Source organism: Tursiops truncatus, chromosome X, assembly GCF_011762595.2.
Source record: "Tursiops truncatus isolate mTurTru1 chromosome X, mTurTru1.mat.Y, whole genome shotgun sequence".
Lineage (NCBI taxonomy): Eukaryota > Metazoa > Chordata > Mammalia > Artiodactyla > Delphinidae > Tursiops > Tursiops truncatus.
Genome location: NC_047055.1, coordinates 108,559,943 through 108,632,031, shown reverse-complemented (window position 1 = coordinate 108,632,031; position 72,089 = coordinate 108,559,943). Strand labels below are relative to the sequence as shown.

Here is a 72,089-nt window from a genome sequence, read left to right as displayed (position 1 = left end):
TCTTGCCTGCCTACCTCCCTTAAGTTTTAAACATAAGCCTGTTTACAGTAGAGGCTGAGATGGCAAAAGGGCCAGAAGTGTAAACAGCACTATAGAATGGCCTGGGATAAGACAGGGAAAGGAATTTGTGTTTTGAACCAGAGAGGGAGAGGAAAGGGAAAAGTGAAACGCGGAGAAAGTGGAGTGAGGCAATGGCTGAAGGCTGGGGGAATGTACTGTGTACCCCCCGAATCTTTGTAAAGTTCTAAACTTATGAAATGCTTGTGGTGGGAGGCGAGTTGGGAATCTTGTGCAGCATCTGGTAAAGGGTCTGACCTTTGGCAAGGAAAGGAATCAAGAACACACACAGGAACAACAAATCAGGACCATGAAGTAGAGAGCTGAGAATCTGCAGAAACTGTGGGGAGGGACTCTCATTGTGCAACTTAGTGTCTCAGCCAAGTTTACCTTAATCTCCCAAGGCCAGACAGCCTTCATCTGGGATCTATTTGCAAGGACTGGGGGAAGTTTTTTATGTAAGCTACGTGGCTCTGAAGCCATGAGTGGTTTTTCATTGAGTTCTGTGCACTGTATTTTAAAGTCCTACCTGGAGCAATTATGAAGTTTCTATGGGGGATGTGAATCCCTAATGCACACTTCCCAATTCTGACTGCATCAGGTGTCCATCCAACAGGTTAGACACTATCCGTCATCTGACCAACCGTCAGTCCATCCACCTATTAACTCAGTAGGCATATAGAACCCTTTCTATGTTTGTTTGTTTGTTTGTTTCTTTGCTGCACCATGCGGCTTGTGGGATCTTAGTTCCCCAGCCAGGGATTGAACCTGGGTCCCAGCAGTGAAAGTGCCGAGTCCTAACCACTGGAACGCCAGGGAATTCCTGAGCCCTTTCTATGTTTAAGGCACTGTACTAGGCACTTGGGCGTAAACAAATATGAACAAGACATAGATCCTGATCTCAAGGAGCTTAGTCTAGTAGTGACAGCTGTGGTGGGTTGAACTGTGTTCCCCGACCCCATCGGGTGGGCGCTTTTTCAATGACAGTGTCCTTAAAAGAGACAGAGAAGGAAAAGACACAGAAAAGATGTCCGTGTGAAGATGGAGGTAGAGAGAGATTACACTCATGCTCCCACAAGGCAAGGAATGCCAAGGGTTGTCGGCAGCCACCAGAGGCTAGAAGAGAGGCAGGGGATGGCTCCTCCCTCAGAGCCTTTAGAGGGAACCAGCCCTGCCGATACCTTGATTTTGGATTTCTGACCTCCAGAAGTATGAGAGAATAAGTTTCTGTCGTTTTAAGCCACTCAGTTTGTGGTTATTGGTCACAGAAGGCGTAGGAAACTAACACAGCAACAGGTACTAAAATAGCAAAGCACCGTTATCAAAAGAACAGAAAAGAACATGTATCGATGAGGATGCAGAGAGCTGGAACCTTTGTGCACTGTTGATGGGAATGTAAAATGGTGCAGCTGTTATGGAAAATAGTAAGAAGGATCCTGAAAAAAATAAAAACTACCATGTGACCCAGCAACCCCACTTTCTGGTACCAAAAGGGCTCAAAGCAGGATCTTGCAGAGATAGTTGCACACCCGTGTTCATCATAGCATTATTCACAGTAGCAAAGAGGTGGAAATAATCCACCCCCGTGTTCGCTAACCGATAAATGGATAAAGAAAATGTGTTGTATACATACATATATGTGTGTGTGTGTGTGTGTGTGTATACACACACATGTATTATGCAGCCTTAAAGAAGAAGGAAGTCCTGTCACTTGCTATAACATGGATACACCTCGAGGACGTTGTACTAAGCAAAAGAAGCCAGCCACAAGTGGACAATTATTGTATGATTCCATGTATATGAAGTATCTAAAGTAGTCAAATCATAGAAACAGAAGGTAGAAATGTGATTACCAAGGACTGGAGGAATTGGCGTTTAATGCATATAAAGGTTCAGTTTAAATTTTTTTAGTTTTTTTTAAATTGGAGTACAGTTTATTTACAATGTTGTGTTAGTTTCTGGTGTGCAGCAAAGTGATTCATTTATACACACATATATATATTCTTTTTCATATTCTTTCCCAGTATGGTTTATTATAGGATATTGAGTATAGTTCCCTATGCAATACGGTAGGATTTTGTTGTTTATCTTTTTTTTTTTTTTTTTTGCGGTACGCGGGCCTCTCACTGTTGTGGCCTCTCCCGTTGCGGAGCACAGGCTCCAGACGCGCAGGCTCAGCGGCCATGGCTCACGGGCCCAGCCACTCCGTGGCATGTGGGATCTTCCCAGACCGGGGCACGAGCCCGTGTCCCCTGCATCGGCAGGCAGACTGCCAACCACTGCGCCACCAGGGAAGCCCTGTTTATCTATTTTATACAGAGTAGTTTGTATCTGTGAATCCCAAGCTCCTAATTTATTCCTTCCCTACTTTCCCCTTTAGTAACCATAAGTTTGTTTTCTACGCCTGTGAGTCTGTTTCTATGTTGTAAGTAAGTTCATTTGTATCCTATTTTAGGTCCCACATATAAGTGATATCATATGATATTTGTCTTTCTCTGTCTGACTGACTTCACTTAGTATGATAATTTCGAGGTCCATCCATGTTGGCGCAAATGGCATTATTTCATTCTTTTTTATGTCTGAGTAGTATTCCGTTGTGTATATATACCACATCTTCTTTATCCATTCCTCTGTCAATGGACACTTAACTTGCTTCCATGTCTTGGCTATTGTAAATAGTGCTGCTGTGAACATTGGGGTGCATGTATCTTTTTGAATTAGAGTTTTGTCTGGATATATGCCCAGGAGTGGGATTGCTGGGTCATATGGCAACTCTATTTTTAGTTGTTTAAGGAACCCCCATACTGTTTTCCATAGTGGCTGCATCAGTTTACATTCCCATAAAGATTCAGTTTTGCAAGATAAAAAAATTCTAGAGATCTGTTGCACAACAATGTGAATATACTTAACACTGCTGAACTGTACACTTAAAACGATTAGGATGGTAAATTTAATGTTATGTTTTTTACCACAAAAAAATAGCTGAGTACCAGGCAGAAAGGGGTAAATGCCACAGTAAGTATAATAAGATGCTTTGAAAATTTAGCTGGAGAAGAGTTGACTGAAAAGTTGGTGGGGGGCTTCCCTGGTGGCGCAGTGGTTGAGAGTCCGCCTGCCGATACAGGGGACGCGGGTGCCCCGGTCCGGGAGGATCCCACATGCCGCGGAGCGGCTGGGCCCGTGAGCCATGGCCGCTGAGCCTGTGCTCCGCAACGGGAGAGGCCACAGCAGTGAGAGGCCCGCGTACCGCCAAAAAAAAAAAAAAAAATTGGTGGGAGTGCAGGAGAGGAAGCAGTTCAGAGGTTTTATGGCAGTGGCAACATTTGTGATGGGTCTTCAGGAAGAAAGATGAACATGGAGTAGGGAAAAGCACCTAGTGCCAATGACGAAGTTGAGTACGTGAGATGAGCGTGGTGCCCTGGGTCGCTGCGGGCCATTTTGGCGCCTTTGTGCACAGTAGAAAAAGATGCTGCTTTCTCCTGAGGGCCTGGCATGGCAAGCAGAGTGTGACTGGGTTTTAACTGGGCTCCCTTTTGCAGTTCAAGTTCTGCAGAATGGAATTGGCTGTCTTAGGCCCACAAAGAGGTAAGAACTCAGCTGGGGAGAAAGATGATGAACTCAGTTTGGGGCATAGTGAGTTCCGTAGGTCAGCAGAACGTCCAGGCGGAAATAAGAAACATAAAACTAAAAATGTAGGACCAGTGTTTGGAGGAAAGTTTAGGATTCAAAGTGTAGACTTAGGAGTCACTTTCATGGTGTTAAAACTTTAACAAATTGTTCATATGGTACCGCTTAACTCCACTTAATTATAGAACATTGGAGTGGCCATCAAGGAGTCAGACAGCGCCCTCTGGTGGAAATACGAAAACACTCCTTATCACTACCATCCACAAAATAATTTTGAGCAAATACTGTTCAAGAGCATTCTTTTTTTTTTTAATTAATTAATTTTTATTTTTGGCTGCGTTGGGTCTTCGTTGCTGCGCGCGGGTTTTCTCTAGTTGCGGCGAGCAGGGGCTACTCTTCGTTGTGGTGCGCGGGCTTCTCATTGCGGTGGCTTCTCTTGTGGTGGAGCATGGGCTCTAGGTGCGCAGGCTTCAGTAGTTGTGGCACGTGGGCTCAATAGTTGTGGCTCACGGGCTCTAGAGCGCAGGCTCAGTAGTTGTGGTGCAGGGGCTTAGTTGTTCCGCGGCATGTGGGATCTTCCTGGACCAGGGCTCGAACCCGTGTCCCATGCATTGGCAGGCGGATTCTTAACCACTGCGCCACCAGGGAAGCCCCAAGAGCATTCTTTTGCTGCCTGGAGTGCCATATGGGTCTGTTTAGCCCTGGCTGTGCCAGACACTGGGACTCCCTTCTCCTCCCTGAAACTGTAATTCCTGCTGAGCATCTGGGTCCAGTAAGAAATCATGTACACTGTTCACATTTTCCTCCACACTAACATGCTGAGGGCGGCTGGACCAAGCAGAAACCCCGAGAAGCCCTGTTACTCTGCCCCTTACAGCCTAGAGGCCAGCCAAGCTCAGGGAGGCAGTGACCTAGCTGCCTTGTTCCTGGGTCTCACCTGGTCCCTCCAAGGCACAGAGCCCCTCCCAAGAAGAAACTTCATCCACTCCATCTGACTATCCCAAGGGGAGATGGGGAGAGAATCCACTTACAGAGAGAGAAGAGAGAGAACTCTGATCCCTCCACTCCCTCGCCAGATGTTCTACATTCTACTTGCCGCGGGTAGAGGGTGAGCGAGGGACCCCATGGGGTCAGTTTTGCCCCGAATCCTGCCAGAGACCCTCCCTGACACTGAGGGCAGCAGGTAAGAGCAGAGGCTTGAAGACTGCATGTTGCCACTGCTTTACATTTAATATCCAACCCGGTCCTCACGAACAGTTCTACAGAAGTATTAGTTTCCCACTTTATAGTTGGGGAGACTGAAGTTCCTAGAGGTTACATAACTTTTCAAAGGTCACACGCTAGTAAGGAATGGACCCAAGCAGAACTGTTTTTTTTTTTTAAATTGAGGTTTAACTCACATACCATGAAATTCATAAAATTCAGTGGTTTTTACTATATTCACAAAGTTGCGCAACTATCACCGCAATCTAATTCCAAAACATTGTCATTACCCTAAAGAGGAACTCTCTTCCAATTAGCAGTGACTCCGCATTCCCCGCTCTGCCAGTCTGCTTTCTGTCTCTGCAGACTTGCCTATTCTGAACACTTCACACCAATGAAATCATACAATATGTGGTCCTTTGTGACTGGCTTCTTTTACTTAGCACAGTATTTTCAAGGGTCATCCCTGTTGTAGCGTGAATCAGTACCTCATTCTTTTTTTTAATGGAAGGATAATATTCCATTGTATAGAGAGACCACATTTTGTTTATCCATTCATCAGTTGATGGACCTTTGAGTTGTTTTCACTTTGGGGTTATTATGAATAATGCTGCTCTGAACATTGATGTACATGTTTTTGTGTGAACGTATGTTTTTATTTGTCTTGGGACTATACCTAGGAGGGGGATTGCTGGCTCATGTGGGAGCTCTCTGTTGAAGTTTTTGAGGCCCTGCCAGACTGTTTTCCAGAGTAGGTGCACCATCTTCCTCTCTCACTGGCGATGTGTCAGAGTGCCGATTTCTCCACGTTCTCACAAGCAAAACAGATTTTCAAGTTCATTTTCTTCCTCCCTCACTTTCTCCCTTAAATATGTATTTATTGCTTATTGTGTACCCGGGACCATGCCCAGCACTGGGGATTCAAAGGTGAATGTGTCTCCACACTTGAGGAGTCCTCAGCCCAGGGCAGACACTGCATATTTATCTTTGCACGGGATCCCTGCCTTGTACACTTTGCACGGATGTCCCAGCCTCAGGTGTCACTTCTTCAAAAATATAAAGATGAATTGCAAAGTTTATGCTAATTTAAAAAAATTGTTAAACTTAGAATGACAGTAAATAGCAAATAAAAAACACCATAACAAAAAAAAGAAAAAAACACACCATTACATGTTGAGAGAGAGGCTGTGGAAGAAAGGAAAAGCTGTATATTTTAGTAGCTCTAACAGCACTCATTTGCTGCTTTTTGAATAAGGCTGTCCCACATTTTCATTTTGCACCTACAAATCCAGGCTCTGCACCTGGCTGAGTACTTCAGCAGGAAGGCACTACCAAATTACATGGCAAAGGGTGTGGACATGGGGAGGGGTGAGAAACTGGGCCCTCATGTGATTTACCACACCGTGCATTCGATGACCTGGGAAATTTTTTACTTCGTGAGGACAGGAGGGAGTGGAGGGTCTCAAAATGCTCAGATCTTTAACGTTTTTTCTCAAGAGCGATAAAGGATGACGTTGGATTTAGTAGGAACCGTTGACCCTAAGCAGATTCCATTTTAAATTTATAAGTGAGATAGAATTTGGAGCCAGTTGCTCGTTTATCTCTCAACTTCAAACACAGGAAAGCCTTAGCTGGCCTTGCTCACTGCTGACACCCTAGAGAGGGTTGTTCTGCTAAGGAGATGGTGAATTGCTCTGATTAGATAGTCCCTTGAGCAGCAGGGAAGGCTAGATAGAAGTGATGGTAGAGAAATGAACCAGAGAGAGTATGTAACTTCTTCCCTATCACATTGATATTCTTCCTTTATGTGAAACTTCTTATCCAATTTGTATCATTTTTGTTATAAATGGACTCACAAATTTGGTGGAAAATGCAGACATGTGCCCAAGGTCACTTAGCTAGTAACCAGAACATCCAAGGTTAGAATCCATATCTCTGTACTTTTCCTTTTATTTGGGAAGAGAGTTGCTCTGTGTTTTTATAGACTCTCAAGTCATTTTTGTAAATATCATTTTGGGGTAACATATTTTTAATATTTTTGTCTTTTTTTCACTTTAATTACTGAGATACAGACGTCTCTCTGGCCTCGCAAAGTTTAGTTTGCACAAAAGCATTGTCATGGATCATGTTTAAGACTTTGAAAAAGTTCTTCATTGGCAATTCTATTAACCATCAGACAAGAAACGAGAGAAACAAACCCACTGTCTGCTTAGTTCAGCTCTTCAAAAGAGTTTCACTTAGGAGTATGTGTTTCCATCCCAGAAATGATTAGTGGATGGTTAAATTACACGAGGAGGGAGAATTAACATTTTGAATGAAAGGGTATATAATGAGAGGGTTTGAAGTAGAAGAAAATTGCTCGCAAATAGAATAGGATTTTGAACAAGAGACAAACGGGTCCAGCTATTTATGTACATTACCCGTCTCAGTCGTTACGTTTTGGGTTCCTTTTCAGTTCTGGCAAGTCTTTCTTAACCTGCTGAAGGCTTAAACTTTACTGTCCAGAGTTACACTGCTAAAATTAGAGGTACGTTGTCCTGAGGAGGTGTGTGGCCAGTTTAATGGCACAGGAGCAGGATAAAGCTAGTCTGTCTGTCTTCTCTCTTTTGTCCGTCTTCTCATTACTGGGCCTAGAGAGGTCTGGTCTGTGGGGAGATGCATGAACTGAGGGGTTTCACCCACAAGGACAGAAACAACCGTTCAGGTTCTGTGGCCCGGGAGAGGCAGGCAGAACTCTGGCTAATGACTCGTAGAAGTTTGGAACTTGATCCTGCTAACATGGTGGTCATAGAAATCACCGAAGGGGACTTCCCTGGCAGTCCAGTGGTTAAGACTCCGCACTTGCAATGCAGGGATGCAGGGGGCGTGGGTGTGATCCCTGGTCGAGGAACTAAGATCCCACATGACGCACGGTGTAGCCAAAAAAAAAAAAAAAAAAAAAAAGAAATCACTGAAAACTCTTAGCGGCAAAATGCCGGAACATTTTTTTCACTTGTCTATTCATCTCTCACATATCGAAGAAATGGTTCACGTCTGCCAGCCAGGGGACACCTATGGGGGCCGCTCAGTTACTCTGGCAGGTTCACATACCTGGAAGGGTGAGGGACTCAGGGCTGACCCTTGGCTATGAGGATGGACCGGTGGGTCGAGAATTGCTTCTTCTGGGTCTGATGAAGATCTGATGAATGTGAAGATCTCAGGCGGATCTTCTATAGACCCTCAGCTGGGCCCAGTGCGGATGAGCCACCCTTGCTAAAAGGGATCACTTTCCACAGGGAACTACCCGTACACGTGCTGTCACCTCGGGATCTGCGCTTAGTAGCTGAAGCTAAGACCCAGCATTTGCATCTGTTCTGTTCCGAAAAACAGATGAGGGAGAAGGCATAACTGAAATGCAGGCAGTATCAAAGGACGCTGGCAGACAGAAAGCAGAAACAGCCTGTCAGAAACACATGGGAGTAGACTCCCAGGATCTCCTGGGGCCTCCATGAAAGACCAGATTTATTCCCTTGATGACTGATCCAGCTGTTCAAGGGCAGAATGTCCTGACTTGTGTGGATCTGGGCTGCACAGATTAGCATCCTGCGAGCTGCACTTGTCTGCCCTTAGCCAAAGGAGGGACTGTGAAAATGAAAAATAGCCCTGCTGGCAGCTAGGCTGTGATGTTCCCAACCGAAGATAAATAGTGCATGTGGAAGATAAGTAATGTCCAGAGAAGGCCACTCTGACCATGTTTGGAAGTAGAGAGAGCCAAGGCCACTCCTCAACTGGGAAGATAATCGATTAACAGTCCATCGCCTCCCTTGACTAACAGGGCTCACTGTAGCTCCTTTACCAATGACAATTCTAGCCCCTTGTTAATCTTCCCACCTCTCAAAGAAAAGTGAAGATGCCCACTTATTGTACTGCTGCGGTTGTTGCTGCGCGCAGGCTTTCTCTCTGGTTGCAGCGAGCGGGGGCTACTCTCCATTGCGGTGCCCGGGCTTCTCATTGCGGTGGCTTCTCTTGTTGTGGAGCACGGGCTCTAGGCGCACAGGCTTCTGTAGTTGTGGCACATGGGCTCAGTAGTTGTGGCTCGTGGGCTCTGGAGTGCAGGCTCAGTAGTTGCGGCGCACGGGCTTAGTTGCTCCGCGGCATGTGGGATCTTTCCGGGCCAGGGCTCAAACCCGTGTCCCCTGCACTAGCAGGTGGACTCCCAACCACTGTGCCACCAGGGAAGTCCCCGCTAATTGGGTTTTGACTACAGGTATGTTAGTGCCGATCTTCTGTTGGTAGACATCTGCCCTGGCCTCTTTGCTGGCCACCATCCGATTAGCATTGGAAGAGATGCTAAGGGAAAGAAAACAAATGCAACCATTTTCAAATGTCTTCCATTTCTTCTTCTCTCCTCTTTCTCCTGTCTTTGCCTTTGTTAGCTGGAACCGATCTGTTAGTGACTTCTTTTGTATACGTGTGAAATACCGTGTTAACAGCTCCCTATATAGTGTGTCTCTGAGTCAGTTCGTACTGTGGGAGATGTTTTCTGAAGATGTGGCAGTAATAGCAGGGTCTCCATTGTGCATTCATCTAGTTGATACCTTAAAGGGAAAACGTCTGCCACAGTGAGAACTGACTCAGAGACACACTCAGTTCCTTTGTAGATCTACGGGCTCATTAATGAATGAGAAATGGGAACTAAGGGAATTCCCTGGTGGTCCAGTGGTTAGGACTCAGTGCTTTCACTGCTGAGGGCCTGGGTTCAGTTTCTGGTCAGGGAACTAAGATCCCACAAGCTGCGTGGCGCAGCGTAAGGGAAGGAAGGAAAGGGAGGAAGGGAGGGAGGGAGGGAGGAAGGAAGCTGATTATCCAGTATTTGGAGAATAGTTAAGTATAGTGCATCAGACTAGTGGACTATCTTGCGGCTGTTAAAAGAGGCAACTGAGGCAACCTAGAAACAAGGAAAATTGTTTATGAAACAATTGTTTATGAAAATTAAATATAATATAGTGAATAATGTGATTACAACTAGGTGGCAATCATCACTGTGTAGCTCAGGGCCTAAGCTGCGTACCGGGAGGGATTTACAGGTATGGCTTGATGGCATCAGCGGTCGGCCCATCAAGGATCTATCTGAATGAGGGATAGAGGAACCTGATAGAAAGGATCAGGGCTTGGGAATAGGGTGAAGTCAGCAAGGCACCTGCATGAAATTTAACAGAGTGCCAAGCAAAGAAACCAACAAAAAATCTTCGATAATCAAGATAAAAATATTTTAATGCAATATTTTTAAAAAATCAGAAAAAAATCCATGATGGGACACAGTAGCAAAAATTTTTTTTTCAGTATCAAAATTTTAAGTTAATGTTCAATCCTGCCCTTGCCCAACTCGGAGAGAGAACACTTCACTTGCCTCACCCTAGTCCAGCCCCGGTAAGGACAGTGACTAGCTGTGTGGGACCACCAGCTCTCTCCTCCCTCTAGGACTGAACCCCACTGAAAATAAGGGCCACTCCTTATTAACCCCAAAGGAGGGAGAGTCCGAATGCACACACTTGATTAGGGAATGGTTGATCAGAGGGAAGATGTTTCCATGTAGTCAAATGTCAAGTAGATCTTCCAGGGCCTTGGGCTGGGACAAGGAGAAACAGGATGTCTAGGAGTCACAAGCAGCAAAGGACATCCCTAAAACAACCTGGGTCCCTGGGGCACCACTGTCCTTGTAGCAGCAGAGGCTGAAGAACCACATTATGTTTGTGCAAAAAATATATGTGGGACAAAGCAGAAGCCCCCCCGAGGAGCAGGAAGGCAGGCACTTGACAATGTTTCTGTATATTCTGAAGGTTGGGGGTGGGGGCTGATCTCATTGAGATTCAGTTTTGTAATTGTTGTAAACCTATTGGACAGCCAGGCTGGGTGGCCTGTGTAAAATCAGATTCTATATGCAAATGTGCAAGGACTAGAGAGTAGTGGCTCTGAACAAAGATGACTGTGTCAGAGAAATAGTGTGAAATAGTGTGATGGTTGTGTGAAATCTTTTCAAGTTTTTCTTAGTGTTTTCATGTGATCTTTTCAACTAATAACAAGGGAAATGAAGAACGTATCATATCTATGAAATGACCTATGTAGAGCCTGGCACCATAGCTTGGAGTCCAGCAAACTTAAATTGTTGTCCTACCCAAGTTCGTGTGCCTGATGCACAGTGAGGCCAAACAAACCAAAATGCTGGAGTTCGGAGCAGAGAAAGGTTTATTGCAGGACCAAACAAGGAGAACGGGTGGCTCATGCTCAAAAGGCCCGATTTCCCCATTGGTTTCAGGGAAGAGTTTTTATTGTTTTTTGTATTTTAACCTATATTTCAGTCTTAAAAATTTTTATCTTATATTGGAGTATAATTGATTAACAATGTGTTAGTTTCAGGCATTCAGCAAAGTGATTCAATTATACATATACATGCATCTATTCTTTTTCAAATTATTTTCCCATTTAGGTTATTACAGAGTATTGAGCAGAGTTCCCTGTGCTATACAGTAGGTTGCCGGTTCAGGGAAGAGTTTTTATATGCAAAATTTGGGGGGAGATATGCAGGTATATGACCTTCCTCTGATTGTTGGTGGTGAGATAACAGGGTGGTGTTCCAGGAATCTCAGTCATCAGCCTTCTGGTTCCATCCAGTCTGGGGTCCACGTGCTTGTGCTCAGCCTGAAGTTACCATCCTCCACCTGGGTGGGGGCCTTAGTTCCTGCAGAAGAACTCAGAGATATATTGCTATGTATATCCCTTGAGGAGGAACCAGGACCCTGCTTTAATTACCGCACTGTTGTTTCTTGACTGCTCCTCCTTTGTTTCTGTATTCCTTCCTTTCCCTAATTAGTAACTGTTTGAATCTGCCCTTTGGAACTCAAGGAAGGTCTAGGGGGTGAAGCCTTTTCCCTACAAACAGGAAATGGGGGACGTGGAAAGGCTTTTGTCCCTGGGAGGGCCCCATGAGCTCCTGCTTTGTTTCAAAATGACAATATTGCACATGATTATCTGAGTATAAATATGTGAGGTTTTATTGAGATCAAGAGCTTAGTTTTCCTAATGGTGTCCTTACTAGAAAACAGTAAGTCAAGTTTCTATGAAGATAAAATGCCTATAGGAGGAGGCCTAAAATAAGCATTCTGTGTTAAAACAAACTAACGACAACAAAACCGTGGCCAGTGATTCTAACATATAGCCAAGATTGAGAACTAATGAACCCAATGTTGCCCTACAGAACTTTCTACAATGATGCAAGTGTTATACATGCACTGTCCAGTAGAGTAGCCACTAGCCACAAGTAGCTCTTGAGCACTGAAATGTGGTTAGTGTGAGTGAATTTTTAATTTTGTTCAATTAAATCTAAACGTAGATGTAAACAGCCACAGGTGGCTAATGGCTACTGTGTCGAATAGCACGGCTCTCGTGCAGTGATGCTCAGACTTCGGCTGGTAACAGAGTCCCCTGAGCAACTTGGTAAAAATACAAAGGCCCAGGCTGCATCCCACTTCAACAAGCCTGGGTCTCTCTTCTTTATTAGCTCGACGGGAAATTTTTCCATAGCAGCACTTTGCAAACTTTTGGGGGATCTTTACAAAGTGCAGATTCTGATTCAGTAGGTCTGGGATAGGGTCCAGAGACTGCATTTCTAACAGGCTCCCCTGGAATGCCAATGCTGCTGTCCAGGGGCCCACACTTTGGGTAACGTGGCTCTAGATTTTGGTTGTGTCTGTTTCTTTTTAAGGTAAATTCCTGAGCGGATGCTGTTAGCTATTTTCAAATGTTCTACTCAGTGGAAGTTTTTTAAAAATTTATTTTAAAATTTGAGTTATAATTGACATATAACATGTTTAAGTTTAAGGTGTACCACACGTTGATTTGACGCACTTATATATTGCAATATAATTACCGTAGAGTTAGCTCACACCTCTATCACGTCATATAATTAGATTTCTTTTTTGTGGTGAGAACGTTTAAGATCTAGTCTCTTAGCAACTTTGAAGTATATAATACAGTACTGTTGTCTGTAATCACTCTGCTATGCATTAGATCTCCAGGACTTATTTATCTACTAGTTACAAGTTTATACCCTTTAATAGTAGCTCCCCAATCCCCCGACCAGGGGAAGAAGTGTTTGGGACATCAGCTGCTCTTTCACTTCCCTTTCCCTGTTCAAATCAGGCCAGCTACAGTTTATCCTCCTGCCCCAATTCCCTACACATTGAAAATGCCAACATCACCCTGAAGGCTAGGAAGAGGTAGAAATCCCAGGCAAGTGGCATCCTGATCGTATCTGTATTTTGTGCAGTGTGTTATTTTTCTTTCGTAATTTACTGCCTGTTCCAGAAAAAAAGAGAGCCTGTGTATGTGTGTTGAGAAGGGCGGTCGATGTGCATAATGAGAGTGTTTTGAAAATTTATTGGTTGCCACAAATTCTCATCACTGAAAAATGAAAGCTCTGCGTAGCTTATGGCACAGAAATGGGACCTGTATTTGCCAATATTAAACAGTTGTATATCCTATAGATATTAGAAAAAAATTCCCTAAAACTATTGCTAAAACTTGACAGTAAATATAGACTCCTGGTTAGTCGACAGAAGAGAAAAGGGGATTTTTAGTGGGTCAGAAACAGTGCATTGTCTTAACATGGACTGACTTTTTAAGTCTCAGGAAGTTAAATGGATCTTTTAATGGGAAATAATGGGCACCCTCTTTTTATTTCCACCACTGCTGTGTTCCACAATGTCACCCATACATTGGGCAGCTGCTCCTTTCTTAACAACACCCCAAGCCTACAGAACTCCCATTTAGATAAAAGAACCTAATTCTGCACTGTGCATCTCTGTTACAGTCTGCTACAAATTGCAGATGTGGGAGAATGGAGGGTTGTGTGAAAAGGCCTGTGTCTCTTTCAGGCTGCCTGCAGGGAAGGGAATGTTGTCCTCCAGGTTCTGTCTTCTCTGACCCTGGAGCTGGTGCTGGGTGGAGAGGCTGTCTGACCGCTGTGGCTGGGGTTGCCTTTACCTGTATGTAGGTTGAGACCTCAAGAAATTACATCACCCGCCTTCCTGCTCTTCCTCTCCTTTCTTGGTCACTCCTTCTCAGCCTCCATTCCAGCTTATTCTTTTTATTTATTTAAAAACTTTTTTGGCTGCACCATGCAGCATGTGGGATCTTAGTTCCCTGACCAGGGATCGAACCCATGCCCCTTGCAGTGAAAGCGTGGAGTCTTACCCACTGGACCGCCAGGGAAGTCCCCAGCTTGCTCTTTTCCCAACCTGTAAATGTGGGTATCTTTTGATACTCAATCCTAGGCTTTCTTCTTTATGTATTTAGCGGCTATGTTGCTTGGAACATACAAGTTTTTGACACTTGCTTCTTAAACTGTGCCTTCTGTTGTTCCAGTGTCCCTCTTCAGTCTCTCGCAGATTCTTTCATCTTCAGCTCCTCCTTTCCTGATCATAATGTTGCCATTTCTGTTTTTTATGGCATTGGCCTTGCTATCTCTCTCTCTCTCTCTCTCTCTCTCTCTCTCTTTTTCTTATAACTTATCTTATAGCTGGGTTTGGTTTCTTTTTTAAACTCATTTTAACATGTTCAGTCTTTTCATAGAATTAAGTCCGTTTGCATTTACTGAAACGACTGGTATACTTGGTTTTATTCCTTCTGTGATGCATTTATGCTACAACATTTGACTTTGATAGTTTTTTTTCTTTTTATTTATTTATTTATTTATTTTGCGGTACGCGGGCCTCTCACTGTTGTGGCCTCTCCCGTTGTGGAGCACAGGCTCCGGATGCGCAGGCTCAGCGGCCATGGCTCACGGGCCCAGCCCCTCCGCGGCATGTGGGATCTTCCCGGACCGGGGCACGAACCCGTGTCCCCTGCATCGGCAGGTGGACTCTCAACCACTGCACCACCAGCGAAGCCCTGATAGTTCTTCTTTTTACTATTTCTTTTCTTTCCTTTCCAGTTTTATTAAATTGCTCTCCATTCTATTTTTTGCCCTCGTTAATTTGGACATTCCATTGTACCTTTCCGTTCTTTTAATGGCAACTTGTTATTCTCTAGTGTTCTTAATCAATTACCTATTTTGTTACCATTACTTGAAAACAAGACCCCTCAACTATTTTTTCTCACCAAGGCAGTCTATTTTTCGCTGACTCCCCTACCCCAATAAGATGATAGTTAGGCTATTTTAATTTCTCTTTCCTTTCCTGCTCTGAGAAATTTCAAATGCTCTTTTTTCACTCTACCTCCATGCTCACCACATCCAACGTCTAGGTTTTTCTGAAATAGTTTAGTTCTAAATTATTATTAAAATTGCCTTTGCAGCAACCTCTTTCATTTTAAGAATCCTTATCTAATACTCACATTACATATTCCAAGACATTTGTTTATGACTGGTTTAGATTAAACTACATATTACTTATTTTTAGAAATCCAATTATTATCCATTTAATTTAAACTTTAGTATCTGAAGCCTCTGTTTTTGTTCATTTGTTGTTTGGTTAGAATGATTTCTTTTTTTTTTAATTGAAGTATAGTTGAGTTACAATGTTTCAGGTGTACAGCAAAGTGGTTCAGATATGTATACACACACACTCACACACACACATACACACACACACACACACACACACACACACACACACCCCTTCTTTTTCAGATTCTTTGCCCTCATAGGTTATTACAAGATATTGAATATAGTTCCCTGTGGTGTTTATCTATTTATTGTTTATCTGTTTATCTATCCTTATTGTTTATCTATTTATTGTTTATCTGTTTATCTATCCTTGTTGTTTATCTATTTTATATATAGTAGTTTGTATCTGCTAGTCCCAAATTCCTAATTTATTCCTCCCCCACCCCCTTTCCCCTTTGGTAACCATAAGTTTGTTTTCTATGTCTGTGAGCCTGTTTCTGTTTTGTAAATAAGTTCATTTATACCATTTTTTATTTTTTATTATTTATTTATTTTTGGCCGCACCACGCGGCATGCCAGCTCTTAGTACCCCCTGCAGTGGAAGCATGGAGTCTTAGCCACTGGACCACCAGGGAAGTCCCTCTTTATTTTAGATTCCACATATAAGTGATATCATATGATATTTGTCTGTCTCTGTCTGACTTACTTCACTCAGTATAATCTCCAGGTCCATTCATCTTGCTGCAAATGGCATTATTTCATTCTTTTTTTTATGGTTGAGTAGTTAGAATGATTTTTCTCGAATAGAGCATGTGGTTGTTCCATTTTTTTAATGCATAAAAAATTTTAAAAAAAAAAGCTTTTTACCAGGATGGATGAATGAAATACTGGCTGGGTATGGGATTCTTGGGTTGTAGTCCTTTACTTTCAGTAGTCTCCTAGTTGTTTTTTCAACATCTTCTAGCTTCCAGGACTTCCAGTGTTGTATAAGAAAAGCCTAATACTTATCTTACTTTTTATTTGTAGACAACTTATTCTTTCTGACTAGAAACTTAAGATTTATGTTTAATTATTGAGATTTATAATTTTACCAGGATATGCCTAAGTAAAATTAGGCCTATCAGCTATTGCCACAGTAAGGCTGTGTAACAAAGGACCCCAAAAAGTTCATTGGCATTAAACAATAAGCATTTATTGGTCACTCACACATCTACAAATCTATGCTGGGCTTGACTCTAAGGTCCAAGTTGGGTCCAGGTCTGCTTGATGTATTTCTCATCCTCCTTGCATCAAGAGCCTCCCAAAGCATGCTCTTCTCAGGGCAGAAAGCAGAAGCACATGATGGTGAACCCACTACGCAGGTATATTTCAAGTTTCTTCTTGTATCATATCCATTAATAGTCCATTGGCCAAAGTGAGTCACATGATAAAACTCAAAGTCAAGAGTTAGGGAAGTACGGGGCTTCCCTGGTGGTGCAGTGGTTAACGATCTGCCCGCCAATGCAGGGGAGACACAGGTTTGAGCCCTGGTCTGGAAGGATCCCACATGCTGCGGAGCGACTGAGCCTGTGCGCCACAGCTACTGAGCCTGAGCTCTAGAGTCCACGAGCCACAACTACTGAGCCCACGAGCCACAACTACTGAGCCCACGTGCCACAACTACTGAAGCCCGCGCACCTAGAGCCTGTGCTCCGCAACAAGAGAAGCCACTGCAATGAGAAGCCCATGCACCGCAACGAAGAATGGTCCCCCTCACTACAACTAGAGAAAGCCTGCACGCAGCAACGAAGGCCCAATGCAGCCAAAAAATAATTAATTAATTTAATTAATTTATAAAAAAAAAAGTTAGGGAAGTGCAATTTGCTCCATGTTAAAGGGGAGGGAATCAGTACTTGTTGAACAATAATTTAACCTACTATAATGGGTAGATTATCTACTCCGACTCTCATGGCACCTACTGGGAAGTTGGTGTACTTTTTGAGTCTGTAAACTCGGGCCTTTGTTTTGTTCAGGGAAAATTGCATTTATTACTTGCTTAATCATACTTTACCTCCATCGGTTCCTTGTTCTCCTATTTTTGCTTCTTACGTCTCCTAGATCTATCCTCCAAGTCTCTTATCTTTTTTTTTTCTATAAGTTCCATCTTTTTATATTTTTGAGACATCATGCCTTGAGATTTTTCTTCCCCTTCACCCAGGTTACTAACTCTGGCCACAACAGTAGGTATCCTCTCCCTTAATTCAACTAATGTTTTTTTTTTTTTTTAATTGGGGTATAGTTGTTTTACAATGTTGTGTTAGTTTCTGCTGTACAGCAAAGTGATTCAGCCCTATGTACGCATATATCCCCTCTTTTTTGGATTTCCTTTCCATTTAGGTCATCACAGAGCACTGAGCCCCTGTGCTACACAGCAGGTTCTCATTAATTGCCTATTTGATACATATTAGTGTATATATATCAGTCCCAATCTCGCAATTCATCCCACCCCTCCTTCCCCCCTTGGTGTCCATACATTTGTTCTCTATGTCTGTGTCTCTATTTCTGCCTTGCAAACAGGTTCATCTGTACCATTTTTCTAGATTCCACATATATGTGTTAATATACGATATTTTCAACTAATGTATTTATTTAATTTTTTTGGCTGTGTCAGATCTTAGTTGAGGCATGCGGGATCTTTTGTTGCGGTGTAGGCTCTTCATTGTGGCACATGGGCTTCTCTATAGTTGTGGCACATGGGCTCTCTAGTTGAGACATGCGAGCTCAGTAGTTGTGGCATGCAGGTTTAGTTGCCCCACGGCATGTGAGATCTTAGTTCCCCGACCAGGGATCAAATCCACGTCCCCTGCATTGGACGGCAGATTCTTTACCACTGGACCACCAGGGAAGTCCCCAACTAATGTATTTTTAAGTTTAAAGCCATAGCATCCATTTACAGAAAGTTTGTGATTTTTTTTTAAAGGATCCCTGGGGGATCCCCTTCTTCTTGTTTTTTTTTTTTTAATATAAATTTATTTATTTTATGTATTTATTTCTGGCTGTGTTGGGTCTTCGTTGCTGCACACGAGCTTTCTCTAGTTGCGGAGAGTGGGGGCTACTCTTCGTTGTGGTGAGGGCTTCTCAATGCAGTGGCTTCTCGTTGCAGAGCACAGGATCTAGGCGCGTGGGCTTCAGTAGTTGTGGCACATGAGCTCAGTAGTGGTGGCTCGCGGGCTCTAGAGCGCAGGCTCAGTAGTTGTGGCGCACAGGCTTAGTCGCTCCGTGGCATGTGGGATCTTCCCAGACCAGGACTTGAACCCGTGTCCCCTGCAATGGCAGGCAGATTCTTAACCACTGCGCTACCAGGGAAGCCCTGTGATTTTTTAAAAAGTTGTCATCTGTCCTCCTCTAGCAATTCTGTTTTGCTGGGTGCCTGTTCTGTTTTATGTTCCTCCTTCTGGCTGCTGGGAACTCTTAGTTGTCTGTTACTTTTCTTTATCTACTGTACTGAGACCATTTGGGTATCCCATGTTATGCAGTAGGGCCTGGAATGAATTGAGTCATCAGCTTTATTGGGGGAAAGGAAAACTTAGAAGGGCAGGGTAGCAAGAGAAGAGAAGGCACAGGTCCCCTTCCTTCCATCATTCATTAGAGAAGAGTGCCAGTGCCACCACACGCCCCTGGATACCTAGTGTGGGTTCGCATTCTGGTAGAGGGACCTGCACCCGTATTGTTCTCCTTTCATAGAATGAGCATGAGAAAACAACTTTATCGATGAAGGGACACACAAACTGCTTGAGTGTTGCCATCTGGAGTTGGACACTAGCTATTTAAAGGAGTTGTCTGGGAATTCCAGTTGCCAGCACCTGAAGTCTGGTGGGGGACAGTTCTCCATGTTTCCCTTGTTTCTGCATGTCTTGTGAGCAGAGACACTGATAACCTTTATTCTGGACTAACTTTCCAGGAAGTTTGTATGGTAAACAGCCTGAGGAAATAGAGATAGTATCTCCCTAATGGAGCCAAAGACAAATTTGTTTCTTGACTGTCATAACAAAGATAATGTCTTTCTCCAGAGCAAAAATTAGGCAGGTTTGTTTGCAGCCCCTTTAAACATATTGTTATTTCCTAAGCTTGGGTTCTTCCCTTGTGACAGACATCTACTGCATGTGCGGTATTCACTCGGGCCCACCTCTCTGTTGTCCCCATGGGACTTGGGTGGGCAAGGGAACCAATGCACACATGAAATGCATGCTGCCTTGTTGTGCTATGAGTAATAAAGTCCTTTGTCTCTGACCCAGTATTCTTTTTTTTTTTTTTTTTTTGGTACGCGGGCCTCTCACTGTCGCGGCCTCTCCCGTTGCGGAGCACAGGCTCTGGACGCACAGGCTCAGCGGCCACGGCTCACGGGCCCAGCCGCTCCGCGGCATGTGGGATCCTCCTGCATCGGCAGGGGGACTCTCAACCACTGCGCCACCAGGGAAGCCCTGACCCAGTATTCTTGTCTTCTGCCAGCATCCATGAAATTAAGGCTAACTTGTTAGTTTTCAAGCAGCATAGAGTCTCAGACCTTTCAGAGTTCTCGACAGAGCTCATTAGAAGTGACGTGCCCTCCCATCGGGAAGCTGAATTCAGTGGAAGCCCCGCTCTCCACTCTGCTCCAGCCCCAGACGATTTGTGGTCCAGGCGGCCAAAATAAGGTCACTTTGGGATAATGCTTATTCGATACAGTGGATAACTGGCAATTACAGGGTGTTCAGTAATTCCTGATCTCTATACGGAAGAAGCCCTAGTCTACAGAAGGGTTGTCTTCCAATGATTTATTTAAACTTTTTTCTAGGAAAAGAACGTTATAAATGGCAGTTATACTTAGCCCCAGGTATTCTTAGACTAGCCCTCTAAACTTACTGAGCAGGTTCAGTTTAGTGGTTAAGACTGTGGGTTCTGGAGCCAGACTGCCTAGATTCAAATGCTTACCCCTCCTCAGATGTGCGAACTTCGACAAATTACATTAACCTCAATTTCCTCACTTGAAAATGGAGTTAACAACATGAACTACCAATAGGGTCATTCTGAGGATTAAATGAATAATGTACACCTTGTAAGCAACTCCTTTCCAAGCTGCTGTGATAACCATTCAGTAATCTGGTCACTATGTACAGTGGGAGCAGACTTGATCACCGGCGGGCTTGTTCATATAGCATACACTGCCGGAGATGACGCTTATTACCTATTTCTTTTGCTGGGGGAGGACCTTCCGTTAGAGCAAGTATTCTTAACCTGGGGCTCATGGACACTTTTAGGGGATCCATGAACTTAATGAGAAAAGAAAATGCTTTATATATTTACATTCTCTGATCTCTAAGTGAAATATATTATTTCCTACAAATGAATACAGAGAACAAACCACAGTAGTATTAACAATGTCTATGAATTTGTATTGAATAGAAATCACAGATGTTTTCACATATTCCACTTATTGCAGGTACCTCAAAATATCATTCATGCTCAGCACTGCTTTGAAATTATAGTAATTATTAGTTCCTCTGCTACATCTTATTATTTAATGCATTAACCAAGAAGCATATTTATTATTTATCATAACTTTATACTTTCAGGGTTGTATTTTAGTGTAACGGGCTTCCTTTGTAATGCCGTATCTTTTACTTTATGCACATCAAAATGTCATTCTGAGAAAGGATCCGTAGCCTTCACCAAATGCCATAGGCCCATTGTCCAGGGATTAAGAAGCTCTTCAGTAAAGTAAAATTGGCCTTGCTCTGCCCACTCAATTTCCCCTGTAAGAGAGCCAGACCCACAGGGAGGGCTCTGTAGTTCTCTAGGCCTGCCTGTGAGCGAGTGGAAGAATCTCCCTAATACAGGGTGCAGTATTAGAAAACTCGCTTGGCCCAGATCTAAATTGTGTCCTTGAATATATGAGCAGAACGTATAGAGAGAACATATTGACGTTCAGCTGAGTCCTGAATCTATCTCTGTCAAATGGTTCCAAACCGTGGCAAAGATGTCAGTTATTAGCTCCTCTCAAACACCAAGATGTGGCTAAGTGATAGATTGTAATCTGTCATTTCATCCACACATCTTGAGGTCTTTCCAGTCATATGATGAGTCCACTGGGGACAGGTCTATGTCTTGCCCTCAGTGAGGCAGTGGAGAGGGTAGTGTGGTAAAGGACATAGTCTCTGACCCCAGGAGGCTTGGATCCGAATCTGGGCTCTGATACTTCATAGCTGGGTGACTTTGAGCAAATTATTTAACTGCCCAATGCCTTGTTTCCTCATCTATAACTGTACGTTCCTTCCATGGTCCTTGCAAGGACTGAGTGAATTAAAACATGCAAAAACAGAATAGTGCCCAGCAGGAAGTGAGAACAGAGGGAAAAATCCTGTATTTTAGAGCCTAAGTGTTTTTCAAAATGCAATTAAAGCAGCTAAGCTTTACATTTTCCCTGCAGATCAAATACTGAAGTACTTGAGATGAAGGGTTATTTTATTAGACTTTATGGGAAAAGACATTTAACTATCTAAAACACTAGTAACACCCTGTCAAGGTTGTCCTCTCCCTTGCCAGAAAGAATGAACTCAGCTTTCTCTAAGGAACAGGTGGTCGTGGTGCTGTTTCAGGAAGCAACACACAACAAAAACCAAAGACAATATCGGTATCTGTTGAGAGGTGGCAGAAGTAAGAACAGGATGTTGGAGATGGTCTAGCAAGGAACCTAATATGTTTCTGTCACTTTAAAGAAATAAACAAACATTGCTTAGGAGTATTTTCCCCAAGATTTTCTCAAAATAGCAATCTAGAATGGAATGATAGATTTTTTAACTTATCATTTATAAACAAGTACAAATTCTCTGTGCAGATACACATACCTGGACTTCATCAGCTGGGCAATATTTTCCCTCTGGAGTCCTGTTTCCACCATCTCCTTGGTCTGTGTCCTAACCTCTGACTTGTGGCAGGGTGGTAAGCCACTAAAATCTTGAGTCTTCTGCTATTTCCTATTCTGTTGTGTACTCATCTTCAGATATGTAACATTCATTATTCTACTGAGACTTTCTCCTACAGGGAATTTACCTTAAATTGCTGAAGGATAAAATGACGTGAATTTTGAATGAGATCTACATTCTGAAGAGATACTTTACTTTTCTTTGCCATCTGTATTCTCTGCATCCCACCTAAGCCCTCACACAGTACAAGGCATGTGGGAAGTCCTCCCTTTACAGGTGTTTGAATGAATACAGACTCTGGGATTGTATTTCCAGGGGTACACTCTTTCTTCTTCATCAGTGAGGCAATTGCTTCAATTATAAACCTTGGTGAGGATTAGTAGGAGGAAATAAAGACCACCAAATCGTAATCTGAAACAAAGCTGCATTTATTTGCTTGCCTGGGAAGGGAGCACAACGTCAGCTGGTCTCTCCGTGTAGTAGTATCTGAAAGGATGAGAGTGAGGACAAAAAGGGAGAAGGTACACAAAATCTAGTGAGATTCAGAGTTCACTTGTCTGGTCGGCTCCCAAGGCTGAGTATAAACTCCTCTTTGCAATTGGTCATTGCACTGGTCTTCTTTGCAATTGGTCACTTCTTCAAAGTGCAGGCACCGTTCCTAAAGATGTCCAGGGTGGGCTACATAAAGCTCCAATGGGCTCAGTGTCACTCCGCTGGCATATCTGCCATGTTGGCTTTCCTTAACAGGATCGGTAGCGCGTTAGTGCAGCCGGGTTAATGCAGTAAGAATCACCAGTTACCTGCCTCTTCACTCACCTCTTTTGGAACTGCCAAACTTCCTTTTTTTGGTTAGGGCAAAAGGCAGGGAAACATACATGTGTACTTGGGAAAAATACTTTTATATACACAGGTTGTCCTTCAAAGTTGTAAGAACGAAATACGAGAGGCCTCCAGATACTTGTACACAACTGTTCATAGCCCCCCTATACACAATGGCAAAAGGTGGGAACAACTCAAATGTACATCAGCAGATGATGGATAAACAAGATGTGGCGCACACAAAGCAGGGAATGTTCCTCAGCCCCGAAAAGGAACGAAGTGCCGATACGTGTGACGATGTGGACGAGCCTCAAAAACATTACGCCAAGTGAGAGGGGCCACACAGAAGAGGTCACGTCGTCTCTGGTTCCATTTTGAGGAAAAATCGAGATGGCGGAGTCTGTAGAGACAGAACGCAAATCGGTGGTTTCCTGGGCTGGGGGAGAGGAAGCTGGGAAGTGAGTGCTGAATGGGTACAGAGATTTCTCTCGGGCGATGAAAATGTTTTGGAAGCAGACAGAGGCTGTGGTCGCGCCACATTCTAAATGCAGTAAATGCCAAGGAATTGTACACTTTTAAATGGTTGATTCTTCTGTCAATTATACCACAGTAAGAAACGGAAAAAGAAAACAGAAAACTTCAGGGGTCTTCTGAGCCCCACTGAAACGAGAAAGAAGGTAAAAAGAGATGAGGAAGCAGGGACAGCTGACCAGTTGGTGACCACTCAGGGGAGAGGGACTCCACTTCAGAATGTACCAAAGTTGAAAACACTTGAAAGACAAACCCATTTCCAGATGTTTAGATATTTACCTTCTGCAAATAACCCTGGGTTCTCAAAAATGTAAACGGTTTTATAAAGAGAGAAGACAACATCCCCCTTTCACAGCCAGCGACTGCAGCCTAGAGGAGAACAGCTGGGCTCTGGGGGTGGGGGGCACCTTCTAAAGGGCTGGGGACATCCACGCAAGCAAGGGCCCCTAAAGCATGCTGTGCACTGGGAGGTATCCCATGGCCTCAATAGCAAGATGACAAGCATCAAGTTTTGGTAGCGTTAGCTTGTTTTTGTTTTTTTCCCAAACCAAATGTATAAAAATTGCATTTCAGACACTGGTGCAAAAAGCTTTTAAACTAAATAAACAAATAGGAAAGTGCACTCTCTTCCGAAGGACGTTTCTAATCCTTCGTAGGCCGCGTCAGTATATCGTAGGTACACTGAAAGCACCTGTAAACAGCTACAACCTTCCTGTGGCACGCTAACATGGATGGACCTCGAGGACAGGACACTAAGTGAAATGAGCCCGTCACGAAAGACAAATCCTGTACGATCCCACTTCTACGAAGTATCTAAAGCAGTCACACTCACAGACACAGAAAATAGAGGGGTGGGGGCCAGGGCTGGGGCGAGGGAAACAGGGAGCTGGTGCTCACGGGGATAAAGCTTCACTTTTGCCAGAAGAAAACAACCCTAGAGATCTGCTGTACAGCAACGACAGAAGTCCACTTAACACTACCAAGCTGTACACGTAGAAGGGTGACGCTGCTACACTTAGGCGTTAGTAGCATCTCGTTAGAATAATACTAATTTTGACTTGACTGGTGTTGCAGTTTTATTGCTTGAGAGAAATTACAGGCTTCAGGAGTTTAAACTGACCCTACTTTGGATGTGGATACACTTGAGAACATCGCAATAAAAACAACTGTCAACAGCCACCGCCCAAGCGATGGCTTCGGCGAAACCCTGCCAGTTTAGTAAAGCACTTCCCCGTCTCTATGTAAAAATCATGGGCTTGTGCCTCTGCAGAAAGTTTGTACGTCTAACAACGTAAAAGAGCGACACATTAAAACAAAACCCAAATGCGGGTGAAACTCGAAATGCACTCGGTCGCTGCTCTTGTGTTTTCTAAAGGAGAGAAAATCAGCCAGGCCTCAGGGCTTGGGAACGGCTGGCGGGCCTCTATCCGCGGTGCCCGCGGCCTGGCTGCTGGGCTGCGGGCCCCGAGGGCAAGGCGCGGCGGCGCGGCGGCGCACGTGCACGCTGAACTGCAACTGCGGCCGCGGGGCCGCCCAGGCCCAGCCCGTCTGCTGCGGGGGGCTCAGCCCGGGGCTGCTCAGGCCAGAGCCCGGCGGGGACAACACGAGCACCTGGGGCGGCCGGAAGCCGTCCTCTGCACCGAGGTGAACAACCACGGCTTCCTCGGCACGCACGACCGTGTTGGGAACGGCGGCGCCCTGTGAACCTGAAGCCTGTGCCCCCGGACCCTGTACCCCCAGACCCTGTGCCCCCGGACCCTGTACCCGCGGACCCTGTACCCCTGGCCCCTGTACCCCCAGAACCTGTGCCCCCAGACCCTGTACCCCCGGAACCTGTGCCTCCGGACCCTGTGCCCCCGGACCCCGTGCCCCCAGACCTTGGGACGCCAGCAGCCGAGGAGGCGGGGCGCAGGGCCACTGCAGGGGAAGCAGCTGGGGGAGGCGCGGCTGCGGGGCCGGCTGCTGGCTGCTGCACAGGAGCGAACCGCGGGGCAGCTGCACCACAGGAAAGGCTCTGAGATCCGAAGCGCTTTTCTTCGGAGGAGGAGGCGGCGGAGGAGGCAGCGGCGGAAGAGCTCCTGCGGGCAGGTGGCCCGGCTGGATCCCCCCGGGAGCTGGGGCTCTGGTGGCACAGCCTCTCCCCGAGGCCTGGCCTCCACGTCTGGGGCCCACTTCTCTGATGACCTTCAGGCCAACGGAGATCACCGTGACCCGGGAGACCGAGGTCGTCTGTGATGAGCCCGCAGTGGACAGGGTGGTGGCAGGAAGCGTGCTAACTGGGCTCTGCTCCACAGAGGATTCCTGGGAAAGAGCTGGTGGCTTAGGAGCAGGGCCAGGAGATGCACATGCCTGAGAGCTGCCTGCCTGCTGTGAAGTGAGACTCTCACCCCAGGAGCTCCTTCCTGAGTGCCAAGGAAGTCGCATGGGTGGAGGTGGATGTGTGGCTCCGCTGTCGGGCACTGAAGACTGAACCCACCCAGTCTTAGGCTGTTCTGGTTCTTTCCCTGGAGAAGGTTGCCTGAGACCGGCTGAGCCACTGGAGCTGTGTGACATCTGCACTGGACACTGGGTGCTCTCCTGGACCGACTCCTCGGGCCGACTGACCACTCTCCCAGCATCAGACTCTGCCCCGGGCGGGAAACTGTAGGGATGGTTATCTGCGAAGGAGTGGGGGGGAGACAGCTGTCTCTCCCACGTGGCTTCTGTACCGGACCCTTTTCCAGAGGCAAGTGAATTATCAGTCAGCTGCCTGACGGCCAGCCTTGTTGCCTGGGACTGGTAGCCAGCGTCACCTCCAAATGCAAGATCACCTTGTACCTCATGCACTGGCCAGACTGTTGGTTGTGAGTCATCACATCCGACAGACTTCTTCCCTTTAGCGTATTTCTCCACGTCCACTTGAGAAGGTACGGCCAAGTCACAGCGTCTCTGTTTCCACATATCTACACAACTTCCTGCTTTAAAAGTTTTGAGGCCGTAATTCCCACCTGTTTTACTTTCTCTTATTCTTTTGCAGGAAGTCAGGGCTCTTAGCTCAGGAGAAGGTGGACGAGACAGCTCCTGCTGCCGATTCAGAGAGGCCATAGAGTACCTCTTGAAGTTCCTTTTCATGGGAAGAGTGTTCATCTTTTGTTTGTTATAGAGCAGTCTGTTTGCAGTGCACGCTACTGATACAGAAGGGTCTAGACACAGTGGTTCAGCCGTAGCTAAGATCAGTTGGCTCTCAAGCAAAAGTTTGTCCTCCTGGGTCCAATTCTGGTTATCGCTGGCTATGGCCTCTACATCCCAGGCTAAAGTCTGCATCGTGGGACGTAAGAGAATATGCCTGCTTTGGTAATGGGGAGCTTCCCTGTCGCTGGACTGCCTGTAGTCCCGTATTTCTGCTATCACACACCCGTGATGAAAAACGTTAACCTGAGACTTTTCCAGGAGACCCACTAAAACAGGAGGTAATTCTTCTGCATCCAAGTATTCGAGCAATTCCCCTTCTTCATAGGGCAGTCGGATGATCTCCGAAGATGATCCATTTTCCCCCTTGAGCATCAGCGAATAGCCCTCCTTTCCTGGGTACAGGTTGACCACCAAACACGGCAACGACTCTCTCCTAAGAAGCTTCTCTAACAGGTTCACGTTGCTTGTTAATTCCTCCGTAACCTCAGGCTCTTTTTCACATTCTTCAACATAAATGTCATAAAGTTTTTCATAGAGAGACTTCTCCCCATTAGATGGGTATTTCCTTTCCGGAGGTCTCTGTCGGGCACTTGCAATGATATACTCCGCACGATCCAAAGCTCTTTCTAGAGCCTGCTCCATTGCGGTACAAAATGGGGGCCCTAATGGAAGAGAAAATGTAAGTGAGCGGATGAACCGGGTGAAAACCCTGTCTGCAGTATCGACGAGCATTCTTGCAAACGCGGCCACTCCACAGTGGCGCGAGCAGCCTCACCTCCAAAAGGACACCAAGACACCCGCCCCCGAAGAAGCAGCGCGCAAAATACCTGCGATTTAGGGAAAGACCTAAAGGCGTGCAAGCGGCCACCGCGCTGGATCTCGCTCGCCTCGCGTGGCAGCAGATGACCCGGATGTGAATGTAAGCGATTCTCCGCCCCCCACGCCCCCCACCCCCGCACATCCCCCCGAAGGCGCGCGCATCCGTGCGTCCGCCTGCGCAGATCGTAGGCTCAGGCCTCATCCTTCTATTGCCTCTTGGGCACAGGCCCGCCCCCTTCACTTCTGGTTTTGGGGTCTGCACTTCCACCAAGGGCTGGGCTTCGCCACACCTTCTTTTCTTATAACCTTGAAAAGCACAAGCAGCCAACAAAATAAAAATCTATCATTTTTCGGTGCGGCTTTAATACGCACCAATTTGCGTGGTACTGCAGTTGCCGGGAAGGTCATGAAAGGTGGTCATTTCTTGGCGATCGCTTCACCAAGCATTATTCACTGTTTTGGGAATGTCTTGTTTGTTCCCAGTGGCAGGACTGCTCCTGCTCCTGGTGTCCATCGCCAATTTAACACACCCAAAGAGTCCCCATATAGGGCTTCCCTGGTGGCGCAGTGGTTGGGGGTCTGCCTGCCGATGCAGGGGACACGGGTTCGTGCCCTGGTCCGGGAAGATCCCACGTGCCGCGGAGCGGCTGGGCCCGTGAGCCATGGCCGCTGGGCCTGCGCGTCCGGAGCCTGTGCTCCGCAGTGGGAGAGGCCACAGCAGTGAGAGGCCCGCGTACCGCAAAACAGAACAAAACAAAACAAAACAGAGTCCCCATACATAGCTCTTGCCTACATGCAGGCTCGCTGTATTTGGTGCATCAGAATTCTTCATTGATTCTTCCAGTGATCTCCTGCCTAATGGTGTTCATAGAGATGTGCACGTAACATGCCATTCTTTTACAGAAGTACTTACCTTTTATTTCTCTAGGTATTTCAGAAAGGGCTTTATAGTCTTTTTCAAAGTGTGTGGTAGGTACCTTATATCGTCTAAGAATTCCATTCAGGATTGTTTGTTTTAAAAGGTGGTTTGCATCTGATAGGGTTGAGAACTGTTGTTCCAGGTGACGGCAGTACAGTTTAAATGGTTACTCTAACTGTAGACCATAGCTACAGTCCTAGTGGTGGTTTGGAGTGGTATGATTGAGTCCTAGGTAATTTATGGGCCATTGTTTTCCATTAATATTGTTGCCTTGCAATCTGCCAGCCTTTTTGGACAGGTTTTCTTTGTTTTCTGTTTTCAAGAATCTCTTGATGTTTAGGTGTAGACATAATGATACTACAATATTCATAGTGAAGTCACAAATGAGAAGAATCCAAGATAAACTGGTGAAATTCCTGAATTACAGACTACTATAAAATACATGTGTTTTTCTAACCAATAGCAATTATGATCATTACATATTACAGTAGATACAGTCTACTGAAATAGGATTAAAAACTCCTTGACTAAGAGTTCCTTAAACATGTCCCTCGTTCAGCAATCGACAAGAATAATTTTCTCCTGGCATATCAGTTGTCTTTGGGCAAATGTATACAGTCGTCCCTCGGTATCAGCGGGTGATTGGTTCCAGGACACCCGCCCGCCCCCGCAAGGATGCTAAAATCCTCAGATGCTCAAGTCCTTACAGTAGGCCCTCCATGTCCCCATCCCTGGTTCTCCCTCTGCAGATCTGATTATATTTGATCCGTGGTGGGTTGAAACCGCAAATGCGGAACCCGCGGATATGAAAGGCCAATGTGAATACTTGTGGATGCCTCGGGGGGGCTTGAAATCGGTTTAGTTTCTTAGCTCCTTAAAAGCATCCTTCCCTGTCTCTCTCTTTTCCCCTCCACATGCCCACCTTTAGGCTAAGCGTAAGACTGGATAGTTAAACCATAGTTTGCTATCCAGTCATCCAAATAGCCAACTTTAATCAAGCCCAACTGAATGAGGTGAACAGGAGCTCTGACCCTCACTCAAAGCACTGCCTATCCTTCCAACTTGAACAGATGAACTTAGCTGCCTGCCGGCCTCTTGCAGGCTTCTCACCAACCATGATCCCCTTCACCTTCCGTCCTCAGGAATTTGCTGTGTGTTGGGTCTGGAAAAGTACCAGTCTGGGACAGTATTCCGTTTAGGTGGAGAGGCTAATTAGAAAGGGAAAGCTCTGCTTTCTTGGGGATCTGAGGTAGATTCTGTTGGAGGGGAAGTGGCACAGTGGACCTGTGTTGGAGTCAGGTTATCCTTCTAAAAAGTAAAGCCCAGGATTTCTGGGGGCTGCTCCCAGCCTGCACACCAGGCCCGGTAGCTTCTCAGCATGACAGAGGAGGAGGGCTGGGGCTAGGGTGAGGCAAGCAGGAGCCCAGGGTGTAGGGTGCAAGGAGACAGCCACCCTCGGCTTGTGCAGGTCCCAACAGGGCCGGCGCCCTGGGTGCCTGGCTTGCTCACCTTGCCCCAGCCCCGCAGACAAGGCCCCTCACCACCTGGCGCCTGTCTGCTCCCCACCTCTTTCCTCTCCTCTCTTTCCTTTGCTTTCTGTGCTCTGAGCGTAGTCACCGGGCACCGACAGGCCCACCCCTTCAGGGCTCTGTGCCCTCTCTGCTTAGTCACCTGCCAAGCTCCACCCATCACCTCAAATATCCCTTCCTGACTTCCAAGGAGCTCGCCTCCTCGTCTCTGCTGTTCTGCCAAAGCACACGTACCACACGCCGTATCAGAGCCAGGCTTCGCATCGGAAGGGAATCGAGCGTGTGTTTGCACCGTTCTCCACACCCAGCCTCTGGATTCTCTGAGGGCAGACACGATGCCTTTTCCGTCTTTGTCTGGTCACCAACTTGGTCATCACTTGGCACAAAGTTGGCACAAGAACGAAGGAACGATTGACCCCCTGCTCTAGTTACTTTACTTCAAGACTCGTGTGAAGAAACATTTCATCCCCTCTTTAGCGGTGAGAAAGGCGTCCCGAGCCGGGTCTTCTGAGCGTCGTGCTGTAGTGCGCCAGGGCGTCTGAGCCTCGGCACAAGTGGCATTTGTGAGGGGGCGTGTTCCCGTGCACCGTAGGGTGTTTAGCAGCACCCCTGGCCTTCCCCACTAGACGCCAACAGCACTCATCCCCCGTTGTGGTAACCCAGAACGGCTCTAGATATTGCCCAAGAGGCCTTGCGGGGGCAAAATCATCCCCCTGGTGAGGAACCCCTCCACTACCCTGCTCTGTAAGCCATGAGCTTGATCCAAATGCAGCCCCTAAGCTGACATCCCCGGGCACCCCTCTCTCAGTAGAGAGGTGCATCTGCCCACTCTGTCATGGGATGGGCGAGATGCTCAGTTGTGGTCCTGACTGTGTCTTCGGTTGGGCTCCCCAGAAGCAAACCCTGACAAGAGGATTCGCGTGCAAGGAGTTTATTTGGGAGCTCATCCCGAGTGACACCGGTCAGGGGAAGGGCAGCTCAGTCAGGGATGGGGAAGAAGGTGATCAAAGGCACGGTCACGAGCAGAAGGCCGCTGTGGACAACCGGTCCCTGCTGGGGCCCTTTGGGAGACAGTACGGAGCAAGCTCAGGTTGTTCTGCCCTAGAGGCAAGGAAGCTGGGCTGTTTCTCCATCCGCTCCTCTCTCTCATTTGACTGACGACAGTCCTGAGGGCATTATTTCCCATCACTCTGGGTTGCCACATGTGAGAGCCACCCGTGCTCCTGTGGCCTGGGTGCCCTCAGAGAGAGCGTCAGGAGTGCTTGCAGTAATACTCAGTCCTCGTGTACAGGACGGCAAGTACCTCGGGGAGATGGGCAGGGCCCCGGCAGCATGGGCTACACCTGTGGCTGAAGAGCCATGGAAGGATGCGGCCATTCGCTCTCGGTGATGGAGACAGTGTGCTCCGTAATATAGGTGGGCGTGTGGAGACGTGAAATTGTACTCCATCCAAGTGAACGGGGCGATTTCACGTGAGGTTTTTGTCAGCTACTACAGCCCACGATGCCAACAGTGGAGAGTGTGGCCCACGCCTTACTCTTCCCCGGGAGGACCCCCGAGGCAGTCTGGCCACACGTGCGCTGGGTGAGGCTCTGTCCCTGGCTGTGCGTGTGTTCCGGTGAGCTTTAGCTGGCCAGACAGTGCTTACCATGGCTCAGCACGCCCTGCACTTGAGCTCCCTAATTGCGTGCTCTTTCCACAGCACGAGGTTTTTTGAAAATGTTCTCAGTGCACACCATCTTTGGAGCCTTCTGAGCACATCAACGAGCACGCTGGCTGATTCTAAGGAGTCCAACTGCTGCCGTCCCCTACAGCAGCTCGACAGAGATGCACATGCTGAGAAAACCCATGGCCAGAAAAGACATGCTAGAGGAGGCAGAGGACTGAATTAATGACAAGATAATTAACCTAATTTACAGTAGTCAACTGGTTCATTCTCTACCCGCTGAGGTGTAGTTCTAGGTTTTTGCCGCCTCTCTCGCTGTGGGTAATTAGAGGGACCAGCCACAGCCTTGCAACTGCCGGGATCAAAGATTGGGGAAGGTAAAGAATCATTGCTTGTTGGTCTCCTCTCGGGTTAACCCTCCATCACTGGCATTGAGACTTAATGCGTTACTCCTGTGATCAGGTCCCAGATTCAGTAAAGCAAATCCCAGGGAACGTTGTAGGTCTGTGAGATTATGTGAGCGAAGATCACTCCCACAGCCTGTTAGGTCATTCTGTGCTGCCGCCTCTACTAGTTGTTTATTGAATCTAAGAACTTCTCAGAGCCCGTAATTGTTGCCCTGCATATCTATTTTCCTCTTTTCCCCTTTTCTTGAATTGTGTCTCCCCTCCACCTTCTTCCACTTGTGCACCTTTTTTATCATTTTACTGAAAAATAAATGAAGTTGGATGTTCTCCTGGCGTTATTGCTCTGTTATAAACTCCCTGAGGTAAATAGCCGTAGCCTGAGTCAGGGTTTTTCAGCCTCTGCTTGTTGACGTTGTTGTGGGCGCTGTCCTGTGCAATGTAGGGTGTTCAGTAGCATCCCTGGCCTCTACCCACTAGAGGCCAATAGCAGCCCCATCCCAGTTAAGACAACCAAACATGCCTATGGATACGGCTAAGTGTTCCCTGTGGGGAGCAGAGTTATCCCCAGCTAAGAATCACAACACCATGGTATCACAAAATAGCTGGGTTTAGAGAAAGGAAGCAGCAACCTACAAACCACAAAACACTTTGCACCTTAATTTCTAGGACAGTTCCAATGATTAGGTGTGACTTTTACATTTTTTGCTGCAATTACTGCTAAGGTTGGCCCTGAGTTATCTTGCTAATGCTCTAAAATTTCCATTGGACCTGATTAATAAATAGAGTCTCTGGCCAGTAGGAGAGATGCAAACAAAAATATCATTAAGTCTTTAGAAGGTAGATTTTCAAAAATATACTAGCAGAGATTTTCTTTTTTAATTCATCTGCCTGATAAGAGTCACTAACGATTTCCAGATTTTCCACGTTTCTTCAACAGTTGAGAATTTTTGCTCATTTCAATAATTTTTCTTTAATCTTCATTCAATATTTGCTCTTTCAATGTATGTTCTCTGCACTTTATTTTGCTTTGTTAATGTCAGACTGTCCCTGGACTCACTCCTTCTCCCACTTTTCTCTATTTACAGTCAATCCTTCAATGACTTCATCTAGTCTCATGGCTTTAGGTACCATCAATACATAGATGGTTCTTCAATTTATATCTCCAGCCTGGACCTCTCCCATGAACTACTCATAACATCAAACTTCCTATTCAAAATCTCTACCTGGGGACTTCCCTGGTGGTGCACTGGTTAAGACTCCGTGCTCCCAATGCAGGGGGCCCGGGTTTGATCCCTGGTCAGGGAACTAGATCCCACATGCATGCTGCAACTGAGTTCGCATGCCACAACTAAGGAGCCTGCCTGCCACAACTAAGACCCAGTGCAGCCAAAAAAAAGGTAATAAATAAATAAAATAAAATGCTATGATGAATGTGGATAACAGAGAGCTATCAACTATCTGTAAAAAAAAAAAAAATCGGGACTTCCCTGGTGGCACAGCGGTTAAGAATCTGCCTGCCAATGCAGGGGACATGGGTTCGATCCCTGGTCCAGGAAGATCCCACATGCCTCGGAGCAACTAAGTCCGTGCACCACAGCTACTGAGCCCGCGTGCCACAACTACTGAAGCCTGTGCGCTTAGAGCCTGTGCTCCGCAACGAGAAGCCACTGCAATGAGAAGCCCACACACCACAACGAAGAGTAGCCCCTGCTCACCGCACCTAGAGAAAGCCTGCTCACAGCAACGAAGACCCAACTCAGCCAAAAAAAAAAAATCTAGTTTTTAACTAGGAGACCCATGGGTGGGTTTCAGAAGGTCTTTGAACTTTCTAAAGTAGTAGATGAATTTCAGATCATTCTTGAGAACCTGTATGGTGTTTTTGTGTTTTTTTTCTTTTTGAGGGAGGCGAGAAAGCATAGGGTGGCTGAGGGAGGTGAGAAAAAGACCAGAGACTGTTGGGGCCAGGAAGCCATATTTCACCTACCGTACAACTTTCTCATGAAGTGGAGGAAAAGTCACCACCCAGGAAGAGACCACTGTGCGTGTGCCACGTGGGTGGGTGGGACAAGCTAAGCCAGCCTGTGAGACTCATGGGCTGTGGCCCAAAACATTACCCCTGGGAAACTGCACAATAAAACCACCAAGGGAGTTAAAACACTCAAACCAGCTGTTCAAGAACGGCCTTTTCCTTCCTAAACCCTATAGGCCAGATGCCACTTCCCAGCTGTTTCCTTTCATAGTTTCTCTGCTTTTGTGGATCCCTCAAGGGCCTGTTGATGAGTAAGGAATGTGGAGATCAAATGATAGCCCAGCCCATTCGAAAAGGGTAATTCAAGAAGAGCACAGGTCCCCATTGCTGCTGCTTCTGTCTGTCCAACCTACCAATCACCAGGTGAGTTTTCTTTGGAAAGCCACAGACCTAACAATAAGGGCCGATGAAAACCATCCTGGAATTCATTTTAGAAAGAACCACTTTCTCAGAGTGATCTCTTCAGTGAGTTTCCCCAATCCCTGCACATGTGTCCCCTCATCACAAAAATGTTCACTGGCCCTTCTTATTCTGGATGGTGATGTCAGCATTGGCAGTGAGTTTGTTCTGAACTTCTTTCATTAAGCTGTGAGTTTTCTTCCTGAATTATAGCAGATTATTTAATGTAGACAAAGACCTTAGGATCATCATAGTAGACACTCCATCAGTAGGGGCTATGCGCCACGTAAAATAGGTGATATGCTTCCCAGTTTACAGGCAAGGAAATAGGTGTCTGGAGACTAACCAGAATCATCCTGGCTGACGACAGTCAGCCTTTAGAGCAGAGGTTTGTACCCGTGGCTATCCATTAAAGTCACCTAGGGAGATTTCAAAACTAGCAACACATGGAACCACCCCCAGAGATTCTGTTTCATTGGTCTGGGTGGTGTCTGGGCATCCTTCACTTTCAGAAGCTTCCCAGAGGATTCTAATGTGTAACCAGGATTGAGAACCAATACTTTAAAACTTCACTCTCGTCTACAAGCTCGATTTGCCTCTTCCAGACAGCATTTGGTCCAATGGCACAGTTTTACAGATGAGAACACTGAGGTCCAGGGAAGATGAATGATTTTCTTAAGGCATCAGAATTGGAACTAACCATTAAAAAAATCACAATTTATAACCCTTCTTTGCCTCTGCCTCATCTAAACGCAAACTTGATTGAGCATAAGAATCACCTGATTGCTTGTCAAAAATAAAAACTCCCAGGTTCCTCCCCTGGATATTATTATTAAGTAGGTCTGCGGTAGGGTCCAGCTGTCTATAATTTAATAAGTATCCCCGTGGTGAATATAATCTGGCCAGTTTGTCGGTTCTGTATCATTTTTGTTTAAGATTCCACATATAAGTGATATTATGTGATATTTGTCTTTGTCTGTCTGGCTTACTTCACTTAGTTTGATGATCTCTAGGTCCATCCATGTTGCTGCAAGTGGCATATTTCATTATTTTTTAAAACATTTTATTTATTTTTGGCTGTGTTGGGTCTTCGTTGCTGTGCGCGGGCTTTCTCTAGTTGCAATGAGCGGGGCTACTCTTCGTTGCGGTGCGCAGGCTCCTCATTGCGGTGGCTTCTCTTGTGGCGGAGCACGGGCTCTAGGCGCATGGGCTTCAGTTGTGGCTCACGGGCTCTAGAGCGCAGGCTCAGTAGTTGTGGCTCGTGGGCTCTAGAGCGCAGGCTCAGTAGTGGTGGTGCACGGGCTTAGTTGCTCCGCGGCATGTGGCATCTTCCTGGGCCAGGGATCGAATCCGTGTCCCCTGCATTGGCAGACAGATTGTTATTCACTGCGGCAACAGGGAAGTCCCTATTTCATTCTTTTTTTTATGGCTGAGTAATATTCCATTGTGTATATACACCACATGTTCTTTATACATTCATCTGTCGATGGACATCTATGTCGATTCTGAGCTAATGAGATTGTTGGTATTTTCTTTCTTGCTTCCTTCCTTCCTTTCTTTCTTTCTTTTTTTTTTTTTGCTGCAAAAAGCGTTATTGTTTCCATTTGGTCCAAGGCTTGGGAGAGAGCTCCAGGGTGGTTAAAAGCTGCCTAGTGGCTGCAGAGCGGGGCTTCAAGCGGAAGCCCTGACGCCACAGGGGCTCCTCAAAGGCCGCTGGGCTCCGGAAGCTCCTACTCGTGCTGGAGGGCGAGCCTTTCCACGAGGGCCTCGCCCAGGCCCCGCTGGGGACCAGCCGGCCTGCGGAGGTTGGTCAGGTGGGCGCGCATCTTCTGGATGAGTTTCACCTGCTCATCTAGGAGGCGGCTCTCTGGGAAGTCACAGAGGCGGGGGTCTGTGCGGGCAGAGCCCAGGCCGTGCAGGTCCACAAGGGCCTGGTTCAGGTTCTCCGCGAGCACGACGGCTTCCACAGCGTCCTGGGTTTCACCCCACTCATCCTGAGATGCTTCTGCACGTCCTGGAAGAGGGCGCGGCTGCCGCGCTGCTTTTGCATTTTCAAGAGGCGCTGGGCGCCCTCACGCTTCCCCTCGGGCACTTCGCGGAAAAAGTGGCCCAGGCCCTCCAGAGCCGCGTAGTGGCGGTGGAAATAGGAGCCCAGAGAGAGGTAGGTGCGGGAGGCCGGCAGATGCATGTTGACCAGGCGGTTGACGGCGGCTTTATGGAGTTAAGCTCAGAATATGGTGTTGGCGGTCCCGGTGGCCGAGGACATCTGAGCGGCTGGTTCCGAAGGCTGCGAGTGGAACACAGGCTGGAGGTGGTCGGAGGCGGGAGCGAGGGGCGCCCCTGGGTCTGTGCCGTCTACACAACGTTGTAGCAGGAGACGGAGCCGCGGGAGTGCCCAGCACACTGCCTGTTGATATTTTCTAAGCTAAAGAAAATTTTAGATCTTTCACGGTGGTACAAAAAAGAACTTAAATATCATTTTAATGATTTCCCCTGTGTGAAGACATTAAGAAAATGTAACAGCCCTGCTTTATCAAACTCTAGGCTTTAGTTACAATTCCGTAATTCTTATTTTGTTTGGTTGTTTGTTGTTGTTGAAGTGTGTGGTTCTTTACTCAGAAGAACATGGATATTCATTTCAATTTGTAATAAGTTGTGAGCTGAACTCAAATGGTTATAGCTTCCGGAACAGAGAATAAACTGGCTACTACTGTGACCAATTATAATGACATGCCAGTCTGTTCTCTGCTCCAAGTCTGGTGGTTTCCAGTCAGGAAGGGTGAAGCAGCCGCAGTCTTAGGTGGCCAAGCGAAGAGTGTAGCTCGGCAAGCATTTGTCGTAGGACCCCTGATGAACATGTGACTCCACAGGAATGCCCTTAAACTCCACTCTTCGAGGCAGCTTTACTAAGAGGTGCAGTGCAAAGAGCCCTGGAATCCAACTCTGAAAACCTAGGTTCTGAAATATTGTTCTCCCACCTACTTGCTCTAGAACTATGATCAAATCATTTGACTTCTAGGAAGCTCATTTCCACATCTGTAAAGAGAGGGTAATGATATCCGTTCTACCTGTCTAGTGAGGGATATTGGAGTATTATATTAGCTAACATATTCGTTAGCATTTGCCTTGTAACAATCACAAGCCTCTGTGGTATATGACAATAAATATTTGTTTCTCATAGATCTACAGCTTTTAGCTAATCTAGGCTGGGCTTCCTGGGCAACTCTGCCGATGTTGCCTGGATTCACATGGCTGGAACGTTGACCGATCCCCCCAGGGCTGGACAAGCGTGATTAACCCAGATATATCCTTCTCATGGAAATGGCAGGAGTGCAAGATCGCAAGAGAACAAGCCCCATTGTGGAAGCACTTTTACAAGCCTGTCCTGTGTCATATCTATCATTGGTCAAAGCAAGCCACGTGGCTGAACTGAAAATTAAGGAGTGGGCTTGTATACCTGGCCTTTTGATGGAAAGATGTGTAAAGTCACACAGTAAATGGTATGGATACTGGGAAAGATGAAGAAATTGGGTTAATGCAGTCGAACACAGCTGATGCTTATAAAGTGCTATGCAAAATATATTAATGTAATGAAACTTCTGTGATCCGGAATATGTAAATTAACCATATATGAACTAACTTGTGAGTAACTTTTATGGATAGAAGAGAGTATAAGTCAGTTTATATTCCAAATATTTTCCATTTTAGTGGGTTTATAGGTAGCATTATATATAGTGCTTTCGTCAGTTATTGTGCTTCTTAATTGGTAGTGTGGGACACAAGTTTAAATGACTTGGTTGTCCGAGAGAATTTTTTCTTTTCTCCTGGATTGAGATCTTGAAGAAAGCCAGTTGTGTATGTCAGAGTTTCATTTCACACTTTAAAACTATGTTTCTCTGGCTGATTCCAGGGAAGTAGCAAGATCGATTCAAGAGGAGCATGGAATATCCTGATATGTCAGGAAGTAAGGAAGTGATCAGAAAAATGTTAGGGACATGCCACAAGTACAGAGCAGCCAGCTTGAAGGGGCTTCTGCAGGCTGAATCTTAGACAATTTGAGCACCAAAATAATTAATTACAGTACTGAATTATAAACCAATGGAAAAACAGGTATATACATGGATAAATGGGGGAGAAGGGTGGTGGGCTTTTGCTTACAAGGACAATGCCAAGGGTCACTGTGGAGGGAGTCCTAGAGTTGGAAGATTATCATTTTGCAACCATCATAATAAAGCCTCAGTCGGGCAAGAATCATCAATAGATACTAAATGTAGGGGAAGTTTTGATTGGCAGGATATTCCATGGTTGTTAAGTGTCTCCCCAGAGATGGCGCATTAGCAGCAAGGGAAGGAAAAAAATAGTAAGTATACAATGGAAAAATTGGACAACACCTAGTCCAGGTGACCAAAATTAACATCACCAGTGAAGGAGAGATGGATACCATGTAGCTCCAGAGGTGATACCCTGAAAAGGATACATGTCACCTATGTAGTATTTTGACTGAGAATGTATAATCTGAATCCAATCCTGAGGAAATATCAGCTGGACACAGAATGAGGAAAAGGAGGTGGCACAGTATTCTTTCAATGTCAGTGTCATAAAAGGCAAAGGCCGTGGAAGTGTTTGAGATTAAAGGAGTCTGAAAAGACATGACAGCTAAATGGCAACACCTGAGCCTAAACTGAACCGTATACTGCAGGGGAGGTGAAAATACCATAAAGGACATTATTAGGTCAACTGACAAAATTGAAATATGGACAGTAGATTAGGCAAAAACATTGTTCTGACCACGATGAAGTAACAGGGGCCAGATGTACCCTCCTACCTTAAACAACTAAAGAAGCAGAGAAAATGTACGAAACGATGGTTCGCAGACATTAGACGATAGGCAGCACAGGACAGAGATCCCTAAGAGAAGAGACACAAACAAGGGGAACCCTATGATTGCCCCTGTTTACTGCCTGGAGCCAGTTTGCAAACCTCAGTGCAGGGACGGGCAACGCAAACAGAACCCCCAGGTTTCCTGAGTTGCGGAGACATAGTTGAGAATTTGGAGAGGCCACGGTGGCTAGGATTCGCAGGGTGGGGGACCAGAGAGGAGAGTGCTGCCTGGAGACTGAACTCTGGAGGTCTGCAGAGGGGCTCCCTTGAATCGTCCGCTTAGTGCTGATCTGTACATGAGTTTTTTTTTTTTTTTTTTGTACATGAGTTTTTAAGGAAACTAGCTGAGGCCAGGGAAATAATCTCCCAAAAGTATCAAGTGGAAAACTTCTTGGCGATCACACAAGTTTGGGAGTAGTTCATCTTCCCTTTTGCTAGACTGGAGAACCCTTGTACTATGTGGGCATTAGGTAGAGTATTTAGAAAGGTGTTATCTCAATAGTGGGATCGAGCTAGGCCTAGACTAAAGGCTGCTCTGGTCTGATTCAGCGTAACAGAGCTGAAAAGCAAGATTTGAAAGAATCAAATTGTTTCCAAGTAACTTAACTGCATCCCAGAGGAAAGCTCAAAATTATTTACCAAGAATTACAGAATATTACAAAAATTACTTCTAAAAAACCCAGCAGCTAACAATGAACCCAATGTCTGGCATCCATTTAGTCTGTAACTGTACTGTGGTTATGGAAGAGACTAGCTCTACTCTTAGGAAGTACACACAGAAATATTTAGGGATCAAGGGCCATGACGTATGAAATTTGCAAAGAGAGAGGGGTGGAGAATAGGTGAATCTGGGTAAAGGATATACAGGGTTCTTTGTACAATGTTTATTTTTACAGCTTGTGAATTTGAAATTATTTCCAAGTAAGTTAATTCAAAAAAGAAATATAAAAACGATGTTTCTTGTACCTCAGAAACCAGCAGAATCCTATTTGGATCATGCTATGATGGTGCTCAATCTATCCACAAGAATGTGTATAACTTTCAATTATCAACTGCTACAGAGAATTCAAAATAGCATTTAGAGGGGATCCTGCAAAGGCAGCAAACTGGGGAAAAAAGAAGAGAAATATAACAGATAGCTATTTGTTACCATGATGGGCATTTGGAAATTCTTTAAGTGTTGGCTTTTTCCCCTCATCAGCCAATTCCTATATTTTGCTGAAGTGAGGGATTTTCCAATTTGCTTTTCTCCGACCTGTCCTGACATTGCTATCTATCGCGTTCTGGATGAATGGAATCTAGAGCCTTTCTGATGTAGGTGCTGAGGCAATCTGACTTACTGCGCAAGGAAGGAACAGCTTCTAGTGTGAGGCAACCAACGACAGGGAGACCAGTTCCTGGTCTCAGTAGAACACAGCAGTTCCAGGTGGAGACAACAGTTTTCTGCAGCACTTGATGCTACAGTGTTTCCACATGTCCAGTCAAAGGTGGGGGCATGTGAACATTCTGATGGGAACTGGATTTGTCAGAACAATAGGAAATAGACTTAACCAGAGAATTCTGGTTCCTTCTCTTCCTGGATAACCCTCCTGCAATGTGGGTCTAATGTTCTGTTGAGGTCTTCACTGTTCTTATCCTGTGACCAGTTGGAATTATTTTTCTACATCGTGTGATCCTCAGCTGCAAGAAGAAAATCCCTAAGTTTATGCTGCATCAAGGTGATGAAGGTCAATTCCCTGATCAGTCTGGGTTTTGTGGCATCTGTAATATCCTAGCATTGGGGCCTGAGAGAGAGGAGGAAGTGTCACAGGTTTTGAAGCCAATGGAATAGTCCCTATTTCTGCTATTTGGGAATAAATTAGACCGAAGGAAATAGGTTATTAGTGGGGGGGGTGTGTGTGTATATATGTATGTGTGACAGTTCCTGTCTTTAATAGCCCAGGAACTTACCCCTCTAAGATGCCCAGAGAGGTGTTCATTGAACATTTTTCTGTCTCATGGTCTATTGATTTGCTTTAATATGAAACTTCTATTCCCATGTTGGGTCTTTCCTAATCAGAAACATTAAGCAAGCATAAAGTATTAAGTAATTTTCTTTTGGGAAACCATGCAATTTCGTCTCATCTGTAGCTAATGAAAATTTATGATTCAGACAATGTCTTAAAGTTCCAAAAACCATACACAAAAATCACTGACTAAGAACAAAATGGTCAGCCTGGCAGATAAAGAGGTTGTTGAACGGCATTTATAAGATTCTATGCTGCGTGAAGCCCAGGGAGATCTCAACTCTGGCTGCACATTAGAATCATTTGGGGAGCTTTAAAAAATTCTATGACCAGGAAGCCAAACACTGGATTGATTAAATCAGAATCTCTGGAGGTGGCTTGGGTATTAGGAGCTTTTAAAGCTCCCCAGTTATACGTGGAACTTAAAAAATAAAACAGAAGAAATTAATGGGGCTTCCCTGGTGGCGCAGTGGTTGAGAGTCTGCCTGCCGATGCAGGGGACACGGGTTCATGCCCCGGTCCTGGAAGATCCCACATGCCGCGGAGCGGCTGGGCCCGTGAGCCACGGCCGCTGAGCCTGAGCGTCCGGAGCCTGTGCTCCGCAACGGGAGAGGCCACAACAGTGATGAGGCCCGTGTACAGCAAAAAACAAACAAAAAAACAAAACAAATTAATGAATATAACAAAACAGAAACAGACTCACAGATGTAGAGAACAAACTTGGTTACCAGTGGGGAGAGGGAAGGCAGGAAGGACAAGATAGGGGGAGGGGATTGAGAGACGCAAGCTACTATGTATAAAATAAGTAAGCTACAAGGATATATTATACAGCACAAGGAATATAGCCATATTTTATAATAACTATAAGTGGAATATAACCTTTAAAAATTGTGAATCACTATGTTGTACACCTGAAACTTACATAATATTGTACATCAAGTATACCTCAATTAAAAAAAATAAGCTCCCCAGTTCATTCCCACGTGCAGCAGCGAGTATTGAGAACCACTGAGCTAGAGTGATATCTGATTTTCACCTTCACCTTGCGGCAGGTATTTCAAAGAAGAAAACCCAGGGGATGATTTTCCGCAAAAAAAGGAAAATAATGTTTCTTATCGGGTGTCTTAGCCCGTTCACAGAAATGTAGGCTTTTTCTAGCGTGCACCTCAAAACCCCTCTAGTTATTACCGTGTTCCAATGCCGCTTCCACATTTTTATGTATTCTTTTATAGCAGCACCCCACTTCTTGGTACCAATTTCTGTCTTAGTCTGTTCAGGCTGCTGTAACAGAATACCATAGATTGGGTGTGAGAAATAAAATACTGCCTGCCATATCGATAAACAAAGCATGTCACAGTCATCGGGAGGTGAGCTGAGGAGCCCTGAGGGAACTCAGGAAGGAAACAAAGAATACCTGCCATCTAGCAGCCAACGGACTGCAGCCACTCCCCACGGTGAGCCCTGAGGGAACTCAGGATGTGAAAACACAGGATACTGGCCCCAGATAGCTGAGGCGCATATCAAAGGAATGGTTTCAGTGAGCCCAGACTCTTGCATCTTCTCAAACATAGAAAAGTGCTAAATTCCTTAACTTGAGATTTCTAGCTTTCATTAATTAACAGTAATCTTTTGTTCCTACTACCTGCCCTTTGTTGCAAAACTATCATATATCCTAGCTCCCCCCTCACCTCCTCAGAGCAGTTTTTTCAGGGTTACCTGAGATGCTGCCTCCAGGCTTGAAGTCCTCAGTATGTCCCCCGAATAAAACATAACTCTCAACTTTTAGGTTGTGCATTTTTTTTTAGTTGACAGGTGGTTTATAAACGACATGAATTTATTTCTTACAGTTCTGGAGGCTGGGAAGTCCAAGATCAAGGGGCTGGCAGATTTGGTGTCTGGTGAGGGCCTGCTTCTTGATTCGTAGATGGCCATCTTTTCACTATATCCTCACGTGGCAGAAGGGGCCAAGGGGCTTTGGGGGTCTCTTTTATAAATGCACTAATCATATCCCAAAGGCCCCACCTCCAAATACCATCTCAGTGGGGATTCAGTTTCAACATGAATTTTGGTGGGGCATAAACGCTCAGTCTATGGCACTGGGGATGAGAGGAGAGAAGCAAAGGAACGTGAGAATCACCTGCAAAGTTTGTTCAAACCATCCATACTCCTGACCATCCTAGATTAATTCATTCCCTCCTTTTGGAGTCACTGTCAACATTCAATCTTGGAGAAAAGTGTTAAGGATGGTTATATTAGTAGGTTGCTTTTGATAGCAAGTGACAGAAAATGTAACTCAAAATGGCTTAAATAATGAAGGGATTTATAACCCTTGCAAGCAAAAAGTTTACAGACTAGTTTGGCTTTTGGAGAGCCTTGATCCAGTAGCCTAAATACATCAGCAAGGATTTTGTGTCTCCACTCTGCTTTTTGCAGAGTCGTTCAACCTAAAGATGCATCCTGTTGCAGTCTCAAGATGGCTGCAGGCAATACCTAAGGTTCCTTTTTCTTCCTTCACTTCTAGCAGGAGAAAGAGAACTTGCTGCCTTTCCAGCAGCAGTTCTAATATTCACCCTGATTGGCCTAGAGCATGCCACATGCCTACCTGTGAACAAATCATTGTATAGAGAGATGGAGTGCACTTACTGGCTTAGTTTTGCTCAAATGCTCCACCCCCGAGAAATTGATGGCTGTTGGAAGGGAAAGTTGGGGGGTGGGGATGAGGAATTGATGTTGGCAGTGCAGCCAACTGAGGCCATGGGATGGTCTCAAAGGTTAAGTGTGAATATACTTCAGTAATAAAAAAAAAAAATAATGAGACTCATTTCACCCATCCTTACCACCAGTCTTGATAGTTTATAGCAGGAGTTCTCAACCTTACAACTATCGGCATTTGGGGCTAGATTTTGTTCTTGCTATGGGGGCTGTCCCATGCATTGTAGGATGTCTAGCAACATCCCTGGCTTCTACCCCCAAGATGCCAGTAGTACCCTCCACCATCACCACTCTCCCACAGATGTGGCAACCGAAAATGTTTCCAGACATTGCCAAATGTCCTCTGAGGAACAAAATTTCTCTCTTTCCAAACCACCGTTTTATTTATTTATTTTTTATTGAAGTATAGTTGATTTACAATGTTGTGTTAATTTCTGCTGTACAGCAAAGTGACTCAGTTTTATATATATATATATATATATATATATACACACATACACACACACACACATTCTTTTTTATTTTCTTTTCCATTATGGACATTGAACATAGTTCCCTGTGCTATTCAGTAGGACATTCTTGTCCATCCATTCTATATGTAATAGTTGGCATCTACTAACCCCAAACTCCCAGTCCATCCCTCCCCCACCCCCTTGGCAACTACAGGTCTGTTCTCTATGTCTGTGAGTCTGTTTCTGCCTTGTAGATAGGTTCATTTATGTCATATTTTAGATTCCACATATAAGTGATATCATACGGTATGTGTCTTTCTCTGTCTGACTTACTTCATTTAGTATGATAATCTCTAGACCCATCCATGTTGCTGCAAATGGCAATATTTCATTCTCTTTTATGTCCGAGTAGTATTCCATTGTATATATGTACCACATCTTCTTTATCCATTCATCTGTCGCTGGACATTTAGGTTGTTTCCATGTCTTGGCTATTGTGAATAGTGCTGCTATGAACATAGGGGTGCCTGTATCTTTTAAACCACTGTTTTATGGTTGAACCTCCTAGATAAAAATCTCTATCGCAGAAGCAGAGATCAGTTTTCCTCCGTTTCTCCAAGGTTTAGGAAAATAATTTAAACTATAGCATGAAGAAATAAGTTAGATGTAAAGCAGAATCCCACCATTACACATGTGCATTAAGTATTAAATTTATTCCTGTATTACTATGTTATTCTTTACTGGAATTCTTTTTAAAAATGTTCTCACATGTTTGAAGTGAAGCCTATCTGCGATGAAAAGTGTTACTAGATCACTTTTCAGGATTCCTCCTAAGCATCAGTTTGTAAGATTTCTCAGCCTCTTTCAGAGGAGAAGCATTGCACTGAATATTTGTAAATATCAATATTTGTAAATATTATAAACGTGGATGCTTCATTTTGGGTCACACTTTTGAGTAGCAAAAAACTATAATTTGGCAGAATTCATTTGGGGACCTTTGGGCTCTGTTGGGCTCAACTTAGCTCCATGTGTCTTCTCATTCTGGAACCCAAGCTGGAGAGCAGATACTATCTGGAGCTGTTCTCATGGTGGAAGGCAGAAGGTCAAAAAGGGGAACAAAGCCATATCGAGAACAGCATGAGAGCTTGTATTAGGATGTGGTATAAGTCATAACTGTCCATGTTCCATTGGCTAAGGCAAGTTACATGACCAAGCCCCAAGTCTGTGGTGTGGGGGCATTCCTACGTGTTAGAAAACACAGGGTGATAAGTGTTGCAGAGCATACACAAGTGGCTCAAAGGAGCTAGTTCTACCTGGGAGAGTCAAGGAAGACCTCAGAGAGAATATGATGGTTAAGCCAGAGTTTGAAGGATAAGTAGAAGTTCTCAACAAACCAGGAATGGGGACCAAGGTGGGAGAGAGGGCATTCAAGACAAGGGAAGAGTGTAAAGCAGAGAGGTACCTATTCTCCAAAGAAGATCTCTATAATCACATGGAAGGATGCTCAGCATGATTAATCATCGGGGAAATGCAAATCAAGCCCACAGTGTGATAGCGCTTCACCCCCACTAGGATGTCTCTCATCAAAAAAGCGGATAGTAATAAGAGCTGGTAAGATCGTGCAGAAACTGGAACCTTCATACACTGTTCTTGGGAATGTAAGATTATATAGCTACTTTGGAAAACAGCCTGCTAGTTCCTCAAAAGGTTAAACATGGAGTTAGCGTATGATCCAGCACTTCCACTCCAAGATACAGGTACTATGTTTTTTACAAATTAAAGTTTGTGGCAACCCTGTGTTGTCAGATGACGGTTAGCATTTTTTAGCAATGAAGTATTTTTCAATTAAGGCATGTCCATCTTTTTAGACATAATGCTATTGTGCATTTAATAGACTACAGTATAGTGTAGACATAACTTTTATATGCACTGGGAAACCAGAAGATTCATGTGACTCGCTTTATTGTGGTATTCAATTTATTGTGGTGGTCTGGAACCCAACCTGCAATATCTCCAAGGTATGCCTGTGTATACCCAAGACAACTGAAGACGTATTTTCACACAAATATTTGTACATGAATGATTCATAGCTGCATTATTCATAATAGCCAAAAAATAGAAAGAAGCCAAATGTCCATCAACTGATGAATGAATAAATACAACGTGGTATATCCATACAATGGAATATTATTTGTCAATAACAAGAAATAAGGTACTAATACATGCTATATCATTATGCAAATGAAAGATGCCAGACACAAAAGGCTAAATACATGATTCCATTTATGTGAAATGTATAGAACAGGCAAATCTATAGAGAAAAAATTGTATATTGATGATTGCCTAGGGCTGAGAGGGGATTGGAGAGAAATGGGGAGTGACAGCCAGTGGGTAAGGGGTTTCTCTTGGGGCTGACGAAAATGTTCTAAAATCAATGTGGCAATGGTTACACAACTTTGTAGATATACCAAAAACCATTGGATTAGACACTTTTGTGGGTGAATTGTATGGTACGTGAATTATATCTCAGTAAAACTGTTAGCAAAAAATCTTCCACATGGTAAGGCGCAGAGGCACAGGACCATAGTGTAGTCCAAGAACCTAAGCAGATTGGCATAACTATTACAGAATGGGAATGGGTACATCTAGGAAGGCAGGTAAGGATCAGATCATAGAGGATCTGAGGGCAGCTTGGAGCAAGAAGAACATTTTAGGAATATTAACTCATATGTGGAGACTGGGTTTGAAGGAAAAGGATGCAAAGAGGATGGGTAGTTAAGACTACTGCAGCAGATCCAATATTAGTTCACCAGGGCTGAGTCAGAATGATGGTGGCAGGGATGTAGAAAGGGAAGAGAGAATCCAAGAGATTTTTAAAAATATTTATTTATTTATGTATTTATTTAGGCAGGCTGTGCCAGGTCTTAGTCGCGGCACGTGGACTCTTAGTTGCAGCGGGCATGCGGGATCTAGTTCCCCGACTAGGGATCAAACCCGGGCCCCCTGCATTGGGAGCTTGGAGTCTTACTCACTGGACCACCAGGGAAGTCCCTCCAAAAGATTTTTATGAGGCCAAAATAATAGGATTTTGTGGGCAGGGAAGAAGGAAGGGAAGGATCTTTCTTACACATTCTTTTGTCCCCAGCAACTTAAAATGTCTGACACAAAACAGTGCCCAATAATGTTTAGTGAATTAATGAATGAATGAAGTGGATGGTTACAATTTCAGAGTTTCTGTTACCCGATAGAGAACTTTGGGACACAGCAAAGTATTTTGCGGGGTGAGCTCAGGACTGTAACATTTAGAGAAAGGATACTTTTCGTATGAGGGGAATGGCTATTTCAGGGAGAGAAAGAAAATAATGGTAAATCCAAAGGTATACTTCATCTCTCTCAGTTTCGCCTACGGCCAGCCTGCTGTGCGCCTGTGGGATTTTTTTTTAATGAAGAATTATAAAAAGCCAGTAAACTCCACCTAACGTTGGTGCCTTCAGGCTTTTGTACCCATTAGCCAAGTAGACAGAGTCTACTCCCACATGTAAGACAGAACACAGCATGCTTTACAATATGTATTGACCAGATAAATATTTTAATGAGGCTCAGTAACTAAGATACAACCACCAGAAACCGCTTAGATAATTTTATTCATTTCCTCCTGGTCAGCTATGGCCCCCCTACTCCACTATGATACCTCCTTAGGTGCTCACACTGGAAGATCTAGCTTTCATATACTATAGCTTTGAGTTAAAAGTTGTGACCTAATTTCCAAGCAGAGCAGAAGAATCCTCTCTGGAGATGGATTACGTACAAGGAGATGAGGCGTTTATGTTTGTAATAACAGCATGCCTCCACAGGAGACTGTGCTCTATCTAATGATCGAAGAACAACTTTTGTTTGTGCATTTGCAGGGGTAGGGTGGGGAGGATTGCACATTTGCTTTATTCTGAGCCATCGTCAACCTATTGGCTATGACAAGGTGACTTCCTATGGACTTCCTTTCCCTGCTTCAGTAAGAGAAGCTTATGGATGAGTAATGGAAAATTCTGCATTTGCCTAGTATTTGAAGTATTGACAAGGTAGTCCTGGGTCTAAGCTTGTGGGTAGTACTTGGGCTTACTTATGACAAAAGGAAAGAATGCAAGGAGTATCTGGGGGTCTCCCTAGGGACCAGTTGCTAATTAAAGTGATCGAAACCAAGCACGACAGTCAGGGACATTGTAGAAGAGGTGACTTTTGACCAGGTAAGCCTTCTGAAGAAAGATTTCTTCTTTCTTTTTCTATCAAATGGTCTTTAAAGTACCACCGGCAAACTTGGAATGTGAACCAGGGTGTGGATTTGAGTAGTAGTGAAAAATAATGTTGAGTCTTTTCCAGGGCTAAGGTTCTGGTTCAGGAACTTGTGACCATCTAGAAAGACCTGTCTGTCTCTCAGTGGAATCATCCTGTCCCCTTTGGGAAGTGAAACCCCATCTGGAGTGACTCTGCCCTCATTTGGGCTATTCATGTCTTTGGAGCTCCTGGGGTGTCCCCTGATGCGGCTCAACCCCTAAGGGTTGTGGTCTGAAGATGTTTTCACATTGAGTGTGCTCCTTGGACACCCCAAAAATTCAGCTGTACTTACTGCTATATACCCATCGTTTCTGAGCTAACACAGGGATCAAACTGGCAAATCAGACTTACAAGAATCACACATCTTACCCAGCATCAAGCTTTACTGATAATTTCAAGGGTACAGGTAATGAGCACAGACAAAGCAATGGGAAGTCAGGGACTACCAGTGCAGCTCTCCTGGCCCTTTCTTGCCACGTTAAGACACATACCAGGTCAGATTTAACATATAAGATCTCTAAGCAATGTCAAAGTCATCACTTACAAGAAAAGAAAGCTACTTTGGTGATGGTATGTCTCCATTTTTTCTACTCTGATTGTTACATAACTTACATTTTCCAGGGAGCCGTGCCCCATAAATACGTATGTTCCAGGTTTGTTTACCACAAACAATGCCAGACAAACCAAGTACATCCTCCTCAGAGTATTCCATAGATAAAGACTGTCCTACTATTGGAGTGTTTGCTAGGAGGTCTGTCATTAGCATGTGTACAAGGAGATCTGACTGGCTCAATTTCTTTCCTTCCCAGACAGTAGTCCTTCAATAGAAGGAAAGGCTAGAGTGCACTCTTCTGCTTTCCTTCCCAGATTCCAAGGGACAGGAATGGGATGCAGAGTGTCTTCTGTGTCTGTTTATAGCTGCCCAGATTGTGGAAGGTCTGGGGCACTGGGGGAAATGCATGTTTTGAAGTTGGACGTATAGACAAATGAAGCTCAAACCTCAGTACTTCCCCTTTCTGGGTTACGTTAAAGAAGTCATTACAGGGCTTCCCTGGTGGCGTGGTGGTTGAGAGTCCGCCTGCTGATGCAGGGGACACGGGTTCGGGCCCCGGTCCTGGAAGATCCCACATGCCGCGGAGCGGCTGGGCCCGTGAGCCGTGGCCGCTGAGCCTGCGCATCCGGAGCCTGTGCTCCGCAAAGGGAGAGGCCACAACAGTGAGAGGCCCGCATACCACAAAAAAAAAAAAGAAGTCATTACAGCTCAGTCACTTTATCTGAGGACTGGGAATATTATCTACCTCACTGGTTTGTTGTTATACCTACATGAGTCTTTTTGTGTGAAAATACTTCTTAAACCATAACAAGCTATGTCCATGTACTGTATTATTGCTGTTGTCAGTGAGTGTCTGCAGTCCTTTCTGTTTGGGTGTTCATTTGTGGCCTGTGCCGAGGTTGGTGGCTCTGGACTCTGAGTGCAAAGCCTCTGGTTAATGCTCTGGGTCGGCATCATGGCGTCCTGGATGACAGGAATCCTTTGTTTTGAAAACCTAACCTGGATCCTGGATCTACTCTTATAACACCACATTTTTCATTATATTTCTTCTCACTGTGTGCAGTTATATATTTTATAGAAACAGTAACAGTTAACATCACTGAGCATTTACTACATGCTAAGTACTCTTCTGTGCACTTGAAATGTAATATCCCATTTAATCCTTCCAACAACCCAATGAGCTCATTATTTTTCCTTTTTAATAATAGATTTTAATGATTACAGAAATAAAGTTGTAGTATGTGTTCAAAATGCTATGTTCTGTTTTGGTCAATTAGTAATAGATTGTGAGAATTTTTCTGTTACAGTCACCATGGTTATCTTTTAAAAAGCTGTTGGACTTTTAGGCTGTCTCTAATTTTTCATAGGGATAAATAAAACTATAAAGGACATGTTTGTGCATAAAAATTGTCTTTTATCTAAATATGTCTTTTTTTTACATAAATGTATTTATTTATTTTTGGCTGCATCGGGTCTTCGTCGCTGCGCGCAGGCTTTCTCTAGTTGCGGCGAGCGGGGGCTACTCTTCGTTGTGGTGCGCAGGCTTCTCATCGCGGTGGCTTCTCTTGTTGCGGAGCACGGGCTCTAGGCACATGGGCTTCAGCAGTTGTGGCACGCGGGCTCAGTAGTTGTGGCTCGCGGGCTCTAGAGCACAGGCTCAGTAATTGTGGTGCACGGGCTTAGTTGCTCTGAGGCATGTGAGATCCTCCTGGACCAGGGCTCGAACCCGTGTCCCCTGCATTGGCAGGCGGATTCTTAACCACTGCGCCACCAGGGAAGCCCTAAATCTGTCTTTTAGCTTTGTTCCTATAGTTATTTCCCAACTTTTTATGGAACTGTTATGTACATGTAGAAGAGTTCACATGAATGTTCAGCCCAGTGAATTTTCACAAAGTGAGCACATTCGTGTAACCAGCAGACAAAGAAGAAACACAGTATTACCTGAACCCCGGAGTCCCCCTCATGTCTCCTTCAGGTAACCACTATCCTGACTTTTGACCCCATAGATTTCATTTTCCCTCTTTTTGAACTTTACGTAAATGGAGTCATACAGCGTGTACCCTTGTGTTTGGCTTCTTTCATTCAACATTCACCCACGTTGTGTGCAGTTACAGTTGGTTCATCTCAGAGAGGGTCGGTATTATTATTAATCCTACTTAATAGATGAGAAAACTGAGTCCCAGAGAGGTTAAGTGAACTTGCTCAGAATAGCAAGTGGCAGAGCTGGCATTTGAACCCGAGTAGTTTGAAGTCACTCTACTAACCATTATGTTATGCTGCTCCTATTTATTTCATGTCCGCCTCCTCCACTATACTGTAAGCTGCAGTTTTTACTCAGCACCTAGCATTTAGCACGTACCACATAATCCATAAATATTTCCTGAGTGGATGAATACGGATGAATGAATGAATATCAGATAGGGCTGCTTCTGCAATTCAGTGTTTTTGCCTAGGTTGCTAGAAGTGCGTGAGAAGGTTCTGTATCTTCCTTTCGTTCACCTTGATTATGGACTTCTCAGAGTCACTCCCACCACCTGTGGTCTCGGCCCCCTGTTATCCATTCTGCAGCAGACCCCTGTTGAAGAGAGATTTGCTTCTGTGTCTAGAGCTTGGAGAGTTCCTGGGCCTCATCTTGTCTTCCCACATGAGGGAGACTCAAGGGTAGTACCACTTGAGAGCTGCTCTGGGTGTTGGAATGACCCCTCTACAAATTCCTGCCTCTACAAGTCCCAGCGCAGTTAGAAATGATTATTGCCCTTTTTTTTCAGTACGCGGGCCTCTCACTGTTGTGGCCTCTCCCGTTGCGGAGCACAGGCTCCGGACGTGCAGGCTCAGCGGCCATGGCTCACGGGCCCAGCCGCTCCGCGGCATGTGGGATCTTCCAGGACCGGGGCACGAACCCGTGTCCCCTGCATCGGCAGGCGGACTCTCAACCACTGCGCCACCAGGGAAGCCCGATTATTGCACTTTTAACCCTAAACTTCCTGTGCAGAATTTCGACGTCCATGGACAGCTGGTCTCCTGAAATTCACAATAACTGTTTTGGTCTGGTTTTCTCTTTCTTTGTCTATCAGTAAATCTTGTCCGTATAATATCCTTGAGGCGGGGACATTTAGAAACTGCTTTCAGCTCTATTCCATCCAAAACAATGTGAGGTTGACCGTAGGGTTTGTACATCCCAAGCTTGATCAGGATGAGTGGTAAGACTTCAAGGAACAGCCTACCCTCTCCTCTGAAAATTGCCTTCAGAGAAATTGTTTTAAACCAACTGTCTTAAAGCCCATAAATGATCACTAGGGAATTTCCAAAACCAAGAGAAGGGGTCACTTTCTCCAATATCAGATTTCTTCCAGCACTCTGAAGCCTGGTGCTATAAAATAATAATAAAAAAATAAATATAGCAACAATTCTTTGTATTATTGGAGAACACTTTTTCTTAGAACATTTTAGCCATTATTGTGACAATTCTGTGTACTGGGCAGAAGTAAACTACTTAGATGGAGAAAACCATCCCAAGAGTTAATGCCCGTCTAATGGTCTTATTCTCAATGTTTTCTCCTTATTAGACGAACACTATATTCAAAACAGGAAATACATATTTTGAAGAACATTCTTGAGAGTATTAAAAGAAAGCTGATTATTTGCACTTCTTCTGGTCTAGGATGGGAGTTAGCAAACTTCCTCTCTGAAGGACCAGATAGTAAATATTTTAGGCTTTGAGGCCCATACAATCTCTGTCACAACTATCCTAGCCTGCCCTTCTAGTGTAAAAGCAGCTGTAAACAATATATAAATGGATGGGCATGGCTGCATTCCAATAAAACTTTATTTACAAAAGCAAGGGCAAGCTGTATTTAGCGCACAGGCCATAATTTGCTGATCCCTTGTCTGGGAGATCTGACAGAAAAAATTAATCCAGGGAGCAAAATCTTTGTAAAACTTAAGTGGAGAAGTAGATATCTTCCTTAAGATTGATAAATCTTTTATAGAAATATTTATGTTGTCCGTGGTGCCCTAAATAAAACAGTTGAACGTGATAAAGAATGATTTCAAATGAGGATATGTGCGGAAAAGAGTTCACATAGCAGGCCTGACTGCAGTCCTTTGGAAAGCCTGCTTAGGTTGCCTGCTAAAGGCCTGCTTAGGCTGGCTGTTGAATGGCATCTGGAAACTTCGATTGTGGAGAGAGTTCCCACTCTTAGCTGATAAGACTAGCTCACTGTGCCTGCACTGTACGAACAACATGGTTTATGCTGAACACCTGCTTTCCTTCCAAGAATCGAGAATTTTTATACCTGCTAGGCCGAGGCTGCCTGTGTGACCAGCCTCCAGTTAAAAAACCAGCTTCCAATAGAAAAAAGTTCTGTGAGTTCTAGTGAATAATCAAACCTAGGGGTGGCCTTGGGTACCTCCCAACACAGATACATTCTTTTCTACCTTGTCCACTTAATATAGTCTCCCTTCAGATATGAATCATTGTTAAAGAAAAGTATATTCCAGACCCTCAGGATAGGTATAGGGCCCACTGGAGGAGAGAGATTGGATTCCACTCCACATATGGCATGGGCAAGTGGGAATTTATAGCCAAGGAGCAGGGTGGAAGGTCAGTGGATAGAAAATTACTAAGAGAAAACATCAGGGGTAAGGGTGGGGGGGGGGGGTTCTAGCTCAACTGACCTAATAGGATTCTTTACTGAAAACAAGGCAGGGTGGTCAGACATTACCTGGGGGATGGTGGAGGATGAGGAACCTGATCATATATTGAGGGCGATCAGATATCCAGGGGAGGGAGTTCTGGTTAAACTGATTGAGCAGGGTTCTTGCCAAAAATAGGTTCTACAAGAAAGTGTGCAGATGGGCCTAGGAGAAGGTTCAAGAGCCTGACTGAAGTTTGGTCAAGCGAAGAATGTCTGTCACCATCAACTTTTAATTATGGAGATGTTCCTGGTCACAGTGACAAACCCTGGGTTTAGCAAAGTAGGAGGTTTGCAGAATCCTGAGCCACGAGGGTATGAGAAATTGCAAGGCAGTGCGTGGTCAGGGCCCCACTAAAAGGAACCGAGCAGCTACTTACTGGAAAACTGGTCCAAATCAGCAGAAAAATGGCTTCATGATGCAACTGTGACTTTTTGCAGCCTATGTATAACTCAACTGCATATCTGGGGTCAACATAACAGACTTGATGGGTAAACACAGTTCCTAAAAACCACAACCAGACTTGGGGTTCCGTAAATGGCCTGTGCCCGGCTTCATTACAATGAACCAATCTTGAACTGACAAACTTGGTCTTGTTCAACCAGTCATCCTTTATGAAACTTTCTCGGTTTGATTTTTATAAGTCCCACCCTTGCTTTTGGTCTGAGAGGGTCTCCGTGGGAGCTGTACTCCCTTGTGTAGTCCCTAAATATAAGTAAATCCTCAATACTTTAATTGTCTCTGAATTATTATTTGATAGTTTGAAGACTCCATCCCATAGGACTTAATCCTGCTGTGTTCGATCAGGTTTCCCCTCTCTTGTTCAGAAGTAAATTCACCTTAATACTATGTCTCAGAACTTCCCTGGCGATCTAGCGGTTAAGACTCCACACTTCCAGTGCAGGGGGCGCGGGTCCAATCCCTGGTCGGGGAACTAAGATCCCACATGCCGCATGGTGTGGCAAAAAAAACCTATGTCTCAAAGTCTTTATATTTCCTTTATCATCAATTACGTCAAAGGTTGGGTACAGGGAAGCCTGGGATGATCTGAATCATGCAGATATCACTGACTGGAAAAATCAAGGAAACCACCAAGATGAACACATACAACAAAAGAGAGGAAGACAAAATCCAAAACTTGTGAAAAAAACCTAAAGTTGTTCTTTTCCACATCTTAAGATAAAAGCTGTTTCTCTAGGACCCAAGAAAATATTGCAGGGAGAGAGAAACTTTTCCTATATGCTTTTACGTTCAGTAGCTGGGGCCTGCTAATTAAACTGACAATAGACATTGACAGGAGAAAAGGTTTATTACATATGCACATGAGGGCCTCACAGAAAAGGAAGTAAAGACCCCAGCAGGCACTTAGATCCAGGGGCTTATATTCCATTTTAACAAGGGGTGATAAGTTTGTGGAGAAGTGATAAGACAAAGAACAAGGGGTTTGGGATTCCAGGGGCAGTAAATTGTGGGCAGGTAAAATATATGGGAGAAACAAGTGGAAGATAAAAGCTGTTTAGTAAGGTTTGTTATGCGGACCCATCTTGGGACTGAGGTTCTGTGTCAGGTGATAATGGTGGTTTTCCTCTTCCTGGTGTGGGAGAGGGGAGTGGGAACACTTTTACAAGGAGAAATTTGTGCTCTGCTTCTAGGCAGATAGGAAGAGGGCAGAGAGTTCTTTCTGCATTTGTTGCTTCTTAACTGCCTTTAGCTCAAAATAATCCTTATGTCAAGGTGGCATATTTAGGGGTGGCATTTTCTTTTTATTTTTAATATTTATTTATTTGGCTGTGCCAGGTCTTAGTTGTGGCACGCGGGATTTTTAGTTGCAGAATGCGAACTCTTAGTTGCGGCCTGTGGGATCTAGTTCCCTGACCAGGGATGGAACCTGGGCCCCCTGCATTGGGAGTGCAGAGTCTTAGCCGCTGGGCCACCAAGGAAGTCCCACAGATGTGGCATTTTCTGATCCCCTTCTGCTTATGAATTAGTTGTAGGTCTTCACTCCTGGAAGGCGATTTAAATTGTAGTTTTACGTTTATGCCTCTTAAAATAAATGGTCCTTAACTTAAAACCCCCTTTCTAAAAAACCAGATGACATTCCCCATCTCCCCCTCCCCAACGTATTTGCTTGGCAAAGGTCTCGAGCACCCCATCCAAACCCACTTTTCTTTATGTTTGCTCTGCTCCCCCCACCCCTTTTATACTCAGTCTTCAGATTTCACATCCCTCCCCTCAAAACTTGCCCTGTCCTCCAAATGGTTGGAGCTTCACAAAGGGTTTGAGAGCCCAGGAAATAGCATAAATTCCTTACAGTAAAACAGTAGATTTTAATGGAAAAAATGTTATTTTCTGGGGTCTGAAAAGCAACCGCAGGCCTCTCCTTTGTGAGGCAAAAGCAATTTAAGATTCCAATTAAAGACCTTTCCAGTCCATGAACAGATGCATGGATAAAGAAGTTGTGGTATATATATGCACAATGGGATATTATTCAGCCGTGAACAAGAATGAAATCCTGCCATTTGCGACAACATGGATGGAACTGGAGGGTATTATGCTAGGTGAAATAAGCCAGACAGAGAAAGACAAATACTGTATGATTTCACTTATATGTGGAATCTAAAACAAACAACAAACAAACAACCCTAAACTCATAGAAAAAGATATCAAATATGTGGTTACCAGAGTGGGGGATGAGGGGAGGGGGAGTTGGAGGAAGGTGGTCAAGAGGTACAAACTTGCGGTTATAAGGTAGATAAGTACTAGGGATGTAAGGTACAACCTGATGGCTATAGTTAACACTGCTGTGTGGTATATAGGAAAGTTGTTAAGAGTAAACCCTAAGGGTTCTTAACATAAAGTAAAAAACCTTTTTTTCCTTTTTCTTTTTTTCTTTTGTACCTATTTGAGATGATGGATGTTAACTAAAATTATTGTCGTATGGACCCTGTTCAGGCCCTATCCTGGGTCAAGGCTCTCTGCTTCGGCAGGGGAGGGTTCTTTTTCCGCTCAGGTTAGAGCAGCCGAGTAGTAACAAAACTGAGCTGAGATCGACTCAGCACAAGCTTTATTCAGTGGCCAAAGAATGGAGAAGGGGAACTAAGTTCACAGGTCATCTTCTTGCCCACCTGGTGAGAGGGATTTAATTTTAAAGAGTGAAGACACAGGGAGGAGGAGTGAGGCCAGTGGTGGGGAGGCATATGCATTAGTCTACTGGGGAAGGGGCAGGGCTTTTTCCGAGGGAGTGGGCGCCACTCCCTTTGTATCCTTTTTTGATCCTTAATGTCTGGTCATGGCCACCAGTAGGCATATCATTTAAATATGCTAATGTAGTAAAATCAGCAAATAATGAGACTCAGGGTCTGTTGGAGGTCAGATTCGTTGCTGTCTTGGTCCCAGCTGGTTCCATCTCGTTGTGTTTTTTGTTTGTTTGTTTTTGTAGCTTCCTTTCTTATCTCTGGACCCTTTAATTTAAAGATTATGTTAACTCCTGCTAAAGGCAGTGGTTGGTGGGTTTTGAGCAAAGACCTGGACAGCTCGGGCAATAATTTCACAATATATGTGAATCAAATCACTGTGCTATATACCTTAAACATATACAGTGCTGTATGTTGATTATATCTCGATAGAACTGGGTAGGGGAGGAAAGAGTTTACACTCTGCAAGCACCAAAAACAAAAAACAAAAAAGGACCTTTCCTTTGTCAAATGTTTCCACTGTTGTCACCCTACCCTACCACTTTACCACAAAGTACTTCTGGGTCTACCTGGATTTTGTTTAGAGCTGCCTTGAGTCACTTATGTAAATGGAAGAACCTAACCCTCAATCCTAATCCCAGGGCTTTCCTCTAGTTAGGAATTGACTACATTATTTTGATGCCTCGTTTCTTTTTACTTATTCAACATGTAAGAAATGTTTATTGATCACCTAACTGTGGTACAGTCATTAGAGATGCAGAGGTGAACAAGAAATAGTCCCTGTCTTTGAGATGCTTCCAATATAGGGACAAAAAAAAGCAAGCAATTTTGACAGTATGTACACTAATGGGGTAATTCAGTCACGTTATAAGAACACACTAGAGGAGCGCTCATCTCAATATTAGGCACTGCTAAACAGTCTGAAGCAGAGAAACTTGCTTTGTTTCCATTTTTCAAAATCACTGTCATGAAGACCTCTATATTTGGCTGACCTGATCCATTGTATTCTAGTACATCATAGATGACTTCTTCCATGACTCCTAGACCAGTGAATAATGGTGGATGCAGTAGTTCACGGAGGCTTCTTTGTTCTCAGAGTTCCCCTCATTCTACTCATCCTTTCTCCTTGCCATAGATGATTGCATCGAGGATTGAAACTCCTTAGTAACAGCCAATCCTACTTTCTCTCCTGAGAATTTGAAAAAATGTTTACAGAGATTAAAGACAGAAGATGCCTGACTTGACCGAAGCAGTGGTTCTCAGCTTCGAGCATGCCTCAGAATTCCTGGAGGGCTTCCAACCCCAGAGCTTCTGCTTCACTAGGTGTCAGGCGGGGGTCAGAGCATTTGTGCTTCTAACCAGTTCCCAGATGCTGCTGCTGGTGGTCCTGGCACCATAGTTTGAGAATCACTGGACCAGAGAAAAGAGACGTTTTTTGTCAAAGCCCCTGTGGAGTCGTCGTATTACTAAAAATGGCTCTCAGCGTAGATGGCTTGTTCTTTCACAACAGCGCGCGATGGACTTACTTCCTGTGTATGGTTGGCAACCGGGCAGGAGGTAGAAGAAGGGAAGAGAATCAGCTTGGCCAATTATAGAATCTAATTTTGGGTAGAGCACCTCTTTTCAAGTTGTATTGCTTTGGGGAAAGTTTGTCCTCTTTAATCGGATTTAACTTTGTTGCTGAGAATGATTTTTTTGTCCTTGGGACAGATGTTTATTTTGCCCAGCATTTACCCACTGGGGACTGGAGCGGTAAAGTGGCGCAGTTTCATCCCACACTGCTGGGGAGAGAACTCAAAAGGATTTGACTTATCACACCAGAGACCCTGGGCTGTCCTGCTGCACTTTGGGAATGTACTGCCTGAGAATTATGGAGCCTTTGACTACACTTAAAAATGGGTAGAAAGGTGCTGCTTTAGGTTGGTTCCCGAGAAGAAGACCCTGAGGTGAGGATTCGTATGAGAGTGATTTTTTTAAAGTAAGTGCTTCCAGGGAGACCTTTAAAGGGGTGAGAGAAGCGGGGGACTGGGAAGGGGAGGAACCCTGAGGGTGTGATCTCAGGTGGAGAGCCAGCCTCAGCCTGACCCTGCTGGGGAGCTCTGGAGTATGTCACGCCTCTGAGTTTGTCCCAACTTCAGGCCAGGGAGCGGGGCTTTCACATTCCTGTGCCTGCCTGCCCCTGGCTCTTTAAAGCAGATCAAAGAGTCTCAACTTTAGACCATTAGAAGCAAAAGCACACAGAAGCCTGGAGAGGAGCCTGGATGGGGCCCAAAGAGTGCCCACCACAGAAGATGATCAACCCAGCACAGTGCTAACCCCTGAGGAGAGTGAGTGGAGTTTTCCTGTAATGGAGTGAAAACTGTACACTGAACACATTTGAAGAAGGGGGCTCCTTCTCTCTCTCTGGAAGGGTCAGAGGAGAGCGGGCCTGGCAGCAAGGCCGAGAACTGGGATGTCCCGTCACAAGGACCCCACCCTCCTCAATGAAGTGTTTAATGTCCTTTGTTCTTTTCCTTTGCACTACGAGAGAATTCATATTTAGCATCCAGTTAAAAAGTACTTTCTACCCTGTAATACCAGTAAGTTATCCCCAACTGGTCAGTAAAGTCTTAAACACATTCTCACCTGCCGTCGTGGGGGAATGGAGGGCAGGCCACCATAGAGCATGTGGCCCACCCTCCGTGCTCCATGACAGCATCGTTACAGGGGAGGGAAAGGCTGCCTGGGGTGGCCCCGAGCAGGAGCTCGCAAAGCAGAAAAGGAGGTGCCGACTGAATGACTCTGGAGCAGTCAGATGACAAACCCCTTTTTCTCCAAACGTAATAGAAAAGAACATCACATTTGAAGAGAGTAGGGAGGAGCTAAGGCTTGGGTTACACTTAGAGTTTAAGTGTCACACCGGATGTGAGAGGTTCTTACAAGAGACGATACCTTCATACCTTGGCCTTGTAGACACTAGATTGTTATCAAAATGGCGATGGCACAAGGCATTGACTCTCTGAGACAGATGAACAGATAACGAACGAAATTTCCAGAAAAATGTAGGCCGGGAGTCATATCTAGCTTTTATATATGACAAAACTAAAATTATAGTTGGGGTTATCATCTTTTCTTAGTAATGCATTTCAACTGTAATTTAGTATTAGACAGTGTTATATATTTAGTAACATTAGTCAGCCATATTAAAATGGATCTGATGCCAATTTTTTTTCTTTTAAAAATATATTAAGTTTTTACTCTTTTCAAAATGTAGGATGACTAAGTCGGAGGTACTTTGTCTATAGGGACTTCTTTGGGTAAGGTAATGTGGTGACCTTGAATATACACATAATTTTAATATATACATGTATTATATAAATGTTAACATTATATATACCAAAACCTGTTACCAAAAATTAACATTATATATATACCAAAACCTATTAAATAGCATTAAATATGCTATTTAAATAATATTTAAATATGGAGTTTTAGCATTTATAAAATTGTAAAATATATACACATATATATATATACAAATATATTTTTATTTTTCTGAGCACCAAGCATACTTTCCATTCTCTGAGCTATATTTGGTAATTCTTGTAAAAACATGCAATCTATGGACTGGCTTAGGGATTAGAGCGTTGTGGATAATGAAAAAGGTTTTTTTTTTAATTAATTTTTTATTGGAGTCTAGTTGATTTACAATGTTGTATTAGTCTCTGCTCTACAGCAGTGTGAGTCAGTCATACATGTACATCTATACACTCTTTTTTAGATTCTATTCCCATATAGGTCATTACAGAGTATTGAACAGAGTTCCCCATGCTGTACAGTAGGTTCCCATGAGAAAGGTTTTGGTTTTAGCCCTTGTCCTTGGAAAGGCTTCCAAGTGGTAGCAGGAGCCCACTTTCTGACCTCAGCAGGTATGGTATAGTGGATGTAACTGAGGTTTTTTTGGGGGGGAGGGGTTTTTTGCGGTATGCGGGCCTCTCACTGCTGTGGCCTCTCCCGTTGCGGAGCACAGGCTCCGGACGTGCAGGCTCAGTGGTCATGGCTCACGGGCCCAGCCGCTCCGCGGCATGTGGAATCTTCCCGGACTGGGGCACGAACCCGTGTCCCCTGCCTCGGTAGGCGGACTCTCAACCACTGCGCCACCAGGGAAGCCCTGTAACTGAGTTTTTGTATGATGATGCCGATCTTGCTTTGCTTCCAGATCCTGATCCTGAATGTTGTTTTCATTATAAGTCTCCTGGGAATGAATACGTTTTGGATCTGCTCATTTTCTTGTGATGTTCCCCTTTCCAGTGTCTTGAAGTTCTGCTAATTGAGGCTCTGATGGACTGTAAGCCTCACCTGAATAAATGCTTCACCTTGGGAAGAATTAGAAATAGGGAAAAAAAATAGATGCTATGATTCCTAAAGTCCTTGCTAGATAGAGTATCTGCCATTTTCCATATAAATGTTAGGAAGCCCAAAGGCTTCTAGGCAGCACATTTTAATTTCAGGGGAAAGATAAAGTTTGTCTTCTAGGAAAAACCATATATATTCCTGGATTTGCTCTAATTATTTGAGCTTTGACGAGTTTTAAAACCTTCTGGGTCTCTATTTCCTCATCTGTAAAACTGAGACTATAGTAGGCTTTGAGAGATTAAGGCATGCGGACACTCCGTACACGGCGAGCACCCAATAACTGTTAGCCATTGTAATTCTATAAAGCTAAACAGAGCTAAAGAACAGGTGATCTCTGTTTACATTAAAAACTCAGTTTACATAATCTAGGTTTACGTCATGGGGTTATCCCTGTCTCTGGTTACACCCAGGGCAGGGAGCTGGATTTGTTGAGTGTAAACTGTGAACTGAGGTCAGAAAGGGGTTGGCAGTGTATGTGCTGAGAAAGTGACCAGGCCAAAAGGCCTGCAGAAATGGAACATTCCCCTGCGGTCCTCTGAGAGGAAAATGGGGAGCTGGTGGCCTCTTCCTCCACGATGCAATCAGCAGTGGCCTGGGAGAAGCACACTTGGAAACAACCCCGTTAGCAAAATATGCCTCTTGGTTTTGGTTTTTTCTGGTTTCAGAGCCTGAGTTCCTACCACTATATTGTTCTGGTTGGGTTCGTTCTGCGTTCCCCAAAGACGCTAAGCCTCTTACTTGTTTCTGACATTTGGGATCTTGGAAACAAAGCATTTTATAAAATTAAAGGATGACAGTAGATGTTCTGGGAAAGGCTGCATGCATCTTTTTCGTACATCTTTTTTCCCCCTCGATTTTAATCAGATATTAGACAACCAGGTGGTACTCTTGTTAGAGAAGCATGAGGTTCTACAAACCTGGATTCAGTAAACTACAGGCAGCAGTATACAGGTCTTCACGATTTCTCAACACTGTCTATCACATAAAACATACATTCATTTTCTAGTGCTGCTATAATAAATTACCACAAATGTAGTGGCTTAAAACAACACAAATGTATAATCTTATATTTCTGGAATGCAGAAGTCTGAAATCGATCTCACTAAGAAAAAATTAAGGTGTTGACAAAGCTGCATTCCTTTTTGGAGACTCTAGGGAGGATTTGTTTCCTGGCCTTTTCCAGCTCCTAGAGGCCATCTGCATTCCTTGGCTTATAGCTCTTTCTTCCATCTTCAAGGCCAGCAGCGAAGCGTCTTTCAATCTCCTCTCTCTCTCTCTCTGACTTTCCTCCCTCCCTCCTTCCCCTAGAAGGACCCATGTGATTATATTGGGCCCACCCAGAGGGTCAAGGATACTATCCTCATCTCAGGCTCCATAGCTTAATCATACCCTCAAAGTCTCTTTTGCACTGGAAGGTAACATCGTCACTGGTTCCAAAGAGTAGGATTGGACATCTCTGGGGGGGCGCATTATTCTGTCTACTGTGAGTACCTAGCAAGGCATTGTAGCTATGCCGTAGGTAAGCAGTAGTGAGCGAAAATAGCAGTCCCTGCTCTTGTGGCAGTTTACAGTCTAAAGAAGGCCACCATTCCCCAACTTGCTACAGTCTTGACCCCCCCAAAAGATTGTGAATTATATGTGATACCATATAAGTTGCCACAAGCCACTCAATCTCTTAAAGCTAGCGATTCTGAGTCAAATTCAACTTTCCTTGTTTTCAACTCCTATAACCAATTACTTATCAAGCCCTGCCCAATCTACCTGAGAAGTGATTCAAGTATTTCCTTCACATCTTCACTAACATTGACCTCATCAGTTGCCACTGGGATATTGCAGTCACTTCCAAACCTGTTTTTCCTGCCATCAGTCTCACCCTATTCCAGTCCATTGTCCTCACCATGGGGCCCCACTGTCTTAAAGAAATAAAAGAAAAGGCAATCGGAAGGGTGGTGGTGAGGCAAAAAATGGCTAACCGTTAATGAGTTCTCACTATGTCCCAGGCATTTTTCTACGGATATGGTGTATATGGGTTATGTCACTTAAACTTCAAAACAATTAAACGAAGTAGCCATCATCATCATCAACAACCCAATTTATAAATGAAGAAACAGGGGCACAAGAGAATCAAGTAACTTGCTCAAGGGCACACAGATAATTAGTGGAACTGCAGTTTAGACCTGACAATCTGTAGAAATTGGCAAGATGATTCTAAAATGTATGAAAAGACAAAAGGACTAGGATTGCCAAAATTACTGTGCAAAAGAAGAACAAAGTTGGAGCTTTATCACTACCTGGTGTCAAAATTTATTATAAAGCTACCGTAATTGAGACACAGTGGTATTGGCACAGAGATAGACAAATAGATCAGTGGACCAGAATTGACAGTTCAGAAATAGGGCTTCACATATATGGTCAATTGATTTTTTGCAAAGGTGGGAAGGCAGTTCAACGGTGAAAGGACAATCTCTTCAACAAATGATACTGGGACACTTGGACATCCATATGTAAAAAATGAACCTTGACTTATACCTGACACCTTATACAAAAATGAACTCAAAGTGGATAATAAACCTAAATATAAAGCTTACTGCTATAAAATATCTAGAAGAAAATACGAGAATACCCTTTTTCAAAAATAAAATATTTATTTGGTTGCCTGGGGTCTTAGGTGTGGCAGGCGAGCTCCTTAGTTGTGGCATGCGAACTCAAGTTGCAGTATGCACGTGGGATCTAGTTCCCTGACCAGGGATCAAACCTGGGCCCCCTGTATTAGGAGCACAGAGTCTTATCCACTGCACCACCAGGGAAGTCCCAGGAGAATAGCTTTGTGACCGTGGGTTAGGCAAAGATTACTTAGATCTGATACAAAAAGCATAACCTAGAAAAGAAAAAAGTGATCAATTGGACTTCGTAAAAATTAAGAAATTCTGCTCTTCAAAAGGCACTGTTAGGAGAATGAAAAGACAAGCTACAGACTGGGAGAAAATGTTTGCAAAACACGTATCTCCTAAACGACTTGTATCCAGATCGTATAAGGACTCTCAAACCTCAATGATAAGAAAACAACCCAATAAAGAATAGGCAAACTATTTGAAGAAACACATCAACAAACATATAAATGGAAATAAGCTCAGGAAATGGTACTCAGTATCACTAGTCATTAGGGAAATGGAAGCTAAAACCACAATGAAATACACTAGACACCTATTAGAATGCTTTTAAACAAAACGAACTTGTCAATACCAAGTGCTGGCAAGGATGTGGCCGAGACTCTAAACATTGCTGTTGGGGACACAAAATGGTACAACCACTTTAAAAAACAGTTGGACTGTTTCTTATAAAGTTAAATGCACACTTACCACGTGACCCAACATTGCCATGCCTGGATATTTACGCAAGTGAAATGAAAACTTATGTTCACAGGAAATCTTATTTGCAAATGTTTACACTGACTTTGTTCATAATCACCCCAAAGTGGAAACGACCAGAATATCTTTTAACTGTTAAATGGGTAAGCAAACGCTGGTACCACCACACGATGGAATACTATGCAGCAATAAGAAGGAACAAACTAATAATAAAAGAAACAACATGGATGAGCCTTAAATGTAGGTATGTTAAGGAAGCCGGTTCCCAAAGCTATATGACTTATGACTCTATTTATGTGACATTCTGGAAAAGGTGATATATAGGCACAAAAACATTGATGGTTGCTAGGAACTCTGGGTGAGGGAGGAATTGACTCCAAATATGGACGAGGGAGTTTTTTTGCATGACGGAACAGTTGCATGACAGCTGCATGGTTGACAAAATTTTTCAAAACTCCCGGATCTGTACGCTGAAAATGGTAACTGTTACTCTATGTATATTATAACTAAAACAAATTTCATGCTCCACTCAGTGAATGTGTAACAAACCAGTTGACTACTGTAAATTAGGTTAATTATCTTGTCATTAATTCAGTCCTCTGCCTCCTCTAGCATGTCTTTTCTGGCCATGGGTTTTCTCAGCATGTGCATCTCTGTCGAGCTGCTGTAGGGGACGGCAGCAGTTGGACTCCTTAGAATCAGCCAGCGTGCTCGTTGATGTGCTCAGAAGGCTCCAAAGATGGTGTGCACTGAGAACATTTTCCAAAAACCTCGTGCTGTGGAAAGAGCAGGCAATTAGGGAGCTCAAGTGCAGGGCGTGCTGAGCCATGGTAAGCACTGTCTGGCCAGCTAAAGCTCACCGGAACACACGCACAGCCAGGGACAGAGCCTCACCCAGCGCACGTGTGGCCAGACTGCCTCGGGGGTCCTCCCGGGGAAGAGTAAGGCGTGGGCCACACTCTCCACTGTTGGCATCGTGGGCTGTAGTAGCTGACAAAAGCCTCACGTGAAATCGCCCCGTTCACTTGGATGGAGTACAATTTCACTCCTCCACACGCCCACCTATATTACGGAGCACACTGTCTCCATCACCGAGAGCGAATGGCCGCATCCTTCCATGGCTCTTCAGCCACAGGTGTAGCCCATGCTGCCGGGGCCCTGCCCATCTCCCCGAGGTACTTGCCGTCCTGTACACGAGGACTGAGTATTACTGCAAGCACTCCTGACGCTCTCTCTGAGGGCACCCAGGCCACAGGAGCACGGGTGGCTCTCACATGTGGCAACCCAGAGTGATGGGAAATAATGCCCTCAGGACTGTCGTCAGTCAAATGAGAGAGAGGAGCGGATGGAGAAACAGCCCAGCTTCCTTGCCTCTAGGGTACAACAACCTGAGCTTGCTCCGTACTGTCTCCCAAAGGGCCCCAGCAGGGACCGGTTGTCCACAGCGGCCTTCTGCTCGTGACCGTGCCTTTGATCACCTTCTTCCCCATCCCTGACTGAGCTGCCCTTCCCCTGACCGGTGTCACTCGGGATGAGCTCCCAAATAAACTCCTTGCACGCGAATCCTCTTGTCAGGGTTTGCTTCTGGGGAGCCCAACCGAAGACACAGTCAGGACCACAACTGAGCATCTCGCCCATCCCATGACAGAGTGGGCAGATGCACCTCTCTACTGAGAGAGGGGTGCCCGGGGATGTCAGCTTAGGGGCTGCATTTGGATCAAGCTCATGGCTTACAGAGCAGGGTAGTGGAGGGGTTCCTCACCAGGGGGATGATTTTGCCCCCGCAAGGCCTCTTGGGCAATATCTAGAGCCGTTCTGGGTTACCACAACGGGGGATGAGTGCTGTTGGCGTCTAGTGGGGAAGGCCAGGGGTGCTGCTAAACACCCTACGGTGCACGGGAACACGCCCCCTCACAAATGCCACTAGTGCCGAGGCTCAGACGCCCTGGCGCACTACAGCACGACGCTCAGAAGACCCGGCTCGGGACGCCTTTCTCACCGCTAAAGAGGGGATGAAATGTTTCTTCACACGAGTCTTGAAGTAAAGTAACTAGAGCAGGGGGTCAATCGTTCCTTCGTTCTTGTGCCAACTTTGTGCCAAGTGATGACCAAGTTGGTGACCAGACAAAGACGGAAAAGGCATCGTGTCTGCCCTCAGAGAATCCAGAGGCTGGGTGTGGAGAACGGTGCAAACACACGCTCGATTCCCTTCCGATGCGAAGCCTGGCTCTGATACGGCGTGTGGTACGTGTGCTTTGGCAGAACAGCAGAGACGAGGAGGCGAGCTCCTTGGAAGTCAGGAAGGGATATTTGAGGTGATGGGTGGAGCTTGGCAGGTGACTAAGCAGAGAGGGCACAGAGCCCTGAAGGGGTGGGCCTGTCGGTGCCCGGTGACTACGCTCAGAGCACAGAAAGCAAAGGAAAGAGAGGAGAGGAAAGAGGTGGGGAGCAGACAGGCGCCAGGTGGTGAGGGGCCTTGTCTGCGGGGCTGGGGCAAGGTGAGCAAGCCAGGCACCCAGGGCGCCGGCCCTGTTGGGACCTGCACAAGCCGAGGGTGGCTGTCTCCTTGCACCCTACACCCTGGGCTCCTGCTTGCCTCACCCTAGCCCCAGCCCTCCTCCTCTGTCATGCTGAGAAGCTACCGGGCCTGGTGTGCAGGCTGGGAGCAGCCCCCAGAAATCCTGGGCTTTACTTTTTAGAAGGATAACCTGACTCCAACACAGGTCCACTGTGCCACTTCCCCTCCAACAGAATCTACCTCAGATCCCCAAGAAAGCAGAGCTTTCCCTTTCTAATTAGCCTCTCCACCTAAACGGAATACTGTCCCAGACTGGTACTTTTCCAGACCCAACACACAGCAAATTCCTGAGGACGGAAGGTGAAGGGGATCATGGTTGGTGAGAAGCCTGCAAGAGGCCGGCAGGCAGCTAAGTTCATCTGTTCAAGTTGGAAGGATAGGCAGTGCTTTGAGTGAGGGTCAGAGCTCCTGTTCACCTCATTCAGTTGGGCTTGATTAAAGTTGGCTATTTGGATGACTGGATAGCAAACTATGGTTTAACTATCCAGTCTTACGCTTAGCCTAAAGGTGGGCATGTGGAGGGGAAAAGAGAGAGACAGGGAAGGATGCTTTTAAGGAGCTAAGAAACTAAACCGATTTCAAGCCCCCCCGAGGCATCCACAAGTATTCACATTGGCCTTTCATATCCGCGGGTTCCGCATTTGCGGTTTCAACCCACCACGGATCAAATATAATCAGATCTGCAGAGGGAGAACCAGGGATGGGGACATGGAGGGCCTACTGTAAGGACTTGAGCATCTGAGGATTTTAGCATCCTTGCGGGGGCGGGCGGGTGTCCTGGAACCAATCACCCGCTGATACCGAGGGACGACTGTATACATTTGCCCAAAGACAACTGATATGCCAGGAGAAAATTATTCTTGTCGATTGCTGAACGAGGGACATGTTTAAGGAACTCTTAGTCAAGGAGTTTTTAATCCTATTTCAGTAGACTGTATCTACTGTAATATGTAATGATCATAATTGCTATTGGTTAGAAAAACACATGTATTTTATAGTAGTCTGTAATTCAGGAATTTCACCAGTTTATCTTGGATTCTTCTCATTTGTGACTTCACTATGAATATTGTAGTATCATTATGTCTACACCTAAACATCAAGAGATTCTTGAAAACAGAAAACAAAGAAAACCTGTCCAAAAAGGCTGGCAGATTGCAAGGCAACAATATTAATGGAAAACAATGGCCCATAAATTACCTAGGACTCAATCATACCACTCCAAACCACCACTAGGACTGTAGCTATGGTCTACAGTTAGAGTAACCATTTAAACTGTACTGCCGTCACCTGGAACAACAGTTCTCAACCCTATCAGATGCAAACCACCTTTTAAAACAAACAATCCTGAATGGAATTCTTAGACGATATAAGGTACCTACCACACACTTTGAAAAAGACTATAAAGCCCTTTCTGAAATACCTAGAGAAATAAAAGGTAAGTACTTCTGTAAAAGAATGGCATGTTACGTGCACATCTCTATGAACACCATTAGGCAGGAGATCACTGGAAGAATCAATGAAGAATTCTGATGCACCAAATACAGCGAGCCTGCATGTAGGCAAGAGCTATGTATGGGGACTCTGTTTTGTTTTGTTTTGTTCTGTTTTGCGGTACGCGGGCCTCTCACTGCTGTGGCCTCTCCCACTGCGGAGCACAGGCTCCGGACGCGCAGGCCCAGCGGCCATGGCTCACGGGCCCAGCCGCTCCGCGGCACGTGGGATCTTCCCGGACCGGGGCACGCAACCCGTGTCCCCTGCATCGGCAGGCAGACCCCCAACCACTGCGCCACCAGGGAAGCCCTATATGGGGACTCTTTGGGTGTGTTAAATTGGCGATGGACACCAGGAGCAGGAGCAGTCCTGCCACTGGGAACAAACAAGACATTCCCAAAACAGTGAATAATGCTTGGTGAAGCGATCGCCAAGAAATGACCACCTTTCATGACCTTCCCGGCAACTGCAGTACCACGCAAATTGGTGCGTATTAAAGCCGCACCGAAAAATGATAGATTTTTATTTTGTTGGCTGCTTGTGCTTTTCAAGGTTATAAGAAAAGAAGGTGTGGCGAAGCCCAGCCCTTGGTGGAAGTGCAGACCCCAAAACCAGAAGTGAAGGGGGCGGGCCTGTGCCCAAGAGGCAATAGAAGGATGAGGCCTGAGCCTACGATCTGCGCAGGCGGACGCACGGATGCGCGCGCCTTCGGGGGGATGTGCGGGGGTGGGGGGCGTGGGGGGCGGAGAATCACTTACATTCACATCCGGGTCATCTGCTGCCACGCGAGGCGAGCGAGATCCAGCGCGGTGGCCGCTTGCACGCCTTTAGGTCTTTCCCTAAATCGCAGGTATTTTGCGCGCTGCTTCTTCGGGGGCGGGTGTCTTGGTGTCCTTTTGGAGGTGAGGCTGCTCGCGCCACTGTGGAGTGGCCGCGTTTGCAAGAATGCTCGTCGATACTGCAGACAGGGTTTTCACCCGGTTCATCCGCTCACTTACATTTTCTCTTCCATTAGGGCCCCCATTTTGTACCGCAATGGAGCAGGCTCTAGAAAGAGCTTTGGATCGTGCGGAGTATATCATTGCAAGTGCCCGACAGAGACCTCCGGAAAGGAAATACCCATCTAATGGGGAGAAGTCTCTCTATGAAAAACTTTATGACATTTATGTTGAAGAATGTGAAAAAGAGCCTGAGGTTACGGAGGAATTAACAAGCAACGTGAACCTGTTAGAGAAGCTTCTTAGGAGAGAGTCGTTGCCGTGTTTGGTGGTCAACCTGTACCCAGGAAAGGAGGGCTATTCGCTGATGCTCAAGGGGGAAAATGGATCATCTTCGGAGATCATCCGACTGCCCTATGAAGAAGGGGAATTGCTCGAATACTTGGATGCAGAAGAATTACCTCCTGTTTTAGTGGGTCTCCTGGAAAAGTCTCAGGTTAACGTTTTTCATCACGGGTGTGTGATAGCAGAAATACGGGACTACAGGCAGTCCAGCGACAGGGAAGCTCCCCATTACCAAAGCAGGCATATTCTCTTACGTCCCACGATGCAGACTTTAGCCTGGGATGTAGAGGCCATAGCCAGCGATAACCAGAATTGGACCCAGGAGGACAAACTTTTGCTTGAGAGCCAACTGATCTTAGCTACGGCTGAACCACTGTGTCTAGACCCTTCTGTATCAGTAGCGTGCACTGCAAACAGACTGCTCTATAACAAACAAAAGATGAACACTCTTCCCATGAAAAGGAACTTCAAGAGGTACTCTATGGCCTCTCTGAATCGGCAGCAGGAGCTGTCTCGTCCACCTTCTCCTGAGCTAAGAGCCCTGACTTCCTGCAAAAGAATAAGAGAAAGTAAAACAGGTGGGAATTACGGCCTCAAAACTTTTAAAGCAGGAAGTTGTGTAGATATGTGGAAACAGAGACGCTGTGACTTGGCCGTACCTTCTCAAGTGGACGTGGAGAAATACGCTAAAGGGAAGAAGTCTGTCGGATGTGATGACTCACAACCAACAGTCTGGCCAGTGCATGAGGTACAAGGTGATCTTGCATTTGGAGGTGACGCTGGCTACCAGTCCCAGGCAACAAGGCTGACCGTCAGGCAGCTGACTGATAATTCACTTGCCTCTGGAAAAGGGTCCGGTACAGAAGCCACGTGGGAGAGACAGCTGTCTCCCCGCCACTCCTTCGCAGATAACCATCCCTACAGTTTCCCGCCCGGGGCAGAGTCTGATGCTGGGAGAGTGGTCAGTCGGCCCGAGGAGTCGGTCCAGGAGAGCACCCAGTGTCCAGTGCAGATGTCACACAGCTCCAGTGGCTCAGCCGGTCTCAGGCAACCTTCTCCAGGGAAAGAACCAGAACAGCCTAAGACTGGGTGGGTTCAGTCTTCAGTGCCCGACAGCGGAGCCACACATCCACCTCCACCCATGCGACTTCCTTGGCACTCAGGAAGGAGCTCCTGGGGTGAGAGTCTCACTTCACAGCAGGCAGGCAGCTCTCAGGCATGTGCATCTCCTGGCCCTGCTCCTAAGCCACCAGCTCTTTCCCAGGAATCCTCTGTGGAGCAGAGCCCAGTTAGCACGCTTCCTGCCACCGCCCTGTCCACTGCGGGCTCATCACAGACGACCTCGGTCTCCCGGGTCACGGTGATCTCCGTTGGCCTGAAGGTCATCAGAGAAGTGGGCCCCAGACGTGGAGGCCAGGCCTCGGGGAGAGGCTGTGCCACCAGAGCCCCAGCTCCCGGGGGGATCCAGCCGGGCCACCTGCCCGCAGGAGCTCTGCCGCCGCCGCCGCCGCCGCCGCCTCCGCCTCCGCCGCCTCCTCCTCCAGAGAAAAACGCTTCGGATCTCAGACCCTTTCCTGTGGTGCAGCTGCCCCGCGGTTCGCTCCTGTGCAGC

At 45.3% G+C, this 72,089-nt stretch overlaps 1 protein-coding gene and 2 pseudogenes across 1 annotated transcript; 1 reads left to right on the top strand and 2 right to left on the bottom strand.

The window, feature by feature from the left end:
• Nucleotides 1-24,996: 24,996 nt before the first annotated feature.
• On the bottom strand, nt 24,997-27,414 carry LOC101337318 (transcription factor SPT20 homolog). The gene has a single exon (XM_019927737.2). The coding sequence runs from the start codon at nt 27,412-27,414 to the stop codon at nt 24,997-24,999; it is 2,418 nt and encodes an 805-aa protein (XP_019783296.2).
• Nucleotides 27,415-36,270: 8,856 nt separating this feature from the next.
• LOC101337031 (ferritin light chain pseudogene) lies at nt 36,271-58,397 on the bottom strand (annotated as a pseudogene).
• Nucleotides 58,398-70,229: 11,832 nt separating this feature from the next.
• Nucleotides 70,230-72,089, top strand: part of LOC117310232 (transcription factor SPT20 homolog pseudogene) — a 2,017-nt pseudogene continuing 157 nt past the window's right edge.

Excerpts from the sequence above, each read along its gene's own strand:
- LOC101337318 (XM_019927737.2), bottom strand. The coding sequence starts at position 27,414 with ATGGAGCAGGCTCTAGAAAGAGCTTTGGATCGTGCGGAGTATATCATT.